This window comes from Choloepus didactylus, chromosome 3 (genome assembly GCF_015220235.1).
Source record: "Choloepus didactylus isolate mChoDid1 chromosome 3, mChoDid1.pri, whole genome shotgun sequence".
Classification (NCBI taxonomy): domain Eukaryota; kingdom Metazoa; phylum Chordata; class Mammalia; order Pilosa; family Megalonychidae; genus Choloepus; species Choloepus didactylus.
The window spans coordinates 222,150,309-222,214,070 of record NC_051309.1 but is presented as its reverse complement, the minus strand read 5'-3'; the positions used below and the strand labels follow the sequence as shown (position 1 = coordinate 222,214,070).

The following is a 63,762-nucleotide window of genomic DNA, read 5'->3' as shown; positions in this document are numbered from 1 at the left end:
AGAGCGCTGGTAAGGCAGAGGGCCCGGTAGGGCAGGAGGGTTTGGAGTTTTGCTTTCTGGGACTCGCTTGGCCCTTTTTCATCAGCGTCTCCTGGCCCCTCCCTGTCCTTGTGAGTCCACATGTGGCCTGCCACGAGGGAGTGCCCTCCCCCAGTGCTGACACCTACCCCCTCCTCCCCACCCCAATAGGTTTTTAAGTGACTTTGCTGTCAGAAGATGCTATTCTTTGTTTTTCTTCTGACACTCTCTCTCCAGAGAGTTGCTGGTCGGGAGAATTCTGTTGAGGCTGCAGATTGGAGGAGAATCGCTCCTAATGGAGAACAGACAGACAAGACACCTTTCATGTCCAGCCAAGTTTTTTTTCCCCTTCCCTCTCTTTCCCTCTCTCTCTCTCTCCCACTTCTCATCTTCCCTTTTTGGCTGCAAAGCTGGCCCAGGTTTGGGCTCGTTTCTTCGGCACATCTGGTGAATAAGGTCACACATTGATTTTATTGTGGAGATTGGCAGCTGGGGCAGGTTTAGCGCCGAGGCTGGAGAGGACGGGGTGGGGGTGTGCACTTGCACGGAGCACGGCCACAGCTTGCTGGTGAGAAGGGAAGTTTGAGAAGATGCTGCGGAACTCAAAGAGTGGCTTCTGCTCCTACGGGATCTCAAAACTCGGGAGATTGCGCTTGGAACATTCATTTTACTGCTGGACTTGTGTTGGCTCTGAAGTATCTCAGGACTGGGACCCCAAATCTTGTAAACAGTTACTCAGCCACATGCAGCCATACTGGATACCCATTGATGCAAACTGGGAGGGGGTAGGGGGGGACAAGAAAGTTCTTTTCTTTAGATATGTGCCTCTTGAGGGGAGGACTGATCAGGAAAACATTTTGTGGGATGGTTTGGAATCTTTTGACCTTAGTCATGTGGCTGATGTAATAGCTGTCAATGGATTTCATGGTAAAGACAGTCACAGTTCCCAGAGCACATTATTTCCAATTGTACTACCGAAGACATCACACTCTTACTTCAGTGCTTTGGGAACTGGTGGGTGAGTCCTCCCTCCCTTGGAACTTGGTGGGACGTGCAGGACCACCTCTTCTCTGAAGGTTAAGATGCGGAGCACTAACCCCCAGATAGCCTGGGTTTTGAGTGTCTCATTCACCCTCATTACTCCAGACTGTATGGAGCCTTGAACAGAATTCATTGCTAGCCTCTCCAGGGATGGGGCGATAGGGAAAAGGCAAGGGCAGCTTTCCACACTCAGAGTCCTGCAGCCTGTGGGAGTTTGAATCTGGGAAGAGTCCGTGTTAGGGAGATGGGCTAACGGATGTGTTTACTTCTCTTCCTTCTCACCCCTACTTCTTGGTTTCTAAATTTGTTTTGCACTAAGATGTGTCAATTCCCCATGATGACAAGACTAAAAACACAGATTTCTTTTATGGTACAGAAGTTTCTCTTTTAAACCTGGAATTTTAATAATATGCCTCTTTTCAATGATTAAAGCCCGAGGAGTATGGTGATCAACCTCTGGACTGGAAATTGAGAGTTCTGAGTTGATTCCTTGTTCTGCCAACAGTTCGTTCTGACCTCAGACAAGGAGAGCCTCAGTGCCTCTGTCTACAAATGGATAGTGCCAAATGCCCTACAACTGTCCAGAGAGAATATAGTTGAAAATGCTTTACATGACACAGAGTGCTGTAAATAAAAAAAAAAAAAAGCAGGTAACTGTGTGAATTTGAGTATTAAGAGGTTGCTATGTCAAGAGACATAACAGGCAGAATCTATGATGAACTTCCCAAAATGACAAAGCCTTGATGGATTATTGGGAGGTCTTGGGGCACCTTAAACCTCCTGAGACGCGCACCAGGGCTGACAAGGGCCCGGTGCAACAACAGTGTCATGAGAAGACACTGCTAGACTGCTTGGGTGGAGCTGGCCCGGGAGAGCAAGGCTGTGAAGCCCAGATTTACCCTGGGATGCTGTCACTTGCTGACAGAGCATTGACGAGAATTTGGGAGTAACAGAAGCTGCTGCCAATCATGTGTAACAGGAGACAAGGTTGCCAGGGGCAGGGGGTGGGGTGGGAATGGGGAGTTAATGCTCAGCTGGCACAGTTTCTGTTCGGATGGTATGACTGGTAGCACAACGTTGTGACTGCAATTAACAGCACTGAATTATATATTTAAAAGTGGTTAAAATGGGAAATTGTATGTTGTATATATGTTAACATAGACACACATCGTAGAACGGCACAAAGAGGGAACCCTAATGTACACTATGGACTCTAATAAAGTATAATGGTTCATCAATTGTTAACAAATGTGCCACACTAATGCAAAGTGTTAACAGGGAAAGCTGTGTGTGTGTGTGTGGTATAAGACGAGAACTCAGTGTACTTTCTGCATGATGTTTCTGTAAACTCAGAGCTGCTCTGAACAAATAAATAAAGACAAAGTCACAACTTTGCTCAATTTTCTCTCTGAAAAAGGTCTTGGTCTGCTGGGGGTACACTGGATGAAGGTATATTTGTTTCCTTCCCTTATCTGGATGTGATTTGGCCTCCCTCCTCCCTTCAGTAGGTCTCTAAAGTAAGCAAGAGCTCTTTATCTCTGAGACCATTCTGCCTTACCCACAGGGTTCTGGGGCCACCCTCAGGACCCTCAGCCAGGACAGCAGAGAAATGGGGCAGCTGCAAGGACCCAGCAGCCTTGCACGAACCAGCTGCATTACTTGGGAAAACCAGCTTTGCTCTAACCTCCATTTCTATCTATGAAAAGAAGGGGTGTGACTAACTTACCAGGGTCCCTTCCAGGGTGACTTGTTGCTTGTGGAGCCTCAGGTTAGCCAATGCCGCCACCTAGAGGCAATCCGAAAGAGCTCCTGGCAGCAAAAGGTAAACTCTTTAATTTTCTAATTCCTGAACAGTTAACATTACATTTTCTTGCCCTTGGAAGTTCAGAATTCCTCTCTCATCCACGGCTTGGCTGTGGCTGCTTCTGTGACCCAAGGGACGTCCCTCTCCAAAGCCAGACTGGCCTGATGCCTACCGATGGGCATAGCTGCTTCCCATAGGTTCCAATGCCCCTCCTGTCACAGTGGCTCACTGCACCAGATCACAAAAAGTAAATCTTTTAATTGCTTTGTAATTGGCACAGAAGGTATCATTCAAACTCACATGTTTATTTAGCAGACTGGAACATCACACTGTGGCTTTGATTCAAACAATACAGGAATCATAACGGGTCAAGTTTTACAAAATTACATTCAGCAGCAGCTTCATGTTCTGAAAATTAGTTCATAAAATTAAAGACTGGGACTGAATAAATAAGAAAAAATACCATGTAGAAAACCACCAACTGCACTGAAGCCATCTGCCATGAGTTGTACTTTCTGGTTTTTGAAGCTCTTGCTACTTTATTAGCAATCAAGAAGAAGAGTTGCAAAAGTCTGACTTACAAATAAAGCGAGGAAGCTATAAATGTGGCTGGGAAGTGCTCCTCAGGGAAAGGAACCTCAAAGCTGGCCCTCATTGAAACCATGTACTTGAACTGGCTTTGAAGGAATCTTTCATTTCTGGGGAGCCACGAGATTCACTGTTCTGTGAAAAATAATTGTTATAAAGAAAGTTATTATGGAGGAGAAATTATTTCATTAAATTCTCACCACTGTAGGTCCCGGAGGAAAAAGCTCCAAGTCCTGTCTCTTCAGGAGAATGACAGAAGGGCCCAAAGCTGGGATTTTCAGGTCGATCCTGCAGCGTGGCCACTGATGTGAACGCTCATCAGCAGCAATTTGCATGGGGGGCAGCAACTTCAGTCATTTTTGGAAACGACTGGTACTGTTCCTCTAGAGGACAGTGTCTTCACAATATCAACTTGGTAGCGTAGAAGATGGGGAATGAAATCCCGGGAGTTCGTAAGAAGTTGGTATCAATGAGGGAATGGAATTTTCTACTAAAGCAAACAACAATTGGGAATCCCTTCCAACTTCAGTGATTATAGGCATCCGTGACCCAAATGTTAGTCTGGAGAAGACATTCATGATTAGATGGTGCTTCTGGGCAGGAGTCAGGACTGAGCTCAATTCCTTGCTATTGGTCTGGTATCCGCTCTTCAGAAATGTCTGGATTCATTGAATCCAACCCGAGGCCACTGATGGGAGTGAGCGTCTTATGCCAGAGACTAATAACAGATGGTTTCCATCAACATAGACAATCATTAGCACTCTCCACCCAGGTCGTAAGGACAGCACGGTGGTGGCTGTAACATGGGAATATCAAAATAAGAATTTAGGTGAGTGCATAGTTCAGTCTCACGGACAGGGCCCCCGAGTCATGACCTACTGCCAGGTGGTGCCTTGGCTCAGTGTTCCTGGGCGACCTCCTGGGTGGCCTTCGGGCCTGCTGCAGACTTGTCCAGGGCAGGTTTCTTTGAGTAATCCCTTTCTCCAAAAATGGTGCTTCCTATTCGGACATTTGTAGACCCCACTTCGATCTGTGGGAAAGAAGAGAAAGTATTGTGACTGCGTTTAAGACAATGAGACGCAGCACACGCTGAAGCTGCACCTCCCCTTTCGGTTCTCGAGGGGCTCTGTGAACAACAGTGATGACACAGCTGAAGCCGACTACAGGGCAGTGGCTCTCCCTGGGCAATACCACCTCCTAGGGGGTCCCTGCGCTTGGTGACTGGGGAGTCACAGTGACATTCAGGGGGGTGGGGCAGGGAAGTCACAGAGCCTGCGATGTGTGGGGCACAGTGAAGAGCTGCCTTCCAGTCCACGGACCCTTCCAATGTTCCACAGTCAGGGAGAAGAAAAGACCTGCTCAGAGTTATCTGAGCACAGACTCTAATTACATTTCATGCATAAACACGAAGTATTTTTGCAACGTTTTAATATACAATTTTCCAGGAATGCAACTACTGTATAAACAGAGGAAAGTTTATACTTTATTTTTGGAACTTTATCAAGTTATTCACTGTTCCAGAAAAATCATCCCTTTCAATTGCCAATATGGCACACCTTTATCAGTCTGTATTTACAGTAGTTGGGCTCACGGTGAATCTACAAGAGGAAGCATCTGACTACTTCATTATGACTTCATGTTATATATAGCCATGCCCAAGCATTTACAGGTTGAAATTCCCTAAAATAATCATAATTTACTTTCTTCTTATTCTCCTTTATATTACACTTAGAGAATTATATTGAATAAGACATTATGTATCAGAGAGGCTATCATATCCACGAATTTCATTCCAAGATAGAAGGGGCCAGTAGGGGGCGGGGGGTGCCCTATTGCTACAAGGAGGCATTTCTGACCTCTGGGACCCTGGTCCTGAGGTGGCCAAGGGCGCCCAGGGGCCACTTACTGCGTGCTGGAAGTCCCCGGACATGCCCATGCTCAGCTCGACCTGCTCGGTGGGGATGTTCAGCTTTTCACACAGCTCCTTCCGGAGTGACAGTAACATCTGGAAGACAGACAAATGGGCACCTATTTTATTCCCGCCCTTTCTATGGAGGCTGGAAAGTGGCTGGATTGGAACATCCCTGACAAAGATTATTAATTCCTCATGGCTTCAACGTCTGTCGACTTGCTAGAAGTTACCGAAAGGGCTTTTAGGAAATGTTCCCACTTTCAAGAAGACTGTTAGTCACTGGAGAGGAAGAGAGACCCCCTTTCCTCTAAAGACTGAGTCAAGAAGGGTCTGTGGGGTTTGGGGACGTGCTCTTCTCCTTTCCTTCTGGGCGGACTGCAGAAGAGGGTTGTATCTGGCAGGCAACATCTGGGATGCTTCTGAAGTTTACGACAGCAAGCCCATGCCACTAAGGTGCTTCTTTGGCATGTGAGCCATCCATGCCCCATCAGCCCCAGCTCCCCCGTACCTGGAAGTCTGGATTTGGTCCTTGACTAAGATCATGCCCAAAGCTTCCTATGGTCATCAATCCAACAAACTCCAGGCTGGGGCACTTGGCATTTATGTGTTCTACCACGGCTACTGCCTCTGATGGTGGAAGGCCATGTTTACCTTCACAAAAAGAGAAGCCACAAATACCACAGGTTTTAAAAAGCCAGACGAAGGATCCATTTCCATCCCTTCCTTACAACAGAGGAACTGACTCTCAGGTCAGAGGACCTCCTGAAAGAACTTATCCTCTAGTCCCAAACAGTAACTTCATATCTGGGGTCTGTTTCTATGTTGCACCCCTTCTGTTAGGTTCTGAATTTCTCAAAGAAAGAGTTATAAATTAGATTCTCTTTCCTGATCTCACTCTCAGGACAGCTAAGGTCAAGGGAGAAGAAAAAATACGGCTTTTCTTGGGACGCCAAGAAGCTTCATGTTGCTGAAGTGCCAGATGAACCAGAGAATTATTTTTCTAGTCTGGTATTTTATTGTTTTATTAGTTTATTAATAGAAGTATAAAAATTTAAAATAAAACAAAGAACAGTTTTGGAAATATATTTGCAAATTTAACTGAACTTGCTAATTCACAACTGCAAGAGGAATCCAGAGCAAATGATTGTTTGCTCTGCAGTTTATAAGAATTATAGATACCGTCTTGTCTCCCAATCCCATTTATCAAGTGGAGATGCTAGGAACATCCACCTCAATCTTTAGTTAGGGCAAATTAGAGCTAATTATCAAGAAATGATATAAGAAAGAGTCAGTTCTAGAATTATCTATATCGATACTATAATGTAGCTATGATCCAGGTGCAGGCTATATCTAATAATGATAATTGTTAAAATTTACCAAACACGTGTGTGCCAGGCACATGTGCCAAGTCTTAAGAGCTTTTCATTTAATACAGTAACTCTGTGAGGTGAAGTATTCTTACTGTCTCCGTTATGAAGGGGAGGAAGGAAACTTGGGCACAGGGAGGTTAAGTACCTTTTCCAAGGTCACACAACGAGGAACTGTCCAGTCCCTATTTGGAAAACAGATGCCTGTGCAGTGTACCTTCATGCTAAGATCTGGTAAATACTGGTGCTGGGATGGATGTAATCAAATGACTGGGCTGTAAACATTTATCGTTAATAAACAGCTAACAAGCAAAATGTGCAGGGCTCTATGCAAACAGCTCTACCTGCATTACCACAGTCAATCCTCACATCACCCTCCGAAGGAGGGACACTTATGAGACCTCTGCCAGACAAGGAAGCGAAGACCCAAAGAGACCAACGTGCCCAAGGTTACAAAGACAGAAAGTGGTGAAGCTCAAGCTCAAGGCCTGTCTGATTTCAAAGCTTGTGCTTCTATTTGCTACGTTGTGCTGCTATCCCAAACCCTGTAGACATTCACTGACTGGCACTCAGTGATTTTTCTACTATTTGTTCCTAATGTCATCCTAATTATTTTTTTTTTAAGACATAAGAAGTATTATCCATGTAACTTTGCAATCCCTTGCAGGAGTGATGGTGACCTTTGGGAATATTCAAAGTTACAACCCCCTTCTTGACAGTTTCCGTGTCTCCCTCTCTGCACTGTTTCATGCCACTCCCCCCACCCCCTGCCCCAGAGAAAGCTCGGGTGTAATAAACCATGACATGTTAAGGAATTATATGTGGACTGGCTTGCACGTCACTGGTGTTTCTAGATCACATGCCAAAGTTTACTTTGGCCTGTGATTTCTTCCCATAACTTTCTCCATCAGCTCCTCAGGCCTGTTACTCTCCCTGGGCCTCAATCACTCTAAGGGAAGGAAAAAACCCCACAATTCAGGTCTGATCACTTACTCTCCTCTCCACTGGTGTTAATCTGCACCATGACCTTTAACCTTTCTGGAGAATTTTTTTTCTGCCAGGAACTGTTTACTTTTTCTGCCAATTTCACAGAATCCACTGTTTCCAGCATGAAGAGATTGGGGACACCTGTAAGAAGAAAGAGGCAAGGTAATGGTTTTCACTTCCCCTACTGCAGCCAGGGACTCCACCTTGACTTGGTGAAGGGAGAAATCTTTCCAGGAAAAGGAAAACGCAGTTAAACCTGGGTTCTACTGAGGAGACTCGTGACAGTTTTACTAGCTGTAAATTCGAATGTCAGGCCAACGCTGTCTAATCAGGCAGCATATGTATCCACTCTACACTAGATTGGTTTCAAGAAGCTCATAATTGGCTTGACCTAATTAAGTCCCAGTTCAAACTGAGATAACCAGGTCAAGACGGCAAGAAGAAAAGGCTAACCAGTGGGAGCTAAAATGCTTCCCTAGCAATGATATCCCATGTTCTCAAACTTTCTGGGATGGGGGTGCTCTTATCAAGCAAGGGTACCGGAGTGACCCAATTCCTGAAAGCTAAGTGAGCACTATCCAACCAAATATACATACAGCATGTGCAGAGTGTCTTGTTGTTCTTTTTTTTTTTTGATAACACATAAATCGGATGTCACTAAAATATTCTTCTATGGGTTGTTTGCTTCCAGTTAGCAACAAAAGTTGGAGATTTTTTTACTTTGGTGCCATAGAGCCATTGGTTCTTTTTTTCCAAATAATTCAGTGATGTTAATTATATTCACAATGTGCTACCATTACCACCATCCATTACCAAAACTTTTCACTGGCTCGTTTTTAAAACTTTAGAATTCCATAGAATGGATGATCCTAATTATTTTACTATTCCTCTTTTCAGAATAGTAAAATAATTTGGACTTGAGATTGGTTCTTATTTTCTAAAAGCTTAGACATAGATCTTTCTGCATATATACAAATATTTCTATAGGATAGAGCCCTAGCATTGAACTTACTAATCAAGAAAGAGGCACATTTTAAATTGTGTGAGATAACACTAATTTGCCATCCAAAAAACCTTATCATTTTAGAATCTTCCTGGAAAAATGTGGGAGGGCTTACTGACTCATGCCTTCAAACACTGCATATCAGTGGTCTTTTTAAATTTACAAATCTGGTGAAATGTGGACTTTACTATTTTATTTTGCATTTCCCTGGTTGAGCATTCTTCATTTGATTACTGGCTTTTTGTATTTCTTTCTCTGTAAACTATCTGTTATTAGTTTTTGCCTGTTTCTTGTAGCCTTTTTTTTTTTCCAGTTTGTAGCTCTTTATGTATTCTAGACATTAACCTCTTCCCCTGTTTTAAAAATATGATTTTTCTCCCAATCTGTTCCTTTAACATCCAGAAAGCTTCAAACTTTTGTGCAATCAAATCTGCTACATGTTTCTCTTATGGTGCTATGTCTTGCTTTAGAAAGGCTTTTCCCCAGCCTGAAAAAATAATATCATCCTATATTTTCTTCTAATGCTTTGATCTATGATTTTCAAGTTAAGGTTCTTTAATTTAGCTGGAATTTAATTACATTCTCAAATGAATAGCTGACTGTCCAAAATGCCACTTGTTAAATACAAATAGATTCCTCATTCCTCCCACACCTAATATGATGCATCACCTTTTAAAAATAATATACTTAAGAAAATACATATATACTTGGACTTCTGCTTCTAGACGAGATGGAGTAAAGGGATGAATTTTCCCTCTCATCTGAAACAAACAAAACCAAAACCAAACCAAAACCAAACAACCAACCCAAATGGACAACATACATGAAATAATGGCTTGAAAGAACAGGACATCCTGAGAGACAAACAAACGAGGTGAACCCACAACCACCCCCGCCTGCAGCCCTGAGCAAGTTTCCAGGATGCAGCCCTTGGGGAGGAACATGGGTGAAGCAGACGAGCGCTGAGGAGACAGAGCTGAGAGTCTGGGGAGGCTGAGGCAGCTGGAGCTCAAGGACAGAGAGAGGGAGAGGAGAGCTGCCCACTTGAGTATTCAGCTGGGTGACCATCAGCAAACAAGTGAGTTAAGTTACCTGTGGCTGGGGAAGGAACCATTTGAAGAGATGACAAGAAGCGGTGCTGAATGTGCACACAGGACAGGAGATAGTGCCTCCTTCCACCAGTAGGGCTGGAAAACCTGAGATTCATGGGGCACCGGGTGGGACAACACAGAAGGGTCTGGTCTCAGTCGAGGGGAAGAATTAACCTTAGCCTGAGCTCTGCTCCTGTCACACCAACTAACCTTAAAAGCACGATCTAACTGGATCGAACTGTTCCTGGGTAACTTAACTGTGTCCCAGAACAAAGCTCAAGAATATTGATGGGAATATAAATACAGCCAGCATCGGACAAGAGGAAATTCACCACGTCTGTGTTTTGTACCAGACAAAAATGAGCAGGCATACAAAGAAGCAAGAAAATATTACTCATAATGAGGAGTTAAAGCAATCAAAATAAATCCAGAACTGACACTGTTGATAGAAATAACACATGAGGACATTAGAAAGTCTTCATAACTGCTCTATATATTCAAAAAGAGAAACATAGAAGATATAAAAAAAGATCCATATTGAACTTTTTTAGCATGAAAGCTGCAAATTAGTAGTGGGGTAGGGAGCAGAAAATACATGTGAAGAAAAAAATTTCTAAACTTGATGAAAACCAAAAACCCACAGATCCAAGATGCTAAATGAACCCAAGCACAAGAAACATGAAGAAAATTACACCAAGGCAATCATAATCATATTGCTCAAAACCCATGACAGAACAATCTTAAAAGCAGTAAAAGGAAAAAAAAGACATGTTACTTAGAGAGGAAAAAAAGATAAGGATTACATGAGATTTCTCATTGGAAAAAATGGAAGTGAGAATATAGTGCAGAAATATCTTTAAAGTACTGAAAAAAACTGACAACGCAGAATTCTATTGTCAGCAAAATATCTTTTAAAAAAAAGGTAAAGCAAGAAAATTCAATGGGAATAGTCTTTTCAACAAATGGTATTGGGACAGTTGAAATCCACATGGAAAAGAATGAAGTTGGACCTGTTCCTTAACTATACACAAAAATGAACTTAAAGAGACCTAAAGGTGAGTAAGAACTAAAACTATAAAATTCTTAGAAGAAAACATAGGCATAAACTTCATGACCATGGAGTAAGCAATGATTTCTCTGATACCACAGCAAAAACATAAATGACAAAAGAACAAACAGATAAACTGGAGTACATCAAAATGAAAAACTTCTGTGTTGCAAAATATACCATCAAGGCAGTGAAAAGACAACCCATGGAATGGGAGAAAATATTTGTGCATCATGTATCAGATAAGGGTCTGGTATCCCGAATATATAAAGAACTTTTACAACTCAGTAATAAAAAGACAAATAACCCAATTTAAAAAATGGACAAAAGATTTGGATTGACATTTCTCCAAAGAAGATATACAAATGGCCATTAAGCACGTGAAAAGCCACTCAACATCATCGAGTCATCAGAGAAATGCAGATCAAAACCATGAGATACTATTTCACGTATTTTTTTTATAACTCCATTTTGTCTTCTTTGTAGATCTACAACCTGTTATTGTGCTTTAGGGTTTAGGTTATACAGTCTGCCTTCACGTGGTGGTACACCCCTTCCATACAGTTTAAGAACATTACAATAGTGCACTTCTATTTCTCCCCTCTCGTCTATGCTATTGTCATGCAATTTGTTTCTACATATAAGCCCCAAGATACATTGTTACTGTTTTTGTTTATATGATAGGAACATATATAATAACAAAACAACAGAGAAAAATCAATGAGACCAAAAGCTGATTCTTTGAGAAAATAAAGAAATTGATAAACGTCTAGCCAGACTGATTAGGAAAAAAAGACAGAAGACACAATTTACCAATACCAGGAGTGAGAGAGGTGACATCACTACAGATTCTACAGATATTGAAAGGATAATAAGCAAATGATACAAAATTTATGGACATAAATTCATCAACTCAGAGGAAATGGACGAACTCCTGGAAAGACACAAAGTAGCAAAGTTCACCTAAGAAGAAGCAGTTTATGCAAAGAGCTCTGGATCTATAAAATAAATTGCAACTGTAGTTAAAAACCCTACCATAAAGAATCTCTAGGGTTCATTGGTGAATTCTACCAAACAGTTAAGGAAGAAATAATACCGATTCTACAAACTCTTCCAAAGGACTGAAGAAGAGGGAACACTTGCCAGCTCACTCTATGAGGCCAGCATTACCGTGAGGGGAAACCCAGGTAAATACATTTCAAGCAAAGAAAATTACAGACCAATATCCCTTGTGAATACAGATACAAACGTTCTAAGCAAAACTTAAATTTAAACATTGTATTAAAAGGATAATACTTCACAAGCAGATGGGGTTTATCCCAGGAATACAGGGTTGATTTAACTATTTAAAATTCAACCAATGTAATTCAAGATGTTGACAAACTACAAAAGAAAAATCATATGATCATTACAATAGACACAGAAAAAGCATTTGACAAAATCCAATATCTATTCCTGATAACACCTCTCAGCAAACTAGGAATAGAAGGGAAATTCCTTCTTCTGATAAAGGGCATCTGTGAAAAATCTATAGTTAACATCATACTTAATGAACATCATACTTAATGATGACAGATTCACTGCTTTTCTTTCAAGTTCAGAACAAGACAATGATGCCCACTCTTGGCACTTCTATTCAATATTGTCTTGGAGGTTGTAGACAGTGTGGTAAGACAAGAAAAAGAAATAAGGCACTCAGATTGGACAGGAAGAAGTAAACTGTCTTTATTCATATCATCTATGATAAGATACATGCACACCAATATTTACAGCGGCATTATTCATGACTGCCAAAAGATGGAAGTGACCCAAGTGTCCATCAACTGATGAATGGATAAATTAAATGTGGTGTATACATACAATGGAATATCATTCAGTTGTAAAAAGTAATGAAGTTTGATACATGTGACAACATGGATGAACCTTGAAGACACCATGTTGAGCAAAATAAGCCAGACACAAAAGGACAAATATTGTACGATCTCACTGATACGAAATAGAGTAAACAAATTCATAGACTCAGAAAAAGAGTATAGGTTCCCAGGGGCCAGGGTGGGGGCAGGGAATGGGAAATTAATGCTTCTTTGGTACAGAGTACCTGTTTGGGGTGACTGAAGTTTTGGTAACTGATGGTGATGATGGTAGCACAACACTGTGAGTGTAATTAACACCACTGGATTATATATTTGAATGAGGTTAAAAGGAGCACTTTAGGTTGTATATGTATTACCAAAATATTAAAAAAAAAAACAACTCACCAAAGGACTGTACAATACAAACAGTGAAACCTAATGTAAACTATGGACTATAGTTAACAGCATAATTATAATAACATTGTGTCATCAGTTGTAACAGAAGTACCACACCAATGTAATGTGCTAATAATAGGGAAAACTGTGTGTGTGAGGGGGAAACTCTACTTTCTGCATGTTTTCACTGTAAATTGATAACTTCTTAATACAAATAAAAGTGTGTGGGCTACAGTTCTTTACACCTCACTTGAAATACCATCGATACCTATCATGAAGCAGTGTAGGCATCCAGTCAATTCTTAGTTCATTCATTTCTTAGCATGATGTTTTTTCCTGATGTTAGGAACTAAGACCTCCTTCCCAAAACAAACTCCAAAACACAAATGGTGAATTGGGCATATTCTAAAAGCTGCTATTTCATCAACAAAATACAGTACAAGTGATACAGTGATGGAACAATTTAGTTTTCATATTTAGGATTTTATCTTACCCATCAATTTGTTGACATTTTGTTTCTGTAGGTGGCCAATGAAGTGCCATTTGATTTCAGGACAGGCAGACAGAATCTGAAGGGAAAAAGGTAACTACATTTGACTCAGATTCTATGGAGGCCTTGCTGGCCCAAACACCTTGCACGCTCCCCTCTGCCTCTCATTGCTATGCCCTGATCCTTAAATGCAACGAACCCCTATCGTCCTCTTCAGCCAGCCTCCTGGTGAAGCTTTCTGTTCACTGCTTCCTTCCCTTGTTCCCATCAACTCCCTCCACCTCTCGGATATCACCCATTAAGGATACGCTGCCCAAAGCTTTCAAATCTAAAAAGGATCCAAAATTATTACATATTCATAGAAATCACCATTTCTAAAAAGCCACAAGAGAAAACTAGAACAAAAATCTAGCTGAAACATACTGGGGCTCAAGTGAACGTAGACATTTCTATCCCCAGCCCAACCTCCTGTTCTCAAACACCAAAATGGGTCTAACCTTCAAGTGAAGAACAAGATTTAGGTACAAACTAAAGAATTCAGAGATCCACTTACTTTAGGATGTGATGCTTTTTCTAGCAGTTCCTGAACCTAAAGGGTAAATAGGGAACAAGTTAGAAGCCAGTGAGATGCAACTTTTCCAAAAGCTCTTTGGAAAAGGCTCTTACATAGTTCTCCCCGAAAGTACGCTGACCGTGCTTGTAGGCCTCGATCACCACGTCTGCAGGTTTGGTTTTGCTGACTGCTACGAGCCGGGGCTGGATGGCTGGGAGATCCTGCCAAGAAGGAAAGAACCATTTGAGTGGACATTAAGTGGACAGTAAGTCTTTGTAGAATATATCAGCATAGATCTTAACTTGGGCATTTGGCAAGATCCACTTTTCTGATACTGTAAGATCAGTACCAAAAAAATGCTGATCAAATGTCTTTCATATGCACAGCATTTCAATCAAACATAAAAGACATTTCTCCCTTCAGAAGAGCTGGGCAGATAGGTTAAAGCAGTATTTTCCTTAACATGCAGACTTTGACCCATTGAATCAGCATCACCTGGCCCCAGTCCTCACCTACCGAGTCGAATCTCTGGGGCTGGAGTCTGAGAACCTTCTTTTTAAGAAGCTCTCCAGATGATCTGTTTGCATACTAAGGATGGAAGTTTAAGAATCACTTTTCTTTAAGGGAAGGCAGCCTTCTCTGGCCAGAAGGGAGGCTACTTCTTGCTTCTGAAACCCTGGGGTTAACAGTTTTGGAAACTCATTTAATATTGCAATAGTTCCCATTACGGCTCCTTGTGTGTTTACCTCACTAAAACTTGGATGTGGGTGGTAAGAGAGAAAAGCGAATTTTTTGGAACTTATGCAGAAGTGCTGTGACAGGGAATGCATTGGTCCTCAACCTAATTCTTGGTTCCCTCAAAGTTTTAGGCTGGTAACTGTTGCTTAGGGTTTAAGCCCCCAAAGACTCTGATATAAAATTAAAGACACATCCCTCTGCTCTAGTGGAGGTGAGAAAGATTTTGTTCTTAAAATCAACAGGGCACTTCAATGTGAGAAAGGGCCTCCTGTGCATCCTGTAACACTCCTCACTGTTACTCATCTCTCACTGTGGGCCTCACCAACACCAGGGACAGCGAACAGCTAAGTGCACTGATTTTGCCCTTTTGGGCAGCTTAGCTGCATATAGTTTAGAAGTTACTTTTGCAGTGCTCTCTTCTTCACAATGCAATGTTAAATGCAAAAAGACAGAAGAAACAGAGCCAAGGAGAGGAAAGAATCCTGCATCAGACATTTTATGGTACCACCAGCCAGTGGGCACTTCAGGGGGTTATGCCTAGTGACATGGTGGTCCAAGTAGCAAAGTGCTCACTAACAGGATCCTTTCCACACATAAACTGCCTCATATATTCTATGGTGCCAGGCTTGAAGCACCTCCTACGGTTCTTATCCACACCATTGGTCCTGAAGAGGGGCCATAACAGGTCTAGGAGTTGGCTGACCACACATCGTGGTTTTGCAGCACCAGTCCAAGTTTACTGTCCTAGTGTAACTGATAATATCACCCCCATTCACTCTCCATTCTGTCATCTTCCAGGTCACTGATTTGTTGTTCAGCTTCCTCTAGTCTTGTACTATGAGTATCCAGAATCTTTTTAATTTAGTCAACAGTTTCTTTAATTTCCATAAGATCATCTATTTTTTTATTTAGTCTTGCAATGTCTTCTTTATGCCCTTCTAGGGTCTTCTTGAGATCCTTTGTATCCCATACTATGGTCTCATTGTTCATCTTTAGTTCTTTGATTAGTTGCTCTAGGTACTGTGTCTCTTCTGATCTTTTGATTTGAGTGTTTGGGCTTGGGTTATCCATATCGTCTGGTTTTTTCATATGCTTTAGAATTTTCTGTTGTTTTTGGCCTCTTGGCATTTGCTTAACTTGTTAGGGTTCTTTCAGAATTTGTAGACCAATCGAAGTCCTTATCTCTAATTTATCAGATCTACAGCTTCGTGGAGTACACTTTCTCTAACTAACCAGCAGGTGGCGTCCACGAGCCACCTGTTCTCCACAAGCCAGATCTCCCCTGCTTAGCCTTTTTGGTGAGTGGGGGAGTGAGTCTTGTGGGGTTCAACTGGTGTACCAAGCTTGCGTGTGTAGTTGGTGTTGCCTGCCCTGTATATGGGGCTTGTTTCTGGGCAGTCAGGGAGTGGGGGTGGCTCTAACAATCAAATCTCCCTTGTGATCATAGAGTTTTAAAGCTGCTGCAATAGTCTAATCCTTCAGTTCAGTCCTGCTACAGTTTGTCTCTGCCACTGACCCACAAGTCCTTGGTATTGGCGTATGGCTCCTGAGACTTGCAAGTGGGCCCCTCTTCCAGGCTGTGCACCCCGGGTTCTCTGTTGAGGGATGACTGTGCTATGTCACAGGTGAGTGCCGTCCCCCCAGGGCAGTTCTGGGCTGCTGGGCTGTGTAGGGAGGCTCCCAGTCTGCTGAAATGATGGCTGAATGGGGCTTTGTTAATTCACACTGCTCCACCTTCCCAACTCTGGGACAATCAGCTGAGGTTGCAGGGAAGGCTAATGTCCATGCCCAGTTTTGTGGTGTGTGCCTGTTATTTGAAGTGCTTCCGTCACACTGGGTTGTCTGGGGCAGCTCTGGGCTATGGGGCTGTTGACGGGCAGGAGTGTTTCCTGTCCACCAGGATGATGGCTGTGAGTGGACACCCCCTTTTCTTGGGAAGTTGTGGTGTTTAGTGAATTTTCTCAGCCACTAGATTATTGCCTTTCGTCTCAGAGCTCTCTTGGTTCTGCTCTTGTCTTGACCTGCCCAAACTGCAAGTCTTTGAGGCTTTCTGTATTGTGCGTCTTAGAGTAATTGTTTTAGAAACAGAAAAAAAAAAGCTCTTCTTGCAGATTAATGGGTTATTGAAATGCTAAGAGACAAGGCAATTAGGGCCATTAAGGAAAGATTCACGGGGCAGAGAGATCAGTTTTTCTTCGGGATTTGCATATAAGCCTCAGGGCCTGAGCTCTGTCCTTCCCCTTTCTATGTTCACCAGAACTCCAAAAATGCTCTGCTTTTATTTTGGAGTTTTTCGTGTTGTTTTTTTTCTATGCCTGTCTCCTCTCTGCTGGGCTGGCTGCTCTCAGATTCTCTGGTGTCTGGTCTCAGTCTATCTATGGTTGGAGTTTGGATCAGTAGAATGAGTATCTGGTAAGAGCTGCCACTGCAGTTCTCCCTTCTCCTTCCCAGCGCTGACAGCCCCTCCTCCCATGGGAATGAGCCTGGCAGGGAGGGGCGCGGGTCCCCTGGCCGCAAAAACATACAGACTTTGCTGATCTCAGCAGTTCGATGTGTTCATGAGTGTTGTATGAAGTATGCCCAAAGTCAGATTGCTCTACAGTGTCCAGTCCATGCAGTTTGTGGCTTTCTACCTACTTTCCTCCCCATTCACTCTCAAAAGTAGGGTTACCTCATAATTTATTGTCTAGTCTATGAATCAAGAACCAGTGGCAGAACTGGTACTGGGACCCAAAGAACTCTGGACTCAAGATTAGGCCCACCTGACCCCTCCTATGGCCACGACATAAAGAATAGAGCTTCCATGCATATTGTCACAACCAGAGCCACACAAAGGCAACGGGAGAAGAGACTCACCTCTCCTTCATGTACCTATAACCCTCTGGAATTTCCACAGAACCACAGTGCCCTCAGAGGGCCTGAAGGAGTCAGGTCAGTTAGCGGAGTCTTTCTCTTCTAAGGGTTGCATTACAACCTTTCATGAGACTGTGTCATAATTCCCAGGATTATGCTGAGGTGATGGCTTCCAGAAAGAAAAGAGGAGCAGGCAGTCCCTGTGCTTCAGAATCACTCTGGGAGAACCTCCCAGAATGATGTTTATTAGTGGAGTCCCTGGCTGCTGATTTTTTTTCTTTTCTTTTTTTTTTTTGAGAATAACTCGGAATGAGAGAACATTAAGGCCAGAAGGGAGCTCAGAGCTCTTTCAGAGCTCATCCCACACCTGTACACGAGGAAACTAACAGTCACAGTAGTTAAGTGAGTTGGTCAAGGAAATGGCTAATTAGTAGCCAAGGAAGAATCAAATACAAGCCTTCTGTCACCAGGCCTGCCTTCTGAGTCGTGATGCCATAAATCAGTGAAACCTCTGTCCTCTTTCAGGCTGTCTCACTTTACACTATCCAGCTTACCTTGGCACCGAGGAAAGCTGATATCGACCCCTGATCTAACGAAAGTTAAAGAGATGACAAAATACATATAAGGGAAAAAATCGCCACTGAAACTGCTTAGGGTTGGACGTCCGACAGCTCTTCACCGCCCCAAACATGCCCGTGCAGCCCTGGCAGCTCCATACCCGGCCCATGCACCCTCTTCTTGGCCTATAGGTGGAACTGCCCTCCACTGAGCACCTACTACCTGCCAGGCGCTGCTGCCCCCGAGACCCGCCTCCAGGTTCTCCCGCAGCCTCTGCTCACCGGCCCGACCTGCCCAGTCCGCCGAGACTGTCGACCCCTTCCGGACGTGCTGTGGGCACACGCTCCGACGTCTGGACACTGGTCACTCTCCCCGGGCGGCGCGGCTCCTCTGCGCCCCTCGAGCCAATCTACAGGCAGCCCGACAGCCTGCACCGCGAGGCCAGGGGTCCCGCCCCTCCCGAGACCCCTCTGCGTTACCCTAACCACCCACGCCCACACGAGTCCCTCCTCACCGGCGGCCGCCGCGCCACCGCCTGCTGCACGCGCTCGTTCACGGCCCGCAGCGCGAACCCGACGCCCAGCTCGGCTGACATGCCGCCGGCCCTCCACATGCCCCGAGGCGGATGGCGACCCAGGCCCCCGCACCGCCTGGCCGAGACCCCCTTCCGGCCCCGCCCGCCCGCGTTTTCGTGTGGCCCAATCACCGCTCACCTCTGAGTTTTCTCCTCCAATCGACACCCGGGCAGCACGGGGGTGGGGACGGAGGCCGGCGAGACGGGCGGCCGGGCCCCTGGTGGCGGCCATCTTGGTGAGGTCCCTCTGTGCCGCCAAAGCAGATGGCCCGTCCCTGGCAACGGCCATCTTGGGGAGGTCGCGCAGTGTCGCACTCAGGGCCCGGGAGTCCGGGAGCGGAGCTCGCCGGAGATATCCTCATTGCTCCCGGCTTGTGTTCTCTTCCCTACTGCGTGAGCTCCTGCCACACCGTCTCCTCCGAAAGGCTCTTTCCTGGCGCAAAAAATGCCGCCTGTCTCCGGGGTCCTGGTCCATTTCAAAAGGCCTCCCAAGGCTTGCTCCTCTCTGACTTTCCAAGAGCTGTGAGATAATCCGGTGCTAAGGGGCCACGATTAAGAAGCTGCTAGAGTGGAGACATGGCTTTTAGGATCTCAGATGAGTCTCGGGAGGGCCGTTAAGAGAAAAGAAAACTTGAAGAGAGAAACAGTACAATGGCACCACAGTAAAATGCTAAACGTTGTCAGATGGTGACATAGTAGGTGTCACGAGGAAGCAGAAATCAGCTATTCTAAGGAAAGCACTTTTGGCTGCAATTACTTTTGAAGGATTCTCAAACATTAATCCAATTTAATGAAATGGGATGCAATTACTTTGGAGAAAGCACAAGTTTGTTTTCCAGGTTATCGTGTCTTGAAGTGACAGGGCTTACTTAGACCGTTCTGGGAAGAAGGGGCAAACTTCTTACTGGTTCCCCGCATGCCTTCTTCCCAGACTCTAGGAACTGAGATGGAATGTCTCATGTTCTGCTTCCACAAAATCACTTTGAGCAGAATCTAGAGTCCTTGCAATGAGAGGATTTTCTTCCTATAGAGTCTCTGGTCATTTACCATGTTAGTTACAGGGCTTGCCTGTAAGCTAGGGTTGCCAGAGACATTAGGAGTAATTGTGTTGTTCAAATTAAATGTTTCGGGACTCGATACTTTTCAACTCCCCAGAAAGATGTGATACAAAGTTGGCAGGAGCTAGCCAGGAGTAAGTGGTGGAACAACTGGGATGATGGTGAAGTGTAGAGGAAGGATTGGTGATCATGAAATACTTTGTGATATATTTGGAAAACACTTTAAAAACCATAAATACAGATCCAGGGAATATATAATCCAGATATTTCAATATGATAAGCAGTTGTATCTTCACTTAATAGGACAGGTCTCTTTAAATTACAGGGTGCCCCAGCAGTGTATGGTGTATGTCCCCAAAAAGGCACCAAAGAGTGATTTAAACTTTCAAGTCAACCAGGGTAGTTGGTGGCAAGATCACGTATATAGGACTGATATAAGTTTGAGTGTGGTTTCATCAATAAACTGTGATCTTGCACAAGTTACTGAACTTCTCATTTTTTTTTCATTTGTAAAATAGAGTCAATATCTTTCTCAGAGCTGTAGTTTAAGGGATCAATCAAAATAAAGTTGGTAAAACACTTACCAAAGTGCTCTGTCCTAAGAGCATGCAAGTGCTCAATGAATGTTGGTCCCCCATCCCTTCCCCAATGTACCCATTCAGTGAACATTTATTGAGGCTTTACTCTGTAAGGGTTCCTTGGGAGAAACCAGGAGCAAGACAGGCTCCCATCCTCAACAAGTACATGGTTTGTTGTGGAACCAAGACTTGTACTTGTTCACTAATATAGTGAAGAAAGCAGTAAGCCCCACAAGAGAAAAAAAAAATGCTCTAAGAATTCAGGGGAGGAGGGGAGGGAGAGTTCACTTTTGGCTGTGTATGTGTGTATGATAGTGCACAGCAGAAAGAGCTTCTTCTAGAAGGCATTTGAGCTGGCTCTTGAAGGATGGTTTGGTTAGGACTTGTAGAAAGAAGACAGTAGAAAGTAGACTCTTTTCTCAGTGCTGGCTACAGCCTTGGGAAATTGTCCCCAACTTGGGCCCCAGATCTTCATCTGTAAAGAGTTTAGACTCGATTCATTCCTAAGATGCTTTTCATCTCTAATATTTTATGATCTGATGAAAATGGAAGTAGAGACCAAAAGAACATGGTTATCCTGGTCCCATTATTATTTCACATTTTCCAATTTCTTTACTTCTTAGTTGTGCTTTTGGATTAATTTTATTCCATTCTCCCCCTCTTGTCTCTTTATTTTCTTTTTTAGGTTCTCCTCTTCCTCTTCCTGGGGCATCAACCATCCAATTTAACCTTTCATCCTCCCCTACTACCTAATCCTTGAAAAATGCAAGTCCAAAATCACATCATCAATATTAATTGTCTTTAAGTTGCTCTAATAATTTGCAAAGACAAAGGGGGAATAGAGAGAGATCAAAAAGCCAAATACCCAGAGGAATAGATTTTATAAACAATTTAAAACCTGGTATGCTTTTTACCATGAAGGCTTTTTAAAATAGTCACCTCTATAGTCTCAGGCCTTGAATTATGAGGAAAATGTATATGGATATTAAAACTGCTTCCTTCTGAGCCTACTGATTCTTTTAGGGGATAAAAAAGATAAAATAATAGAAAATTATTCTTGCCTAGTTATTTGGCTCCAAAGAGAATGGAGAAATAATAATGCCCATGTCCCAGGATAATGAATTTGGGTAATGTAGCCATGACAGCAATCCCTTGGCAAACACGTGGTGACATTTCAGCTTTTGAAATGTCAATATAGCCTCTAAAACCGCAGACCTAGGGAGGACCTTTAGAGATCACTTGATCTTTCATATGGAAAGAGTGACATTTAAGCCATCCCAAACAGCACAGAATGTTCCCAATTTCTGAACGCCAGTAGAGAAGAAAACGTTACCCATGCTAATCCCTGGATTTATTTATTTTCTATCTGCAGATAGTGATTTCTCCCCCATTTCAACTTGTAGCCAGCATTATCTTAAGTGAATTCTTTTAAAATGCTCTATTCTGCAAGCTAATTTCCTCTTCTTTGGTCCCTGTGGAGCTAGGGAATGGCTGACCATTACGCAACTCTTATAAAGGTAAAGTTGTTAAAATTCCTCACCTGCCTTTTCTGGGGTGAACTCCTGAGTTTATTTTTCAACTAATTTTCTTTTTCTTTTTGCCTTTTACATTTTGTTTTCTTTCTAGTCTCTTCAAATCCTTTTTAAACTGGATTATGGTCTCTTTTCTGCTTACAGATACACATTTTCTCTAGAGATAGACATTTTCTACACTGCTGCAGTGCAGTGTTGCCTTTTCTTCATCTATGCATTATCCTATATGTAATCTTATTCTGTTTTATCACATGTGATGGTTAGGTTCATGTGTCAACTTGGCCAGGTGATAGTACCCAGCTGTCGGTGAAGCAAGCAACGGCCTAACCATTGCAGTGAGGACATTTGTGGCTCGTTAATAAATCAACAGGCTGGTTTATTAAATCATCAGTCAATTGGCTGCAGCTGTGACTGATGACTCACCAAAGGGCATGTCTTCCACAATGAGAGAATGCAGTTGGCTGGATTTAATCCAATCAAACAGCTGAAGACTTTTAAGAGAGACAGATAGAGGACCTTCACTTCTTTGGCTGACCAGCGAATTGTTTCCTGAAGAGTTCACTGAAGTTGCCAGTTTGTTTCCTGAGGAGTGCATTGAACATCTTCATTGGAGTTGTCAGTTTGCTGACTGCCCTACGGAATTTGGACTTGTGCATACCCACAGTTGTGTGAGTCACTTTTATAAATCTTATATTCATAGATATCTCTCATTGATTCTGTTTTCCTAGAGAACCCTAACTTATACATCACATTTGATTGACTTTCCACTTAGTGGTACCCACTTAATAGTTCTGTGTTTTCTAGTCCATTTTTCCAGTTGACTGAAAAGGAGTTATTTTTGAACACTTACACATGCTAGGTTAGGCATGGTGCTAAACCTTTACATGCATTATTTCATTTCATCCACAGAACACATTTTATAGATGGAAAAACCAAGGCTTAGAATAGTTAAAGAACACATTCAAGATCATACACCTAGGAAGTTGTAGAGCGGGGATTTGAACCTCAGCAGTCTAACTCCAGTAACTACACTTTTGATTTACCTACTCAATTGTAAATTTATATTATTTGCATAGCAGTTTCTCAAACGAATAAAGTCTGGGTGCATCATAAAATAAGCTGAGAAAGGACTGGGCTAGAGCAGTCAGATTTAGCAAACGAAAATACAGAACGCCCAGTTGAATTTGAATTTCAGACAAAAAATGAAAAATTTTTAGTATATGTGAGACTCAAATATTACATAGGGCATACTTATACTTCAATAATTATTTGTTGTTTATCTGAAATTCAAATTTAACTGAGCAACCTCTATTTTATCTGGCAGAGGCTGGGCAGCTTTCCAGAGTACAGTTTGGAATTCCCACTGAATTGTTATCAAAATGAGTTTTGGGCTAATTGAAAACATCTCTGCCCTTTCAAGTAGAATTGCAGCAGTGTATGCATTCTTTAATATGATAAATCTCCATAACACTCACCGAGAATTATGCCATGTTCATTGTTTCTATGTTGACAATGGGGATGGATTTTCATCTGAATATCTTTTTAGGGAGATCCTGTACTTAACTCTCTAGGCAGGGATTTTTTTTTTTTTTTTTTTTAAGTATCACCTACCCTAATATTAGCTATAGCTAAATTTAGCTTTTGTAAAAAAGTAAATACAAAGACATTTTATTTAGTAAGACTGAAAACAAAACTAAGACATAAATTCACATGAGACCTTTAGAGTTGTCCAAAACAATTCTTCCAGCTTTCAACCCAAGGTAACTAATCCAGCAGTATCATTTATAGCCTCATTAATATATAAGAATCATTTCCCAGTTACAAAGGGAGTCACTAGGCCCTTGGTGTTCTTTGAAAGTAGACTTAATCTGGCTGCTCGAACACAAATAAAAAGGAATGGAAACACAAACACAAAATGATTGGCTATTTCCTCTTTTTCAAGGAGACAACAGAGAGCAGTGGCTAGAACCTCCGATTGGGTAGAACACAGCTTAACCTCTAGCCAAGATCCATTTTATCTTAGATCAATCTTAAATGGATAAATCAAGTCAATAAATACCATCTTACTTTCACTATTTGCTCTCTATAAATGGTAAAGTTACTAATATTGAAAGATACACAGACCCACAGAAATTACAACAGACCATTTATAAAACATCTACTTTTTTTTGACCAACATATTGCTAAGATTTTTTCAGTAATTTTTTTCCTCATCTTAATATCACAGGATCCCTCTGAATCTATTTTATTTAATGTAAAAATTTTTAACAAACTCTGGCTTCCTTGTAAACATTCTTTCCTTAGATTAAAAAAGTGGTTAAAAACAGTATTGGATATGAGTCACTTCTGCAAAATTTAATGAGTAAGAAACATTCAGCCAGGGTGACCTTTCCTTGGAAAATCCTACAAAAACTGAATTTTATAAACAGTTACTTATTTTGATAGAAGTTCCACTTATAAATAGCAGCCATGACTTTAATGCCTACAAAACTGCAGGCTGTCACATTTACATGTTTAGAACTCAAATGCTTAAAGATTGGAGTTTCTAGTGTTAAAAAACCAAAGTCATAACACACAGATGGGTTAGATGCCCAATGTTAAGGAGACAGCCGACTCCCATGATTTTACTATCCAGGCAGGTATAGACAACTACTGGATGTGAGATAATGGGTACTACAGCATTTCTATTTTGGGTTTAAAGAGGAAGCAACACTAACCTCAAGAAGGGCAGCTGCAGCAGGACTTGAGGCTCTTGAGATTGTTTTGTAATCAGTGTATCTAGTGCAAGGGGCAAGCTATCATGGGATGTTAGTACTAGAGAAGCTTTAGGACCTGAACACCTGAGCAACACATGCTATTCAGGGAGGCTGAGAAGTCCCTGTTCCTGATTCTAGTGTAGTGAAGTGGGGTTTTCCGAGGCCCAGGCAGCAACAGCTCAGAGCAGAGAGTGCAGACAAATATGTAAAACGGGTTTGCTAAGTCATGTCACGTTGGTCCTAACAAATGATCAAGGAAGGCCATTGAAAGGGGAGGAAGATGAGTGATCTTAACAATGGACACCCTATGCTGGTCTTGGGAGACTGTCCGCCTTCTGCAAGTACTCTCGAGCACATGGAAATCTGCCCCTCCCAGAACATTTTGCTGCTTGCGCTAAGTTTGACTAGTACCAGTGGTTTGAGGATACTAAGTCCAGGAATTAGAAGAGAAAAGGGCAACACATGAAGTAAGGGGAGTTAACATGCTATACCTTCCTAGGTAGGCTGCGTGCTCCCAAACTCCTGGTGCTACTTAGGAGCAAGCTGGCCTGAGCTCTGGCTTGAGAAGAAGCCAGTCTATGAACCAGAAGTCTGGGAATGGGACCAAAAACGAGGTGGGAATCTGTACCAGAAAGTATCATTCATAGTATTCACCCTAGGGAAGAGGGGTATGGTGGGAGTTTGCGGTGTGTGTGTGTGTGTGTGTGCAGGAAAGCAAACCAATAATAAGGCCAATTTCTAAGCCAGAGCTGGTCCTGGATAGAACCAATATGCTTGCAAATTAATCCTCCAATTCCCAAGCCTGTATACATATCCCATGGGCTATAAGCTGGATCCCTCTTTCCCCCCGATCCTGATTTCAGGATATTAGAAAAATCTTTCTTTCATGTTTGCTCTCCCCAGCCTAGAATCTCCCAGGGTGGCTCACACTTCCTCACATACTAATAAAAGATAAAACATTTAAAACTGATTTCAATGCAGCCATACCAGGCATGAACTCTGACTTGTTTCCCCATAGCTGTCTCTGGAAGTTTAACATCAGTCTGACCCGTGTGGCTGCCTGAAGCCCAGGGTTTAAAAACACATGCTACGATTACATGCTACTATGCTATCATTATGCCAGACAAATCAAACCATCAGCACAAGCCATAGGCACAGTTGAGGAAATCTCTTGGATGATACGGTGGTAGAGCTCTTCCTTGTAGACTCTCCACAACGATAAAAACATACTTGATCTCAAGGTACATATACAATCTGCCAAGCAGGTACTGCAGTGGCAAGTAGATGTAACGATCCCACTTCAGTGGCTATTAAGACACTTGGGTTGTTTGTCCCTGTCTTCCTGATGCTGAGTGGAACCAGCAAACAGATTATTTGAGAGGAAAAAACTCAAATCACAGAATAGGTGAAATGTTTCAAAAAAGACTTGTGTGGTGGTGACCAAACACTGACTCTGGAAATCTAGTCAGAAACCACCACATTCTTTAAGCCTGAGGGTCAGGAGGGTAGTGTATAGAAAACCTTGCAAAACCTAGCACCAGTTCTTTCTCATGAGGGCTCGAGAAGGCATACCTCTAAAATAACTCATCTATGTACTGACAAAAATACCAGGGAAGTCAAACATTCTCTGCAGCTCTTTCTCCACAGCTCTACTGGCAGATTTACAAGCACATATTTTGCTCAGTTGCTAAGCCTTACCCACAGCCATCTCCCACCCTGGAGGCAAGGATGAGAAAATTGGACCACATTTTCCCAAATAAGGGAAATCAAATCACCCTACATTTTTCCCTGCTCCTTAATGATTACTTCAACAAGCCAGAATTGGTGCCTGGAGGTTTAAGGTCAAACCCATGGTTTGCAATCTTATCAGAAGTCATATAACCTCCTTGCCTGAATAAAATCCCAAATCATCAATCTCCTGCCGCCCACCCCTTCCCAGGAAGGGGTGTAGATTTAAGTCTATTTCTCTTTTTCTACCACAGTACCTTGGAGAGTCAAAGAAGGTAGTGTGGGAGGGAGGGGCATTCTGGTTCATCATGGAAAAATAAAGATCTCTTTAAGTGTCACCTGAAGTTGTATAGAAAACATTTTCAGTTCCCTTCAGTGGCTGCTTCCAAGGGCTCTTCTTCTAAGCCAAAGCTCAGCTTGTCTGCTAGGCCCTCAAACTGTTTGCCCAGACTGCCTGCAGAGTCCACGAACATGTTAGGGATGTCTTTGCCAAAGTAAATCTTGCTGTTGGAAGCAATTGCCTTGAATTTCATCAGCTGCAGATACTCAGGGGTCAGTTTCAGCTGTTAAAAAAAAAAAAAAAGGCAGAGAACTGAGTGAAGCACCCCTTCAATCTTCACATGGAGAGGGTCTCTGCCAAAGAAATATGGCCCCTCTACTTTTCCTGGTCTCTTTGTTATCAGTAACAGGGTAGTCATTTCTCTAAGAAAATAATCACAGATCTTCAAGGCAAGAGTTGCAGGAGTTTTAGAATTTCCATGTTTAGCACAAAAATTAAACTTTCCATCAAGGCACTGCTAAGAAAAAGGGATGTATCTGAGCCACACAGCACAGCAGTCGTCAGTTCTGGCCTTGAGGGGTTTTGGATGGTGTGGTCATCTAACACTGAGAACTCTCAAGCAATATAATTTCAAACCCAAATACACCTTCTTTACCTTGTTTGCTTCGGCTATCTTCATAGCAGTGTAGCACTCAGCATCAGCCTTTGCCTTCTCCCGGGCCAGAAACGCGGCATCTGGAGGAGAAAGAATGAAGTGATGGATGAAGTGCAAAACAGTGTGGTTTGCAGAAAGTGCAGAGGCTATCAGAAGACCTGTGTTTTGGCCTTTGTAACTTTTCCCCTGCCTTTATGACCTCTGCGTTTTGGTTTCTTCATTATGAAACTGGGAAACAAGTATTTTTATTTTTCTATTTTATGAGCTATTGTAAGGATCATTCAAGAGAAAAAAGTGCTTTGATGATCATGATGATGGAGTGAGGAGCTCCAGAGCTCTGTCCTCCCACAGAAACTCTCAACCAGCAAGAACTGGCAGACACATCTTTCTCAAAGCTCCAGAAGACAGCTAAAGGATTTCAGTAACAAGGTGAGTACCAAAAAAAGAAAAAAGCAACTTTAAACAGCAGGATCTCATGGCACTCTTGCTGGCAGACCCCACCAGTGCCCCTCAACAGTTTTGTGCACAGCTAGCCTGTGCTCCCAGTGCAAGTCCCTGGTTCTGGTTCCTAAAGGAGCAGAGTAACCCTCATGCATATACTGGGAAAATGTGTTTCAGGGCCGGTCTGTCTAGTGGCAGCCTGAAGGACTGAACCAGGACACTCGTTGCAGGCTGACTGTCTCACAACTTGCCCTGCATGGAGAAGGCAGATCACAGAGCTCTCCTCCAGAACCCCATAGGAAAACAGTCAAATTACAGCTGCCTGGGATGAATCATGGAAGCTGGCTGTAGGACATACAGCACATGCCAGGGACTGTGAGGAAATGCTGTTTCCGAGGGAAAAGGGACATTTGGATCCATGTAAATAGGGGAACTCCCAGGGCTCTGTGTGCATGCCTAGGGCAAGCTGGACATGCAGAAAGGACCGGTGAAGCCACTATGCTTTTGTCTTGAGTTATTCTGTAAACCTATTGCATGGCTAAGCTCTGAGGGAGAGCATGTGCTCAGGCCAGTCTGCGGAAACTGAGAAAGATCTTTTCTTTTTTTCCTTCTTCTTCATCATTAGCTTCTGGCATTCAAGGAAATCTGTCAAAAAGCTAGCTAGATAGGAGCTTAAGGAACAGATGCCTCAGAGTCCAAATTCCAGTGATAATGTTAAAATATCAAAATATTCAGGTAGCAACAAAAGATAACAAAATATACAAAGAAACAGGAAGTGATGGCCCAGGCAAAGGATAAGATTAAATGAGGAAGACTGGACCTGGGACATGCCAGAGAAAGACTTTAAAAAATGTCCTAAATATGCTCAAAGAGCTAAAGGAAATCAAGGAAATGACTGATGAATACAAAAAGAATATCAATAAAGAGACAGAAACTATGAAGAGGAACCAAATAGAGCTGTAGACCACAGAAATAAAAAATCCCTTGGACGGGTCAACAGTGGATTGGAGCTGACAGAAGAATCAATGAATTTGAAAATAATACAATTGAAATCATTCAGTCTGGGGAGAAGAAAGAAAACAATAATATGCATCATGGGAGTCCTAGAAGGAGAAGAAAGAGAGAAAAGGGTAGGGAAAATATTCAAATAATGGCTGAAAACTTCCCAAATTTAATGAAAGACATGAATATACACATCCAAGATGCTCCACAAACTCCAAATAGGATAAATCCAAATAGACCTACACTTAGACATGAGATAAGCAAACTGTCTAATGCTAACTACAAGGAGGGAATTCTGAAAACTGCAAGAGAGAAAAGTAACGTGTCATGTACAAGGAAGGGAGCATCAATAAAATTAAGTGCTGATTTCTTACTGGAAACCACGGAGACAAGAAGGCAGTGGGATGACATTTAAAGTGCTGAAAGAAAAAACTGCCAATTGAGAAAACGGAGTGGTTAAGACATTCCTAAATAAGCAAAAGTTGAGGGGGGTTTGTCATTGTTAGACGTGGACCTACAGGAAATGCTCAAGGGAGTTCTGCAGGTTGAAAGGAAAACACACTAGACAACTGATCGAAGTTGCATGAAGAAATAAAGACCTTCAGTAAATGTTAATGACACAGGTAAATATTAAATGCCAGTACTATTGTATATTTGGTTTGTAACCCAACTTTTTACTTCCTACAGGATTTAAAAATCAAATGCACAAAATATAACGATAAACTAATGGTTCTGGCGTCAAAATGTATAAAAATGTAATCTGTGAAAGAACTACATAAAGGTGGGGGGACAGAGAGGTATAGGAACATAGTGTGCATATGCTATTGAAGTTAATTTGATATCAAACCAGAGATTGTTACAGATTTAGGATGTTAATTTTAAGCCCCATGGTAACTATGAAGGAAATATTGGAGAATATGCAAACCCACAGAGAGAGAAGGTAGAATACATGTTACCAGGCGTGGGGGCCTGGGGGATGGGAAGTTAATGCCTAATGGGTATAGGGTTTCTGGTGGAGAGATGGGAAAATTCTAGTAATGGATGGTGGTGACGGTACTGCAATATCGTGAATGTGATTAATCCCACTGAATAGTATACTTGGGAGTGGCTGAGCTGGGCAAGTTGATGCTGTAAATATGTTTCCACAATTAAAAAAAAAAAGAATGAACAACTCAAAAGATAATGACAATTAAATGCAATACATGATCCTACACAGGATCTAATAATATAGGAGAAAAGGCTCAAAGGGACATTGTTGGGACATATGAAAAACTGGAATATAGACTGTAAACTTTATATCAATGTAAAATTTTTTGAACTTTATAAATGTACTTAAAATGGTTGCTTAAGTGAATATCCTTATTCTTAGGAAATGTACAAGGAAGTATTAAGTGTTCAAGGAGCATGATGTACACAACCTACACTTAAGTGTAGGGTAACATTTAAATATTCAGAAAATAGACTGCTAAATAGACGGATGGATGGATGGATAATATGGCAAATGCGGAAAATGTTAAAATTGGTGGATCTGGGTATCTGGAGGGATGGAGGTTATACTGGAGTTCTCTATAGGGGTTTGATTATTTTTGCAATCATTTCAAAATAAAAGTTTAAAGAAAAAAAAGTTCTTTGAAAGCATCTCCCCATGATGGGAACTAGTTAGGAACAAGATTGTTGCTATGCCTCAAAACACACACTTTAACAGCGTTATAAACACACAAACAAAACTAAGTACTGCTACTCCTGTTTCCACATGCTGACTTCTTTTGTAGCTGTATGTCTGGGAAGCAAAGGGGTGGCACTCTGCCTTAACTTCCAGTTCTTTATAAGAAATAAAATGTGTTTTTCTGCTGAAAGTCTCCTACTGTGGAGCTGCTGATCTGTAAAACCCCAATCGGCTTCTCAATGGGCCCCTGTGAGGCCTGGCAGGCCCCATACAGGGTATAACTGGACAGAGTACTGCATGACCTGAAGCTGGATGTCGAAGTCTCACTGTGCCCTGGAGTTTTCTTGACATAAGGCACTACCTGAAAAGTAGGGAGTGGGAAGATGAGGACTTTGGGGCAGGGGACCCAAGGTGAAGGCCAGCAAAGAAAACACTTCTCTCCAGCTCCAGTGTAGTTGGTGCTGACCAGGTGTCTTCTTCAAACCAGGCTTAATATCTACACAGACTTTAAGAGCAGACTGAGATGCCAGAAATATGGTGTTTACTGACTTCTGAGGAAGGGATAGGTAAGGCACAAAAGAGTGAGCTGCTGGTTTGGCCCAGGTCCTTGTGAACTCCCAATGCTCTGGGGACCTTGCTAGGCTGTGAACTCCAAGACAGGAGAAGTTACCTGATTTTCTTTTTGCATATGCCTAATAAAATGCCTAGTACATAATGGCACTCAATTAACAGTTGCTGAATGAATGAATGAATGCTCTCTGATGTGGAAAACTGTCTTCAGAACTCAAGTCTAAGCAGAGAAAAGGTGATGTTCCAAAGAAGTCAGGACATCCTAGAACAGAGATTAAAGAGCAAGGGAAATGGGGACTGAGGACGACTTGGGCACTGACTTCACTTCTGCTCACCTTCAATTTCCGATATCTTCTTCTCAGTCTCCTTCTCCATTACCTTCTGCCCATAGGTGATTTCTGCAACCTGAGCCACTTTTTCTGCCTCTGTATTAAGGGAGTTGAGAAAAGCTTTAGAGTATTGAAGTTTTCAAAGTATGACTAAATTTCACTTTCACCCTGATCTGCAATGCCCTGATGCACAAGACAGCAGGTAAGCTCAGGGGAAGAGCCACTGCCCCCAGAGGGCAGCCAGGGCAGGAACATGGGGACAGAAATGGAATGTTCCCATGAGCACAATACCACACCATCACGGCAAGGCAGCGGCTGAGGAGACCTGGCCCAAGGGAGGAGAGACCACCAGTCTTTGAAGAAGGCAAGGAACATGCCCCAACCTCCCTCCTACATCAGAAGGCTCGGTACTTCTCCCAAAGGAATATTTTAAGGAATAAAGTACTCTCTAATAAGTTTCCATCTACTACTTTATGGCTGAAAGGCAGTATAGTGCAGTGATTAAGAACACAGGTTCTGGAACCAGATTCCCTGGATTTGACCCCCAGTTCCACTGGTTCTTTGCCATTTGACCTTGGGCAAGTTTATTTCACCTCTCTGTGCTTCACTTCCTTCCAGTATAAGATTAGGTTACTGGCAGTACCTACCGGATATGGTGGTTGTGAGGACTGAGTTACTTCTTACATTAAGTGCTTAGAAAAGTACATGGCTCACAGTAAGTGCTCAATAAGTGTTAGCCATTATTATTAGGAAGAGAGACGTGGAAACTCAAAATTCATTACACTCCTAGCCACCCTCTGAGAAATTCAACTTTGATTCTTGGAGTATGGACGCCACTCCTGCGTTGTAGAGAAAGGTTCTGGGGGACTGTGTGATCTAAGTGTGGCTGGCTCACGATCCCCAGCCCTTCTGTCTTGGGAGGCGGATTACAGAACCAGCTCGGACCAATGAGGGCCTTCTTCCGCTCGGTCTCAGCTTCCTTCTCCACCACTTTCTGTTTCTGGGCTGCGATAAGCAGTTTCGTCTTCTCACTTTCCCTGAAAGGGAAAAAAACATGCAGCTGTGAGGCCGCTATGTAAAAGCTCCAGAGGCACCTCACTGACCCTGGAGAAGTCAAACTCATTTGCTAAGGAGAGATAAACTACCATTTCTTACTCTCTCCTGGAAGGCTTTTCAGTGTCCCATATGATAGCTGATCTGTTGCAGACATTAACAAGGCTCTCTTTCTCCCCCAGAATAATCCATTGGTGGGGAATAAAACATAATTTACCTTAGTAAAATATACCTGCCTGTCCAAGTAACCCTCTTTCCCTCCCATCTCCTCCTTTGGCATGAGCCATTAAACCCAAACAAGGCTCCCTGGCCCTTTTTAAAGCGTCACTGCTTCGAAGGGCTTCTCTTGAGGTTCTCAAGTACGGTTAAGGAGCCCAGATGATTATTCTGACACACCTGCCCCACTCTGCAGTGCAATAAGCCGTAACAAATATGCTAGAAAGGGAATAAAGGCCTGGCACAGCTTTGGTTAAGGTTGGGATGGGATGATACGGGAGGCATGAGAGCTGAAGCAGAGGGTACACTTACATCAACTCGTAGTTCCTGCGTATCGCCTCAGGTATATTGGGCTTCGTCACCCGCACGGCCTGGAAAAGGATAAAATAACAACTGATGGGCAGATGAGGGTGGAGAGACCTAAAGTAGCTCCCACTGGGCCTTTATCTTCCTGGACAAAAGAACACCTATTTGAAGAGGGGTGCAAGCTCATCAGGAGCTCTCCCAGGGTGGAGTGCTTACTTGGATGACAAGCCCAGGGGCCATGGAAGTCAGGTCCTGTTGCAAGGCCAGTTTGAGATTTTCATCAATCTGATCTGGAATCAAGAAAAACAATGATTAGTGGGTGGTTACTCTTTCAAAACAGGGTGGAGGGAAGTATGGGGGTAGAGTACCAGCTAAAACACTAGCTCAAGAATGTACACTATAGGTTAAAGTTCTTCCCAAGGTAGCGTGCTTATCAAAATCCAGAAACCGAAACAGCCATTGCAAGACTTTTGGAGCAGCATGTCCAAGCAGTCTCCTCTACATAAGGCAGATCTAAGTGTATCCTACTCCTGTGGCCTCCAGATAAAATCACCTTCGTTGTTAAAAACAGCAACCTTGTCCCACAGGAGAACCTAGCTTAAAAAAGTACAAACAACAATTTTGAAATATTTCCTTTCCAGTGTAAGGGAGCAGCCTTTCCCAAGATGATAGTGGTGAAAAAGCAGGAAAGTTCACAGTTTTCATGGAAGAAAGAAGGTGAAATAGCTATGTTAAGTATTTTGAAAAGAGGTGAGCACATTAAAACTCGTAATTTTAGAAGTTTCTAAAAGAAAAACAGTCTCTGAAGTCAAGGAGAGCCCCAAGAAACACTGTTTCCACTAGGAACTCCATCAAACAACCCAAGGGGGAAATTAAAATTTACAGCTCTGGAACAGGCCTAACTCTTCTGATGTACTATATCCTCTGTCTGGAATTCACATGTGAGCTGTTTCTGAGATAAGTGCAATCACTGGTTCCCTCTTCTTTCTCTATCTGTGGTCCTGGAACACAGCACCAAAGCTTTCTCTGGTCTGGGCCTTCTCAGGGTTTATAGGCCTCATCCCTGTCCCCTGCCCATGAGATTCTCAGTGAGATTCTGGAAAGGCATTGAGAAAAAGACTCAATGAAATCAGGACTTTTAAGTTGATTTCCTTCCCTTCTGTCAGCTGCCATTTACTTTAACTGGTCATTCTTGGTCACCTCTGCCCAAATGAGAACCTCTCAGGAAAGCATATCTAACTCCTTCCTCCTACAGATGCCCAAACTGAGGCATGCAGAGACCACAGGATGGGCTAAGTCCATAAAGCTGTCTAGCAGCAGAAATAATGAAATAATAAACCTACTTAATTACTCTGTTGTTAGGATTTTTTTAGGCTTCTTTCAAAACAATTAAAATTTTTTTTATTGTGGTAACATATATATACAACATAAAATTTCCCATTTTAACCACTTTCAGTATACAATTCAGTGGCATTAATTATATTCACATCGTTGTGCTACCATCACCACTATCCATTACCAAGACTTTTCTATCACCCCCAACAGAAACTCTGTACTGATTAAGCATTAACTCTATTTTTCCTGACCCTGCCCCTGGTAACCTAATCTACTTTCTGCCTCTATGAATTTGCATAAGATTGTTAGGGAATTAAATACCTTCTTCAACTGTCCTAACAGTAAGCAAAGGATTTTAATGTTTTTACATATTGAATTTGCTCTCATAAGCCTCACAGCACTGAGAGGGAAATGCCCATAAAGTCAGCATCTTCCGTTTGATATTGTTGTAATAATTTGACAGCCAGGGATAAACATTATATTTCGTAGTTTATATCTTAAACAGGCTACCACCTAAACTTTAAGTGAAATAACACAGCCAGTTATAACCAAGTCAAGGGGGAACCCTGTGGTTCTGGACTAGTAACTTATTGGGAAAATCTGGAAGAAAAATTTTGCAAGGTAGCTGTGCTGGTTTGACTCTATTATGTCCCCCCACAAAAGCCATGCTCTTTAATGCGATCTTTTGGGGGCAGACTTAGTCTTGATTAGGGTGGAAGCTTTTGATTTGAGTGTTTCCATGGAGATGACTCACCCAATTGCGGGTTAGACCTTTGCTTGGAGATGCAGACTGAAGGATGTTTGGAGATGCTAAGCTAAGAGATGAAGTCCTGAGTTTGCCCGGGAGAAGTTAAGAGAGGACCTAGAGACGCTTAGAGAGAAATACCCAGGGAGAAGGAAGCAAGGATGCACAGGAGCTGAGAGACAGGAGCAAAAAGACAGAAGCCCAGAGACATTTTAGAGAAGGACATTCTGAAACACAACCTGGAAGCAAAGGACCAGCAGACGCCAGCCATGTGCCTTCCCAGCTGACAGAGGTGTTTGGGGTGCCGCTGGCCATTCTTCAGTGAAAGGATCCTCTTGTTGATGCCTTAGTTTGGATACTTTTATAGCCTTAGGACTGTAAATTTGTAACCAAATAAATCCCCTTTCTAAAAGCCAATTCGTTTTTGGTATTTTGCATAATGGCAGCTCTAGCAACCTGGAACGGTGGCTTCATACTACTGGTAAGAACTTGTTTATGTTACGGTCCTGTCAATAAATGCTGATTAAGTTATGTCACTAGGAAACACTAACAGGCTCTTCAGTCAGCTTTTGCACAGATATGAGATAATGTTTTTATAGGACAGGTAAAGAAAATACATCAGAATAAGAAGTGAGGCAACTTATCCAGAGTCAGGTTTAAAGTCAGGCCTATAGCTTCAGTGGCAGAGAGATTCCAAAAGGAGCCGAGAGGTCACTCTGGTGGGCACTCTTATGCACACTTTAGACAACCCTTTTTAGGTTCTAAAGAATTGGGGTAGCTGGTGGTGGATACCTGAAACTATCAAACTACAACCCAGAACCCATGAATCTCGAAGACAGTTGTATAAAAATGTAGCTTATGAGGGGTGACAATGGGATTGGGAAAGCCATAAGGACCAAACACCACTTTGTCTAGTTTATGGATGGATGTGTAGAAAAGTAGGGGAGGGAAACAGACAGACAAAGGTACCCAGTGTTCTTTTTTACTTCAATTGCTCTTTTTCACTCTAATTATTATTCTTGTTATTTTTGTGTGTATGCTAATGAAGGTGTCAGGGATTGATTTAGGTGATGAATGTACAACTATGTAATGGTACTGTAAACAATCGAAAGTACAATTTGTTTTGTATGACTGCGTGGTATGTGAATATATCTCAATAAAATGATGATTTAAAAAAAAAAAAAAAAAAAAAAAAAATAAAGTCAGGCCTATGAGAGTCTTGAGAGGAAGGAACTGTAGGAGAAACTTCAGAATTCTAAGGGTAAAAAAACATGAGCTTCTTTATGGACCCAAATAGATTCTAAGCAACATTCAGCTTGCCAACAAGACTAAAATTTAAAAAGAAACACTGTTTCAAAGCAAATAAATTTTCCCAGCTCCTATGTATAAGAAGCTATACTTCACTAAGCTACCAAGTTTATCTTTAAGACAGTAAGAATTTTTCTTGTGCAAAGCAATTTAATATTTTAATTTTCTCTTCATGGACATTTGAAATCCTTAGTCTTTTATTTGCTTTAAACATTTTGAAACATTGCCCAGATAATTGCACAAGTCCTAAAACAAAGGTTAGAGTAAAAATTAGTGATATTTTACAAAATTCTATCAGTTTGAGGAAAAAGAATCAATAGCAAATTTACTGAAGTTTTCTTAAAAGCACACTGAATTCAAAGACTGGAAAAGAATACAAACCCTATAAAATGATTTTGGATTCATTTCCTACTGCAGAAAAGTTAAAAGTGGCTTTAGTGGCTGAGAAATTTCAAATGGAGTTGAAAGGTCAATCTGGTGGACATTCTTATGCAATATATAGATAACATCTTTCGGGTTTTAACGTACTGGAATAGCTAGAAGTAAATGCCTGAGGCTGTCAAGCTCCAACCCAGTGGCCTTGACTCTTGAAGATTATTGTTTGGCATGCGGATTGCAGGGGGTGGCGGTTTGGTGGTGAAGGGCTTGTGGATTGTGCTTTCTGTATCCAGTGTATGGATGGATGAGTAGAGGGGTGGGATGGGGGAGATGATTTGGGTGTTTTTTACTTTTGTTTTTTGTTCTTATTCTGTTTCTTTCTGATGTAGGGCAAATGTTTGGGGGTGGATTGGGGTGATGAATGCACGGCTGTGTGATGGTGCTGTGGGTGGTTGGTTGTGCATCATGGATAGTTGTATGGTGTGTGAATGTGTCTCAATAAAACTGATTTAAAAAAAATGATTCTGATGATTTCTCAAACCTTAAACAGTGCAAAAAGCTGTTTGCTTAGTTAAGATCATTGGCATTGTCAATGATTCCTTCTTCTGACTACTATCTATTAAAAATGCTCTCACTCAGGTCCTTTTTATGAGGATTCAGGGGAAAATCATTGTTCAACCCAAGTATCAAGAATAGTTGTACTATCAGTTGAAAAATTAAGTTACTGTTAGTATTGGCTACTAGAAAACTTCTAGCAGCAAGTTTAAACAGAGCACCTTACCAAAGAAGAGCTGTAATAGTTACTGAGCTGTGTCCTTCCATTGCCATTAAAGTGTTTACTTTGCCAGGTAAAAAGGAGAGAAGGGGTCTACTTAAGCACAGGAGCCTTTAGGTTTTAAGTGATTTCCCACTCACCTCTACAGAACAACAGGTACAGGGTAAAAAACTCAACCACAAAGGCTCTAGGGACTCCACGTGCTGAGGGTCCTTGCCCTGGTTCTAGAATGAAATGTGAACCACACCATGCTCCCATCACCCATCCCTGGGTGCCCTTCATTCAGGGTGATGTGGTGGAAGGAATACTCAAGTGAGAGCCAGGAAAAAGAGGCTCTAGCTTCAGCTTGGCTGTCAATTAGCTCTGTGACTCAGGAAAACCACTTTCTCCCTTTGGCCTTCAGTTATCTTAAAGTGAGGATGTTGGGCTGGATAATCTCTAAGGTTCTTCTAGAACTGATCTTAATTATAGAATGATGTTTTAGGAACAGACAGTGGGGACCCCATTTCCATTCCAGAAGTGAGTGGTCTATTCCGCCATCATGGCTGTGCCCAAAGCTCAACCATTCTAATGTATCTTCCCCATGTCGTTGACATTTTCCTGGAATTCCCTTTGTGTTCCTGCGCACTGCATTCTTCTTGTCCATAAACATCCAACCTGCAATACTCCTCCAACTGTGCAGCTCAGATTTAGGTGGTGGGGCGAAGGAGGGCTGCTAAAGCACAGCAAGGTCAGAAAAGACTTACCAAATAGTTCAATGTAGACCTCTTGAAGTGTGTGTACACTGCAGAACTGGTTCAGTTCATGGTGGATCTTGTTGAAAATGAGGGCCTTATCATAGTCGGCAGTATAGTTTTTCACTATGTCATACACTGGGAGGGAAGGAGAGATTTCAAAAAGGCAAGACTTAAAACTTGCTCAGACATAGGAGTTCCTCCTTCCTGAGGTGCTGTGACAGACAAGGGGGTGGCATGCTGGGGAAAGCACAATGGTGGTCAGGGTAACTGGAAAAACGTACCTGCATTTGGGACCAGGAAGTTCACCACTTCAATTCTATCAAAGTAGATCATCACACCACCACTATTGGGGAGGGAGAATGAACAAAAGTCACTGATAAGTTATGGAATATATATACTGCAAGTCACATAAGACTTGTGACTTGGCAGAAAAGGAGAAGAGTTCACATGAGGTTAGAAGGCATCTCGAATCTCCAAGACAAGATCTTCAGAGCTCATAGGAAAACACAACCTCCCGAGAAATCGCACCTCCTGAAAAAACCTCCATGAAGAAAAAAGTGAGAATTTTGGGGTGCCAGTAAGAAAAGGAGTACACATCTTTCGAATTGGCAATGCCTTTTTTTTTTTTTTAGGTTTTATAATTTTATTCTTCATCACACTGCCAATAAATTCTGTTCATATTTTAAATATGAAAACTCCACCGTAAGCAACACTTTAAGAATGCTAGACTGGAAGTACATACAGAGCTAGAGTTCATTTGCAAGTATTTATACAAGTGTAAAAAGAGACTACAACTTATACATACTTTACTTGATTGAAACCTTTCTTATTGTACATAAAATGTTTTATGTAGTTGATGTCCGTTTTGTTCACACTGATTTCAGTAAACTGTATTTTGTTTTTTCTGCTCAAGGTCTGCTATTGCTGTTAGTTTGTTTTCTTTCAGATCAAGAAAAGTGCTTTCATATAAAATCTTATTTTTAATTCCGTCTCTGGCAATTCTTTCTTTGATTCTTAACTTTCATAATTATACCTACAATGGAACCAGCATCCTAAAGTCACCAAAATAAATCCTCCTATTCCAATATCACATGAACTTCTAATTCTACTAGTGAATAAAAAATGTCCAAGGCCAGCCACAACAGATCCTAATGAACCATAAAATATCAGATCCAGTGCACAGGGAATGTTTTCGACATCTAAAATCCCCAGGAGTTTAAAGGGCAATTGCCCTTGTTCTCCCATGCTCTGCACCTCCCAACTGTCTGCTCATGGAGGGCTGGAGAGGTGGTAGAGCCTTGGGCTTCTCCCCGCCATCCCCAGACACCTTCCGCATGTGTTACCTTCTGTTTCCCGGGCTCGCCAGGCTCCGGCTCAGCCACCATGGGGATGAGCCTGGCAATGCCTTTCGACTAAAGCAAACAATTACAAGGAAAAGACTGTAGAAGGCCAAGTACTTCTAAGAAGTTGAAAGGCTGCTGTGGAATTCTGTGCTCAATGTTGCTCACTTGTCTTTACCACCACTTTAGGTCAGCACCCCTTACTCCCAAATTTTCATTATAAAAATTTTTCAAACATCCAGAAAAGTTGAAAGAAAAATATATCGATCCAACCAAAAAGTGAAAGAATAGTACAACAATACTAATACCCAAATTCAACAAAATTCAACGACTGTTAACATTTTATCTGATTTATTCATCTAGCTTTTTCACTGAACATTTCAAAGTAGCAGTTATGACGCCTTACCCCTTAACACTTTAGCAAGCATCATCTAAGAATGACATCCTCCTACAGTACCACTTCCAAACCTAAGAACATAACTGATAATCCCTTTACATCATCTAAGATCCAGTTCTTTTTCAAGTTTCACCAATAGTTCCCATAACACCTTTCACAGCTGTTATTTTAAACTGGGTTCTAATCAAGGTTCACCATTGTATTTGTTTCTTAAGTCTCTTTTTCAATCCACTGGATTCTTTCTAATGCAAATTTACCACATTAAATCTAGTAATTTTAAAGGTTTTGTGCTGGTTTGAATCTGTTATGTACCCCACAAAAAGCCAAGTTCTTTAATGTAATCTTGTGGGGGCAGATCCATTATGGGTGGGATCTTTTGATTAGCTTGTTTCCATGGAGATGTGACCCACCCAAATGTGGGTGAGACCTTCTGATTTGACTATTTCCATGGAGGGGTGATCCTGCCCATCCAGGGTGGGTCTTGATTAGTTTACCGGAGTTCTTAAGAGAGCTCAGCAGCTGACAGAGTCAGAGGCTTGGAGATGCAGATAGAAAGATGTTTGGAGATATTAAGCCAAGAGATGAAGCACAGAGTTTGCCCTGGAGAAGCTAAGAGAGGACCCCCAGATGCTTATAGAGAAATGCCCTGGGAGAACAAGCAAGGATGCACAGGAGGTGAGAGAGAGAAGCTAAGAGAGACAGAAGCCCAGAGACATTTCAGAGAAAGCCATTTTGAAACCAGAACTGGGAGCAGAGGACCAGCACATGCCAGCCACATGCCTTCTCAGCTGACAGAGGTGTTACAGACGCTATTGGCCTTTTTTCATTGATGGTACCCTCTTGCTGATGCCCTAGTTTGGACACTTTTATGACCTTAGAACTGTACATTTGTATCCTAATAAATCCCCTTTATAAAAACCAATCCATTTCTGGTATTTTGCACAGTAGCAGCTTTAGCAAACTGGAACAGTTTTCTAAAATAGAAAACCAACTCTGACATACAATAAAATGACTTTGTGATCAGGCCAGTGATCTTGTGTGATGTCCAATTCTGGATTTGTCTTAGAGTTTCCTCACGGTGGTGTTTAACTTGTTACTCTGTCCCAGTTTACCCTCTTTACTTTTCAACTGGACCACTACAATTGCATTCTTTGGATTTCCTTTCCCTAAGGTCTTCCCTGGCCTAGTTAGTTAGGCTAGTTTTATTTCTAAAGCAATGCTCTATCATGTCATTTATCTGCTTGACACCTTTAGTTGGACCTTAATTCCCACAGAGTAAGTTCAAGCTTCTTATCCTGGCATTCAAGGCCCTCTTAAACCTGTTTACCTTCTACTATTTTCTCTACTGCAGTCCACCACCTAGTCAAATAGGAATATAAGCAGGCAGGGTATGGGGAATATGCTAAAGAAGGGGTGCCTTTCTTTTGTACTCTCTTATTGCAGCCAGCCAAGTACTCCTTCCTTTTACTTGTTTGTACTTAACAGCTTTATTCTGGGTACCTTACCTAGTTCCACAAGGTACATTCTTCACTTCATCTGTCTGGAGTGTGGTCTGAAAATAGAGACATGAAATACTGTAAGATGGGCAATGACCAAGTAATTTATTTTTTGAAATTCCCAAATGGCCTTGTCCTTGAATACTTATTTGGGTTGAGCTTTGTTTACCCTTGTTAAACATTTACTTATAGAGTGTGAGATGAAACCAAGCAAAGGCACCCCTGCTCCACTGTAAGGGATCCACTATACAAATGAGGTGTAGTGAAAAAGAGCCTTGATAAGGAGTCCTGAAATTAGTGTTTACTTCCACCGCTCCCATTTCCTAGTCTGTAAACAGTGGTTCCCTTACTTAACCTGTCTCAGCCTCTAATACCCCACTGATCTCATTCTCAGGATTACTTTGAGACTCAAATGAGATAATGTACCTGAAAGCTCTTTGAAAACAATAAAGCACAGTAATGGCAAAAGAAACTCAAAGAGAAAATGCTAATTAGGTATCCCAGGATATTTTTGTGGATGTGGTGGTTAGGTTCATGTGTCACCTTAGCCAGGTAACGGTGCCCAGTTGTCTGGTCAAGCAAACACTGGCCTAACATTACTGTGAGGGCATTTAGTGGACTTAAATCATTTGTAAGGTGATTGCATTCATGAGTGATCACATCTACAATTGATTAAGGGGAGTGTCTTCAGCAATGAGAGACACTTAATCCAATCAGTTGAAGGCTTTAAAAGGAGAAGTAATGACTTCAGCAGTCAGAAGAGAACTTTCATTTCTTCTTCAGCCAGCTGGTCCTCCTTGGGAATTCATCAACAACCCTCATCGGAGTTGCCAGCTTGTACCATGCCCTACAGAATTTGGATTCGTGCCTCCCCACAGTTGCGTGAGACACTTTTATAAAATCTTATAATATTTACAGGTATCTCCTGTTCATTCTGTTCCCCTAGAGAGCCCTGACTAATGTTAAACTGGGTCAGTTTAAAAGTCATTCTCTAAATCATCTTACTCCTCTTAGCTGGACATGCTCAGAATCATTTTAAAGATGGCTAGTCTACCTTAGCTGGGCTTTAAATCTGTCATAACTAATTCTACTCCTATTTAAGATGTCATTTCCCCTCACCAAGTTGAATTTCTCTCTCATCTAAAGTTCAAATATGAACCAGCAAAATACCATGTTATGCTTCCATCTATCATGGCATCCTGGGCTTTAAAACACACACAGACCCAAATTTTCCTTTTAAACATTCAGAACAGATTCTTCTCTGGCTTGGTCTTCACGTGAAGAAATTCTCAGCTGGGGCAGATCATGGCAATGACTCCATTTAGGAGTCACTTCAACAATCAAGTAAAGCTCCAAAGTAAGTGGCACATAGAGCCTCATTCTTTCTCAAATAAGTAAATAAATAAACTATCCTTAAATCATTTACTAAAAAGGCATTTTACACCTCCAATGGGTAAACGGTTCCAAATCATGCATTAGTAAGTACCCCAAATCTATGTCACCTAGCCACCCACACAAGTCAAGCTTACCTGCACAGACTTATACGATGTGATGAAAGGAAGCATGAGATGGAAACCAGGGCCGCTGGTGGAAGTCAGCAGGGCACCCCCTCTGCAGAGGAGAAGAGAGAGGCAGGCTGGCTCTTCTTGCTAAACTTAGCAAGAAGGCTCTATCAGATACCATTTGGACCAACTTTCTCATCAGCTCCATAAATGGTGAACATAAAGTGGCACGTGCCAGAACCATGTTCACAGATCCCTTTCTTCCTCTCAGCTTTACCCTAATACTCTAGGAAACCTGATGGTAAAACATAAAACTATCATTCATGCTTTTTCAAGGAGAAAAATAGGCCCAAGAACTAAGTGGAATAAAAACAGAGGACTCTCTGGTTATACTTAGGATGAGAGGAAGTCTGTTTTACTTTGTAATACCAATTGAGTTTGTGGCAATCCATCAGAGCAGTTAAATCCAGTAATACAATTATTATCTAACTGCACTAACATTGGAGTCCAGTGACATGAACAACCAAGGAATAATTTTAACTACATTTTACAAGTCATTTTAACACGTATTTTTTTTTGACAGCAGAGTTACTGTTCTAACCAAGTTGTATGAAAACAAATAAAAATTAAAAGCTTTCCTTTGGTACATGACAGCAGAGGGTGGTGAGAAATGATTAAGGGGGATGGAACCAATCAGAGTTTTAGTACTTGCAACTGGCAATCCAGTATAAGCAACATAAGGCACATTCAAGAAGGAGTTTATATATATAAAAAAACTTGGCTGTGGAGATTATTAAAAGGAAAGCAACTCAAGATTTATGAGTGCTTCTTTGCTTTACATTCGGAAGTCAAAGGTAAATTTTCTTAAGAAGAGGAATAAAGTAAACGGGGATATAATGGGCTCCTCTATTGTAAGAGCCACCATCCTGGCACTTGCCTTGATTGATATGAATCAACCTGCGGGTGCTTTCGTCTTTCCTGAAATGCTAGTTTTAAAGAGTAGTCCCAAAGGAACCAGTCTATAAAATTTCAGAGTAGGCTATTTTCTTATTTGGCCACCAAGAATTGGGACTCAGTTGGTTTTTGTGGAGGGAACCTGGTGGCATGGAGCCAAAACACCCAGAACAATGGAGGAAAATGCATTTTAGGGATGGTCTGCAAGGAGCACTTGTCTACTTTAGGTTTTGTCTCTAAATCTACACATTTCTCAATTACCATCCATTGCATCATCTAAGAATACTAAAGGAGGTTTTATATATATGTGTGGGTGTACACAACAAAAATAAAAAAATGTATAATACATATAAAATCCGAGTAAATATTTACTACCGCACCTCCCATGATCACGCATACAAAAACTCAACCAAAGACAAAATATAAAAAAAAATATATAAACACAGATATTCAGCAGAATATGCCAGTGACTAGCAAAGGGGAACATTTAACAGGAAGTTGCAAACTTCTACCTGCCTCTGCCTTACCTGTAATACACCCCAATATGTCCCTCTTCTATCTTGTGCACAGCTGAGAATAGAGATGCACAAAAGAAACTGGCAGCCACGGCCACAACTGCTCCCAACTGAGCCATCAGTGAACCTTTTTCCTAGGGAAAAAGATATAGGAAAATGTGTGTCTGATGTGCAGAAGAAAGCTATGATAGTAAGAGTATCTCACTGAGGTAAGCTCCCTGAAAGTGGCTCATTTACAGCCTGTTGTGGTAGGAGCACAAGGCTCTCTTCACCCTCGTTCTCAGGTCATCATTCACATCCTTAGCCATGGAATTATATTCCCATCTCCTTGAAGAGACAGCGGCTCTGGCTCCAGATACAGCTCTGGCCCGGGAAAGAACCAGTGCCAACTGGGCAGTGTTCAGTGAACACTCTTCCTGTGAACACGAATGTGCTGTCACTGGAGCCACCCATACTAGTACGAGGGAAGAGAGACAGCTGCAGTAGGTTGAACCAAATTACAGAGGATGTCAAACGACAGGCAGTTGTGACTTGTAATTCTGGTCCGAGTTTCCCAATCCTAATTGCCTGCCATTTCAAAGGAAACCTTTATTTACTCCTTTCAGATCCTGGAGTGACGGATTGCATGCGAGCAGTTTCACGGTAGGATTCTCTGGCCTTTCGTCCACTTTCCAGTTATTCCGTTGGCCCTAAAGGGGATATAGAGCCCTGAACAAGACTATAGCCACACTCCCTCCCATACACTTGACTAACACTTTACACCTCACGGTGCCCCAAACCCCTCGTGAGAGGAGGAAAAATAGAAAGCTCCCGAGGCCAGGAGACCCTGGGTTCCTGGGTCCACATGCGTTCAGGAACCAGGACGCCACCGAGCGGGTATCCAGAGGCTCATTTCCTGAACACTGAACGCGCGGAAAAACTGCGGTGACTGACGGTAAAGTTCACGGTCAGACGTGTCTGGAACACTCAGTCATGGCGCGGGGTTTGCCTCCCGGGTCTCACATGAGTCGTGCGTAGACAAGACTGCTAGGCGCGCACTTTACCGTGGCGGCCTCCAGCTGCTGATGTGCAATAACGACTTTTCTGCAGAGCCCCTTCCCTCCCCGGGGTCCTCCCAGCCCCACCTCGTGCCCCTCTCCCTCCCTCCTCCGAGAGAGGCTAGCGTGCCCCCCGCACCCTGGGTCGTAGCCCGGGCTCCAAGAGCCTCCGCTCGGCCCCGCCCAGGAGACGGCGGGTCGGGGACAGGGAGGAGAAACTGAAACTCCGCGGCAGGAGTGGGCGGGTTGCGGGCAAGGCCGCCGGGTCGGGGATCCCCGCAGACCGCCGAGCAGCTCGCGCCGAGAGCTGCACCCAGGCCCCAAGAGCGCACTGAGGAGGGGCCAGGGCGGCGTACCGGGCTGTCCCTCCAGACGCTCCGTACTCCTCGGAACCCCAGAGCAACCGCAGAAACCGTCACACCCCTCACCACGCGACTTCCTTCCGGGCTCGTCGCTCCAGTGATGACGCAATTAGTTCACGCGAGAGCCCCGCCTCTCTCCCCTCGCTCCCAGGCTGGCTGTTCCGCCACGCCCCCCGGCTGTGGGCGGTGGCGCGCGCAGATGGCCACCAGGCGGCTCCCGGGCTCGGGGAGTGAGTTGGGGAGAGTGGGAACGCCTGGGCTCCCACGGAGGGTAGGGGTCGGTGTGCGTGGGGGTGGAGTGGGGGCGTTGAGACCAAGGGGGTCGCTTTTTGAGATTCTGACTTTGAGTACTGCTCCGGGATTGCCCCCTACGTTAGGCCGAGCCCATTTCGGGGGCCGTGGTGTTTTCGGAGCAAGTCCCGGTGCACTGAAGCCCCTCCAGCCCTCCGCTCGCCCCCTTTCCGAGTGCCCTCACCCTTCTCTCGCGGATAGCTTCAAATCCGCGGCATTTCTTAGTCAATTACTGAAATCGTTTAGGTTGCAGAAGAGGTGGTTCAGAGTCCGCTTAATTACAGCTTTCAGTTAAATGAAAAGCTTTTACAGGCGGGGTGGTAAAAGCTAGTATTGTAGGACGCAGGAAAAGTGAAGCGTAGGTTTTTCGGGCATCATGGCTGCTTGGGGTTGACCCATCCCTCCCTGGTTTTGCTGAGCCTGAGTTTTGTAATTGAAGTGTTTAAGCATTATATGGTTAAGCCCACAAGTGGGGTGGATGGGGTCTGGGGGCACCTCATTTTATGAGGGTCTTCTTTTCTACGCTCTCCTCTCCCCATCCTGAGACCCTACACCTCCCCGGACGTGCACACATCCTGGTCCATCCCCTGACTCTCTCCCTGTCGGAGCTGGAGGGCTTTTTCTCTAGCTGTTCAGAGATGTAACTAAGCCGGGCATGCTTAACAAATGTTACCTTAGTAGTTGAGTAAATGAGCAAGAGATGGAAATCCTGGAATTTGTCATCTCAAGGAAAGGGGCTTAGCCAGCAGCGTCAAGGATTTAAATTAGTTTTAATTTAAGAATTTCCTGGCTATTAAACTTTGGAATGAACTGTGAGAGGAAGTTGTGGGATTTTGTTCTCAGGAGGCTTTTAGCAGACCTGAATTGTTTAGTTGAGGCCCTGCCTAGAGGCAGCTGATGGACTTTGCAAGATGATGAGCTAATATTTCTGAAAATCCCTTTCTTATGAGACCTTTGACTTTTAAGACTCAATGTTCACAGTTTCCATGCTTTGATACAGTGGTGATACAGTGATGGTTGGGTGTAGGGACTGCACAGACAGACTGCCGGGTTTGAATCCTGGCTCCCACCTCTTATTAGCTGTGTGACCTGGGGAAAATAACTCTGTGCTTCAGTTTCTTCACCTGTAAAATGAGTATTAATTGTGTCAGCTCTATAGGACTGTGGCAAGGATTAAATGACAAGAGAAGCATATACAACAATATCTGGCACATTTTAAGTGTTCAATATGTGTTAGCTGTTGCTATTTTAAAGAGATTCTTTTAATATGTTCTTGCATGTTTGTGGGTACAGATTATTAATGTGACAGAGGGTGAGAGGGTGAGAGAAGGATAAGCTTAAACTTGTGTGGTGTTGGGTAATTACCAAATGAAGTCTTATCAGAAGACTCTGGAATTATACTTCAATAGATATTTACAATACAGATTTCATAAAACACTGAGTGCTTTCTATGTACCAGACCCTATACCTTTCTCATTTTCTATTATCATCATTTCAGCCCTTTGAATTCAACTCCATGTTAAAGAAGGAAGTTGAGGCTTAGAGAAGTTAAGGAGTGGCCCAAGATCACAAAGCTCGCAAGTGGCAGAGGCAGAATTCAAATGATCCCAAGTGTCTTTCTTTTCCATAGTAAGTCAATTGAAAAATGATTCAACTCAAAACACACATACACACACGCACCACATTTATTTCACATGTAACCTTTCAGGAATGCAGACCAGTGGTCAGAAATTGCGAAACTTTAAATTGGACAAGTTCATTTTGCAGTTGTAGGTTGAAATGAGGTAGCAATCCACATCACCCTATCTCTGGATTGCTGCTTGTTTGGTTCTCTTATCTAGCTAATTGTTAGTGAAAGTGTCACTCCAAAGAGAGAAGAAATCCCTTCTTTCACGGACAGAGGCCTTTTTATTAACAACCAGGTTAACTCTGAAGGCGTCAGGCAACTTTTAACATCTTTGGCTTCAGTTCTTTATATCACAAGAGTGGAAGTTGCTGGGACAAAGTTTCTATTTACCTGATTTTGACTTTTCCTGTTTTTCTTCTTTGGGCCCTAAATCAGAGGATAGAGGTCATCTTTCAGGACATTGGATCACAGTAAGATTTTGGGGAGCTTGGAGAAGAGGGGTGAGGAACTATATCTTTAATTATTAAGAGAGTTATTTAGAACTTTCCCCTTTTACTTTTAGTTGGAAAAATCAGGATTGGTGCCTTCCAAGAACAAAAGGAAATGTACTTGAGGCTAATAATGTTTCTTCATGGGAGCTGGGTGAAGAATCAAAGAGGGATCATGAAAAAAATAGAGTTGGAAGTCAGTTGGGAGCCACCTAAAGATCATTTTGTTATTATATTTTTATAGCTTTATTGAGGTATGATTCACATACAATAAACTGCATATAAAGCATACAATTTGATGTTCTGACATAATGTACACACCTGTGAAAACATCACCACAATCGAGATAATGAACATGTTCATTAAACCCCCAAATTTCCTCATGTTCCTTTGTAATTTCTCCCTCTTCCCACTTTGCATGACCTCCCCTCCCATTCCAAAGCACCTGCTGATCTACTTTCTGTCATGATAGATTAGTTAGCATTTTGTAGAATTTTATACAAATTGAATCACACACTATGTACTCTTCTTTGGTCTGTTTTTTTTTTTTTTTTCCACCTAGAATAATTATTTTGAGATTCATGCATGTTGTCGAGTGTATCAACAGTTCATTCTTTTTTATTGCTGAATTGTATTCCACTGTATGGGTACACAACAGTTTGTGTATCCATGGACTTGTTGATGGGCATTTAGGTTGTTTCCTGTTATTTTAAACCAACTCACTTATTTTACTGATGAAGAAACAGAGGCCATGGACAGGAAGTCTCCAGAGAGGGTACTTGTCCAAGGCTCATTTGGTGGGGGTGATGAGAAGGAGGAGCCTGTTACCTGGGAAACTGGCCAAGAGGCCTGGCAACTTGAAGTTTGGGTTGGCCTTTTTTGCCTGGGATGACCTGTCCTTTGACAGTCCCATCTCCAACTCTGCAATTCTGAATCTGTAATAACATTGAGAATTAAAAAAAATAATTATATGGAATTTTATCTGCACATTTTTTCTGTACAACAGTATGTCATTGATGAACTGCTTTTTGCTGTAGATAAAGAGAGACCTTATGTAGTTCGGAATGCAAACCTCAGAGGATAAAAATATCCATGCTCCATTCTAGGCTAGCCTTTTTCCACCTGAAATCCTAATTTTGCCCTTCCTTTCTCCTCAGGAAACTAGAACCTTCAAATCACCTCCCCTCTCTATTTTTAACTTCTCTCTTTCTACCAGGTCTTTAGCCTAAGCCTACTATCTTGTGCACATCTCCCTTTTCTCTCTTTCTTTCCCCTTCTCTCTTTCTTAAAGCCCCTCTGTTGATCCTGTGTAAGCTTCTAGTTCTCACCTAATTCTATCTCCTTCCCTTTGAGCAAAATTTCTTGGAATAGAAGCCTAGGGTTGCTGCCTTTACTTCAGTCCCTTTCTCTGATGCACTTGGTACTGTTAAGCCCCAAATGCTTATAACTCCCCTCACTTGACCTCCATGAATGACCCTGTCCCTCCTAGTTTTCCTTCTACTTCTCTGAATGTTTCTTCTCAGTCTCCATCATGAGCTCCTCGCTATTCTTCAGAGCTCTGTCCTTTATACATTTTTCTTGTTTCTCTACCTTCTCTTTCTGGAAGGTCTCCTGTGTTCTCCATGTTGTAATTATATGCTTGATGACTCTCCCAAACCCGTATCTATAGCTGTGAGCTACAGACAAGAATATTATCTCTTTGGATGTTGGATGGTGTGCCGGTTTGAATGTATTATGTCCCCCAGAAAAAGCCATATTCTTTGATGCAATCTTGTGGGGCAAGCATAATAGTGGGGATTAAGTTGGACTGTTTGGATTAGGTTGTTTGAATGGAGATGTGTCCCACCCAGCTGTGGGTGGTGACTCTAGTGGGATACTCCCATGGAGGTGTGACCCCACCCATTCAGGGTGGGCCTTGATCAGTGGAGCCATATAAAACATGCTGACTCAAAGAGACTGAACAGAGTGCAGCTGTGAGTGATGTTATTTGAAGAGGAGCAAGCTTGCTAGAGAGGAATGTCCTGGGAGAAAGCCATTTTGAAACCAGAACTTTGGAGCAGACGTCAGCCATGTGCCTTCCCAGCTAACAGAGGTTTTCCGGACGCCATTGGCCATCCTCCAGTGAAGGTACCCGATTACTGATGTGTTACTCTGGATACTTTATGGCCTTAAGACTGTAACTGTATAGCCAAATAAACCCCCTTTTTATAAAAGCCAATCCATCTCTGGTGTTTTGCATTCTGCAGCATTAGCAAACTAGAACAGATGGGAACAAATCAATCATGTCTAAAATGGAATTTGTATTTCATCTCAAATGTAAGCCGTTTATTCAACCATCCCAGCTGGACAATCAGCCTGTATCTTAATTTGCCGCATCCATTTAGTCATGAAGTTCTAATTATTCCTTCACTCTGTGCCCTCTTCTCTATACATTGTCCTACTTTAGGACTTCATCACTTCTCACTTGGGTTACTGTAATAGCCTAATGTTACCCTTCAATCAATCAATCATCTGTACTTAAACCGTGTAATCTTGGACTTTATACTTTATCTGCTTAAAAACCCAATAATGAGTTCTTGACAGGAAAAAAGTCCCCAAATTTTAGCTTGTCATGTAAGATGTCTAAAGAAATGATCCCCTACCTACACCTCAGGCTTTTATGGTGCTATTCTGGTTTTTGTTTGTTTGTTTGTTTTTGTTTTTGTACTTTGCTGGAGTAACTCTTACTCATCTCTCAAGATCCTTCTAAATGCTCCTTTTCTGTGTTTCCACAGCATTCCAAGCATTCTCATATAGCCCTCACTATAATTCACTGCCATATTCTGGATATGTGTCAGCATTTCTCACAAGACTGTAAGCTCTTTGAGAGCAGGCACACCATCTTACTCATCTCTATGTCCAACCCCCTCCTCTAGATCTAACATAATTTCCAGCACATAATAGGCTCCTTATTGAATAAAACAACACATGACAGTGACCCTTTAGAAAGTAAAAGAGTCTTCAGTTATGTTAGCTCATTTGATTCTCATGATAACCCACGAGGCTGGTGTCCTCATAACTCTACTTTACAGACAAGGACTTGGAGATTAGAGGCTTAAGTGACTTACCCAAGGTCAAGGGCAGATTCTTGAGTTGTAAATCCCCTATATTTTCTTCTATTTTTGTGAATTTGGAAAATGCCAATGTGCCAGGTAAGAAATTTAGTTCAATTCAATATAAATGTAAGTGAGCTATGAGCTGCATCCTAAGTAGTTGTGCTGGTTTGGGTATATTGTGTCCCCCAAAATGTCATTATCTTTGATGCAATCTTATGTGGGCAGATGTATTGGTGTTGATTGGATTGTGATTCTTTAACTGAGTGTTTCCATGGAGATGCGACCCACCCAACTCTAGGTGATAACTTTCATTGGATAATTTCCATGGAGGTGTGGCCCTGCCCATTCAGCATGGGCCTTGATTAGTTTACTGGAGCACTATATAAGCTCAGACAGAAGGATCAAGCTTGCTACAGCCAAGAGGGACACTTTGTAAAGAGGGACACTTTGAAGAAAGCACAGGAGCTGCAGATGAGAGACAGTTTGAAGACGGCCGTTGAAAGCAGACTCTTGCTCAAGAGAAGCTAAGAGAGGACAAATGCCCCAAGAGCAACTGAGAGTGACATATCGAAGAAGAGCTGTGGCCTAGAGAAGAACATCCTGGGAGAAAGCCATTTTGAAACTAGAACTTGGAGCAGATGCCAGCCATGTGCCTTCCCAGCTAATAGAGGTTTTCCAGATGCCATTGGCCATCCTTCAGTGAAGATACCTGATTATTGATGTGTTAGCTTGGACACTTTATGGCCTTAAGACTGTAACTATGTAACCAAATAACCCCCCTTTATAAAAGCCAATCCATTTCTAGTGTTTCGCATGCTGGCAGCATTAGCAAACTAGAACAGTAGTGAAGGCATGGAAGAGTGGGAGAGACCCCTTGAACCTTTTAAGGTCCTAAGCAGGGTCTCAACCTTTTAGATGTTTTGCACTGCACAATTCTTGTCTTGGTGCAGGCTGTTGTGTGCATTGTAGGATGTGTAGCCAACCAAAAATATCTCCAGACACTGACGAATGTCTGGGGCAGGGGGAAGGGGACAAAATTGCCCGTAGCTAAGAACCACTGGAAAAGGGTATTTGAGATCAAGAGGCAAGCTTTTCCAGAGTTCCCAAAGTGTGACAAATGTTGTATCCTTGTTGTTCTGTCTGGGCTAAGAAAGTCAGGGGACTGGAGAACGAAGGGAGCTCCTAAGGGTGTGGAACCAGCCCAAGGGGAGTTCTGAAGGAAGATGGAAGATGCAGGGGCTGGGGGGTGGGGAAATGGAGAGGAAGGGGGTGTTGCTGGGTGAAGCAAAAACAGGTATTGGGACCTAGAGAAACCGTGAGGATAAAAACCATTGTGGAAATGGGTGGGAGGGGTGGAAACATTTGTGTATGTTTGCAATGTAGACATCAGCTTGCCTTACTGAACTGGATTCCAAAGAGGGGATTCACTTGTTCAGAAGACCAGACTTGGGGAGAGGCCGGGCTGTAAATCTTAGAGGGGAGGACTTTAATGCCACTTAGATCTCAAGGCCTGAAATACCCATAATGTTTGTTGGTCCACATTTTAGCATTCTTAAACAAGTGTGCAGGGTGTGGGGGATGAAATATGGCAGGTATTTGATTTAAAAAGCCTGCACAGATTTAATGTCCTGATAAAATGTATTAAATCTTTTAAGGTTTTAATGAATCTAGTATGTGTTTCATAAATCAAGAACTCTGCTAAGCCGTCTCCTGGTTTAATAAGAGTAAACTAGAAAATTGCTCTGAGCAGAAGCAAAATACATTTGTATCACATTGAAAAGTAATAGATTTTTTAAGCTGAGGGGGTCTTTCTGGGCCTTTTGAACTGTTTGCTTATTACATTGCTCCAACTCCTTCAAATATTAAACCACAGGCAAACATGTGCTTAACCGTATCAAGATGTGAACTAGCTCAAAGGTAAATATTATTTATAAGAGAGCAGAAAACAAAGTCAGTATTTCCTTACCCTTAAACCTAGGACCAGGTTGATTTCTGCACTGCAATCTGGCTTTGGATATCTAGGCTTAAGACGGTCGGTTAAAAATGATTATTAACTGTTATTAAACCTCCTTTCCTAAATACCCTCCCTCCCTCTTTCATCCTCACCCCCTTATCCCAATTTGCTGGATTGAAGTGGTGAGTGTGTGTGGGAAACACTTCTTCAGTTTTACAGCTGATTTTGGAAAGGCTCCTTGAGGTTGCTGGTCACACCTTCCAGAGTGAGCATTCAGAAACTTCTTACCCTCATCTCAAACCCAAGGACTGTCATGTTTACTTCTGTTCCTTTCTTTTCTTGGGGGTTTGGAGTAACAGCTGGGTCTCTGAGCAGGCTGGAGATCTGAACCCCCCCCACCCCCCCCCCACGCCCCGCTACCCAGCTTCCTTTGCGGATGGGGCAGGATTTTGGGTGAGATGGTGGCTTGAGGAGTTGGAGGGAGGTGGCGTTGGAGGAATGGAGGGGGTGGGGTGGGGCTTGAATTCCTGTGCACAAAAGCTGGCAGGGCTTGTGAGCTCTGCAGGGGAGGGAGCAGGCCCCATAAAGCTCAGTGTGGAGAAGCCTGTCCAACCTCATTAGCTGTCACGGGCAACAATACTGATCTGGCAATAAAGGCGATTCCAAACCTGTTGGTCATTAATCACCCGCCTGACAGTTGCGAATGGAAGTGGAAAAACCTCACCCCCCTCTCCCCTTCCCCTCCTCCCCTGGCCCGGCTCTGGAGTTTAGAGTTACCTCTCGGTTATATATGTGGTTCACTGCTGTGAGCTGCCCCCTTCGATTTTCAAGGGCCAGTTTTCAGCGTGGAAAAGCCACGCAGTTGGTCAGAGCCGGGCAGTGAATGCACAGAGAATGGGGAGTGAGAAGGTGAAAGGAGCTAGAGGTGGGCCTGATCTGGGATCTAAAAGCTAGGCCTGGGCAGGCTTGTGGAATTGGGGAAGTTTGTCATCAGAGCTCCAGCCTCCACTTTCCACACCCTCCCCCTCATTCCCTGGCACTCCCTTCTCTCCCACTTTCAGGCACTAAGTGCCAACATATTTCCCTTTATGTTCCTTTTTTCTACCCTTCCTACCCCTCATTCACCATTGCCAAATAAGCTGATCTCTCTCTCAGGACAAGTTTTCAGCTCAATCCTTTACACTGTACTCTAAGTTTAAACCCTGTTTCCTTTCCCCAAGGTACTTGTATTTTCAGTTGCATCCCTACATGGGGTACTTGGTGACTGGGTAGGGGGTAGTGATAATCTGTGTGCAGTCGGTGGGTGGAGGGGAAGGAGGCCTGGTCTGCATGGGAGCCCCCCAACATCACCTCACAGGGAGGACAGCTTGGTGGCTGTACGTAGAGAAAGGAGGGACTGGAGCAGAAAAGGTGTTGGGCTGGGGAACATTGAAAGAGCAGACCAGCACGACGACTCACACAGCCCTTCAAGTTCCTTGCATGCTCTTCTATGCACTTAAGCCAGAGGAGATCTTCTGCTTCATTTCAGAGGAACTGTAGAAGGAAGGAGGGGTGGGCAGAATTTGCCAGAAATTTCCGAAACAGTAGCTTGAGTTGGAGTTACCGAGTTCTTGATCTTCTGATGGCAAAAGAGAGAGTAAACTGAATGATAATAGCATGGGAAGGGGAAGGATTGTGAACTTAAATTTTCAAGTGGTCTAACGTAGTCCTCTGGTTTCCCCAAACTTTTCTGTGTCCTATGGGTATAGAATGTCGCGGACTCACCCACATTTGCTAGTGCTGCCTGCTCTGTCCAAGGCTTTGCTGATCTCTTGCTATTCGTTATACAGCATGAGGCAGAGGACGGAAGCATCTGTCCACAGCTGATCCTTCCAGACGACTCTGTCGAAGACAAGTTCCCACAACAAACTAATAGGAACAAAATGTAAAAGAAGAACAGGCTCGATTACAGTTTCTAAAAGTCTCACAATTTCGTTTCTGCACCCCCCTTCCTTTATCTTCAGTATTTTTCTAATCCACTGGTTCTCCTTAACTCTGGCTATGCATTAGAATCACTTGGGGAGCTTTTAAAAAATAGCGATGCTCAGGCCACATTCCCAGATAGTCTGATAAAATTGGTCTGGGGTGGGGCCCCCCACATGGAGATATTTTTAAAAGCTTTCTAGGTGGTTCAAATGTGCAGCTAGAGCTGAGAACCCCTGGTGACATATCTTTAAACTCATCAAGTCAATTCGCACCATGGTTTCTTTGAGTTTGAGGTTTCCCTTGCCTGGAATGGCCTCCTCTGTTCTCTTTGTCTATTAACCAATCAACTGGTGCCAGTTGTATCAGATGCCACTACCTGTACAATGCTTGGCATCATTCAAGAGAGATGCAAAAGATGTGGTCTCTAAGGGAATATGTAAATCTAGCTAGGGAAATAATACCCATACACACAGAGAATTCTATTTAAAGGCTGAATGGTCTCTGCAGACTACAGGTGAAATAGGAGCTCAGAGGAGATAGACATCAACAAGGGCTAAAGTCATGAAGGAAAGCTGTGGGGAGGAAGTGGGCTCGGGATGAGCATTGATGGATGGCAGGGTTTGGGTAAGGTGGGGAGAGGAAGGGTAGATGATTTCAGACAGAGGGACAGGTGAGCAAATGAGTAGAGACTGGAATGAATGGAGCATGTGCCGGGGGTAAGGAGAGAATTTGCTTGACCAAAGAAAAGGCTCTGCCCTTCGTTCAGCCTGTACTAATTCCTCCCTGGGTTCCTAGAGCCTTTACTGTGAATTCCACTTAGTTATGTATTGTTGTGTACTATCAAGTCACTTTCACGTGTGTGCCTCTAGTTCACTCAATCAGATTTGTAAGCAACTGGAGGGTAGAGACTATATATATATATATATATATATATATATTTTTTTTTTTTTTTTTTTTTTTTTTCTTTGAGGATTAAACCATTGTATTGCAGCTGGGGGGATGGACAGGCATGAGAAGCTTTGGTAGGGAGGACAGATACCAGCTAGATTTAGAGGAGAGGGGGCAGGAGGCCGAGAAACAGGGTCTTAGAGAGAAGGATGGGCAAAGAAGGCTTCATCAGACTACTCCTGTCAGTCCTTACAGGTCACTCAGGAGCACCTTGGGGCCTGGAAAGAAGAGGTCCTCCTGTTCAAGGCTCTGGGCCTGGAGGTGATGGCTGCTGGGCTCCTGGTTGGAAAGAGTGCACCTCTGGAGATCTCTAGCTGTGGGCTTGAGCCTGCCTGCCCTCTGCCATCTGTTTTAGCAGCAGCTCTTGGTGCTGGTCCAGTTGCTCCCTCAGCATCTTCAGTTCCTCCTGCAGAACGTCTGACTCCTCCCACAGCAGTTGCCGCTCATTCTGCAGCTCCTGGTGAAAGCCGCTGGTAATACTGCACTTCCCTTGTCCTGATTGCATTTGGGCTTGGGCTTGGGCCTGGGCCTGCTCCTGTACCTGGATCTGAAGGCCCTGTAGTTCCCTTCTCAGCCCCTCCAGGCGCTGCTCCAGGAGAAGGGCCTTCCTCTCTGGGCTCCCTTGCAGCAACCTTAGTGATGCTTCCATGGCACAGATCTGACACTTTGCTGCTCTCCATCCTCCAGTAGGCCCTGCACAGCCTGCCTTAATGTCTCAGTCCCTGAGCCTGGAATTGAAGCTGGGATTGAAGAATATTCACTTCATCCCAGAGGGAGGATGGACTGTGGGCCTCAGTCCAGCCCAGCCTCTCTGGGACAGTGGGACATCCTAGAGCCCAGGAATGTTGAGCTTTAACTCCTGACTGGAGAGGCAAGTGACGTGGGACAGTCCAGGTCCCAGCCAGGTCCCTGTTGCTGTGGAGACTCCAAAGGGAAATCGCCGCTGCTTAATCCAGGCCACGTTTCTGTCGGGGACATTGTGAAGCACGTCAAGCTGCTCAGACCAGCTCAGGCTTCTACTCATATCCTGTGCAGGGGTCTGGCTCCCTGGCGTCTTTTGCCCTTGCTCTCCCAGTCGGGATACCGAGATACAGCCCAGGAAAGATCCGAATTTAAGATTGAAATACGGGGAGTGGGTATGCAATGTTAGACCAGAACTGCGACTCTGGGGCGCTCTTGGGTAACTGGGGGGAAAGCTGGATACCCTGATATGCTGACATCAGGTAGGAGTTGATGGTGTCGAATCTTGGTCCAGACCTCCACAGACCCAGGACACCAGAGCCACGGTGCTGAACCTGGGCCGGAGACTATACCTTATGCAAACTGGGACCTGCCACTGCATCCCACACCTCCCACTCCAACCCACACCACTCCACTCCACCCCATCCCATCCAATCCCACCCCATCCCATCCCATGTCTTTCCATCCCATCCCATCCCATCCCATTCCATCCCACCCCATCCCATCCATCCCACCCTATCCCATTCCACCCCATCCAGTTCCATTTAATTCAGTTTGATCCAATCCAGTCCAGTCCAATCCTCATCATATATTTACTGAGTGCCAGCTATATGCAAGTTCTAGGCTTTTAGGATTCAACTAAACAAAATATTGGCCCTCCTGAGCTTAGATTCTAGAAGGGGGATAGAGACAACAATAAACACTATAAATAATATATAAATAAATTGTATAGTATGATAGAAGGTGATAAGTACCATGGAAAAATGAAAAAACAAAGATCAGGAGTGAGTGTGTTTGTGTGTGGGTGCATATGCATGTCTGTATGTGTGTGTAGTTATTAAATGGAAAGTGTTAAATAGAAGGCATTATCAAATAGAACATATTATTAACAGAGGTATTAAATAGAAAGTTCAAATAGGTCTCATTGAGAAAGTAAAAATCAAAGACTTGAAGGAAATAAGGAGTTGGCCAACTGGATATCTGGGAGAAGAGTTTTTCAGACAGAGGGATTGGCTAAGGCTCGGGCCCTAAGTCAAGCATGCTGGCCTGTTTAAGGAATGGCCAAGGGGCTGTGTGGCTGCAGTGGAATGACTGAGGGAGATCTAACAGGGAACTGGGTCCCCTAGCATCTTAGGAGTCACTCTACGGACTTGGGGAATTACCCAGAGTGAGATGGGAGCCTTTGCAGGGTTTCAAGTAGATGAATGACATGACCTGATTTCTGTCTTAAAAAAGGTGTTTTGGGTTGGGATAATAGATGATGGGGTGGAGGATAGCAAGGATGGAAACAAGGAGATCTATCAAGGGACTGATTTTTACAGCCACAATCAAACTTATGCCATGCAGTCAAAGAAGTCTTTCAGAGTATTCACATTGGAAGGCTGCTCATCATTCCTATAGGCTCATTCAGAACTTCTTTAAAGATCCGCATGATTTAGGTTTTTGACCTAACTAAGACTGATCATCTATCTTATTCACCAGGCTTGGCTTCAGGAGACCTTTTCCCCCTCTCCACCCAATGAACACATAAAGATCTGTCATTGTCAATAAAGAATGTGGTGGGGTTTGGAGATGGTTTTCAAAGAGTTCCAGAGAGTTTTGAATAAGGCAACACTCTCAGAATAAGTGTGTATCTTTTCAGAGTGACCATTTTGAGTGGGACCAATTTGATATCTAGGTCCTGCTTCATTTGTTTAAAAAATTAATTCTATTACTTTACAGTAATTCTTCTGTATTCCCCCTGCTACTGAGCAGAGGTTTGGCACTCAGCACGCAGCCCACTCAGTAAGTACTTGGGGAATGGAATGAACCCTTGGGCATGTTGGTATGTGCTAATTTGCAAGGCAATACTAAAAATTCCATTTGAGTCTCCAAATCCAACTAATTTTTGAGGGGGCAATCTATTTTTTTTTCCCTCCAGAGAAGTGAGACATGCATATTTAAAATGGGTTCTTTTTTTAAAAGAAAAGGTGACCGGTTTTGTACTAAGCTTCATTTTAGAAGTCCATTTAAATGAATGGGCAGCCAGGAGGGTTCCTCAGCCTTTCACCTAGTCACAAACATTATGGAGTGGCTGCTGTGGAAGTTAGTTACTGGAGGTGGATACAGAAGAAATAGGAACTTCCATCTGTGCCTCCATGTTGCTCCCAAACTGGCTAGGGAAACAGAACCCTAAACCAAGAGGACCCTAACAAAGAGACATGCTGGTGGACGAGGCGAGGATACACACACATGGACTTGAGTATTTGTGGATCAGCTGTTCCGGTTTGCTAATAGTGCCGTTATGCAAAACACCAGAAATGGATTGGCTTTTATAAAGGAGGTTTATTTGGTTACAAAGTTACAGTCTTAAGGCCATAAAAGTGCCCCCAAAAAAGGCATCAACAATAGGGTACCTTCAATGAAGAACACCGATAGCGTCGGGAAAACCTCTGTTAGCTGGGAAGGCATGTGGCTGGCATCTGCTTGCTCCCAGGTTGCGTTTCAAAATGGCGTTCTCCAAAGCGTCAGCTTTCAACAGCCATCTTCAAAATGTCTGTCTTGGCTGCAGCTAGCTATGAGCTCCTTCTGTCTGAGCTTTTATAGGACTCCAGTGAACTAATTAAGGCCCACTCTGATTAGGCGGGGCCACACCTCCATGGAAATTATCTAATCAGAGTTATCACCCACAGTTTGGTGGGTCACATCTCCATGGAAACAGCCCAATCCAAAGGTTCCAACTTAATCAACACTAATATGTCTGCCCCTACAAGACTGCATCGAAGAATATGGCTTTTTCTGGGGGACATAATATATACGAACCAGCACATCAACTTTTCACCGTATTCTAATGCCCATCATCTCATTTCATTTAGTCTACACAACAGTTCTCTGAGATAATTCCCACAGCTGGGAAGGACCTCGGAGATCATCCATTTTATCCCATCCCCTCCTTCGAAAAGGAGGAAACCAGGTCTGTGAAGTGACTTGGGAGCAGAGGAGCTAGAATGGGAAGCCAGGTCTCTCGTCTCCCAGTCTTCATCCTTTCCTACACTTTCAGAGGTGGGTAGGGCTAGGGGATCAAGGTCACGGGAGCATTTAATGAAGGTAGGGGAAAAGCTTCATTTGGCAGGGCGAGAAAGAACAGGCAGCCCGTAGGAAGAGTCCCTAAGGGTCTGTGGTTTCAAAGAGGAGAGGCCTTGGCAGGGAAGACATGATGGTTCATCAGAAGGGTTGGAGGGCTGGGTCACAGCAGGGGCACCCCAAGGCCAGAGTCACAGGAGGGGACATTAGCTTTTTTTTTTAATATTCATTTTATTGAGATATATTCACATACCACGCAGTCCTACAAAACAAATCATACATTTGATTGTTCACAGTACCATTACACAGTTGTAATTCATCACCAAAATCAATCCCTGACACCTTCATTACCACACACACAAAAATAACAAGAAAAATAATTAAAGTGAAAAAGAGCAACTAAAGTAAAAAAGAACACTGGGTGCCCTCGTCTGTTTGTTTGTTTGTTTCCTTCGCCCATTTTTCTACTCATCCATCCATAAACTAGACAAAGGGGAGTTTGGTCCTTATGGCATTCCCAATCCCACTGTCACCCCTCATAAGCTACATTTTTATACAACTGTCTTCGAGATTCATGGGTTCTGGGTTGTAGTTTGATAGTTTCAGGTATCCACCACCAGCTACCCCAATTCATTAGAACCTAAAAAGGGTTGAGACATTAGCTTTTAATTATTATTTTCCAAGTGGTCAGAGCAGGGCATGGAGGGAGGTTAGGAATGCCTGTTGGAATGGAGGCAGGCAGGCCGGGAATAATTACATGAGACCTCGGTAATGAGTTGAATTCCTCAGCATGGGGCATGCGGTTCTAACCACTAGACTTTGCCCAGAGACCCCTTGCTGGGCCAGCCTCCTTGACCCTATTGCTCAGGACTTCACTTCCAGAACAATAAGGTGGACTCTGTTCATCTCTTAAGAGAGTGTTGAGTTTCTACAGGAGACAGTCCCCTGCCGTGGCCAGGGACACGAGCCCCTTGGTGCACTGGGTACGGGTAGGGGGTGTGCCCCACACAGCTGTCTGGGCTTTCCACTCTAGCAAGGCCTGATACTGAGGGTGGTTCCGTGTGGCCCTCCTCCAAATGAACAAGGCAATGGTGCCCATCCTTGATACCTCCTTGAGGTGTTCCAGCCACAGTTCAGAGGCTGTGGAGGGTGGGACAGGTAAGGCAGGGAAGAAATCAGGAGACTTGATCTCCTTCAGGGGAGAGAAGATGGAGGGGGCATTTCATGATGGAGGAAGTGCAGTGTGTGAATGTCAAGGGACTTCTGGACATCCGGTCCTTGGATCAGGCTGGCTTGGATGTGTGGCTTTTCAACCAGAGCATCTGGGGCTCAAACTTCAGTGTGCAAACAATTACCTGGGGGGGGGGGGTCTTGGTAAAAAGCACACTTTAGAGTCATGGATCTGGGGTGCGGCTTGAGATTCTGAATTTCTGACAAGCTCCCAGGTGAAGTCCATGCTGCTGGTTCTGGGACCACACTTTGAAAAACATCTCCAAAGGGATAACTGGCATGAACTAAACCTTCCAAAACCCTCACCTGGATAATGGCCTGGTGTCTTAGTTTCCTGGGGCTGCTGTAACAACATACCACAGATGGGTGGCTTAAAACCTTAGGAATTTATTGTCTCACAGTTTTGGAGGCCAGAAGTCCGAAACCAAGATGTCGGCAGGGCCACAAACCCTCTGAAGTTGGGAGGGAAGACTCTCTCCATGGTATTCCTTGTCTTGTGGCGTAACTCCTTCTCTGCTTCTGCCATGTGGCCATCTTCCCTGTGTCTGTCTGTGTCTGTGGTAGTTTGGAGCTGTTATGTATCTCAGAAAAGGCCATCTTCTTTTTTTTTTTTGTCTGAGTCTTAAGGTTGGTGTCTGTTTTTTTGTAATTCAATTTTATTGATATATATTCACATACCATGCAGTCATACAAAGCATACATTCAGTTTTTCACAGTACCATTATATAGTTGTGTGTTCATCACCACACATTCCTCCCCGGGAGTCATATTCCACGTTGCCAGGGAGATTCACTCCCCTGGGTGTCTGATCCCACATAGTGGGGAGGGCAGTGAGTTCACCTTTCAAGTTGGCTTAGCCAGAGAGAGAGGGCAGGGCCACTTTAATATTCAGACCTCCCAGGTGTTCCCAGAGATTCAAGGCTGTTGCAAGAGTCGAAGCCTTCATTTCAGTTTTGCCCCAGATTTTCTCTGTCGCTGACCCACAAACCACCGGCATTGACGTAGCGTCCCTGGGTTTTCCAAGCGGGCCTCACTTTTCAGCTGTGATCTTCCAGGACCTCTGCTGAGGGAAGGCTATACTACGTCACAAGTGCACGTTGTCCCTCAAGGGAAGCCCCGGGTGCTGGGCCGTGCAGGGGCGCTCTCTGCCTGATGCAAAGATTAGCCTATAATTCTTGACTGGTATAAATTCTGAATGAAAGGCAGGTAGTAGAGCTGGGCCCCACCCCTTTCCTCTTAGAGAAGATAGACGCCCTAGGGGGAGGTCGTTAGCATTTCATTGGTCTGTCTCTGCCTGTGCCACACCCTTGTCTGGGTCACAGAACTAGGAAAATGGCCGAGGCTTTCTCCACTGAGTCGTAAAAGGAACAGAGCTAGTCCAAGGCGACCCTCCGGCTCTCCAAGGTCAATTGTCACCCAAAGCCTCTGTCTACTTGTTGGGGATTCATACCTCGTAACGAGCAGTTCACACTCGCTAATTAAAGCCCCAGTTGGAACTCAGCTGAGCTATATTCGCTTGCTGGGAGAAAGCTTCTCTCTGGCACCACGAGGCTTTGTAGCTCGGGCTGTGGGGGACGGGTCTCCCGATTTGGATCTTTTATAAGAGGATAAGAGAGATGAAACCAAGAGAGGCTCACAGAGAGGAAAAGCTCTGGAGGAGCTAAGAGAGGACCCACAGAAGCTCAGAGAGGATGCCATTGGAACCAGGAGCTGAAAGTAACAAAACCAGGAGTGAAAGATCAGCAGAAGCTGACCATATATCTTCCAACGTGACAGAGGAACCCCGGATGCCAGCGGCCTGTCTTCAGAGAAGGTTATCATCCTGTTGATGCCTTAATTGGGACATTTTCATGGCCTTAGAACTGTAAAATTGTAAACTAATAAATCCCCATTGTAAAAGCCAGTCCATTTCTGGTATGTTGCATTCTGGCAGCCTTAGCAAACCAAAACAAGCTCCTCTCCCCTTCTTATAAGGAGACCAGTTACAACCCCAGCATGATCCCGTGTTTACTTGCCTAATTCCGACTGTAATGACTTCCCAATAAGGTCAGGGTCACAGGACTGGTGATTAGGACTTAAGCACGTGTCTTTGGGGGACACAATTCAAGCCGTAACACTGTCTCACAGGGTCTCCAGGCCCCACTGACCTCTCCCCTTGACACTTATAGTGCTTCCTGTCTGCACTCTCCTTTGGCCCTTAGCATCTATGTCCAGTC

General features: G+C 43.3%; 2 protein-coding genes and 1 pseudogene across 7 annotated transcripts; all 3 read right to left on the bottom strand.

The window, feature by feature from the left end:
* Positions 1-3,101: 3,101 nt before the first annotated feature.
* Positions 3,102-19,479, bottom strand: LOC119530162 (pyridoxal phosphate binding protein). Of its 2 annotated transcripts, none has more exons than XM_037831364.1 (8): positions 19,014-19,479; positions 14,265-14,372; positions 14,152-14,187; positions 13,602-13,677; positions 7,724-7,858; positions 5,872-6,014; positions 5,358-5,456; positions 3,102-4,481 (listed from the first exon to the last, which is right to left on the bottom strand). In XM_037831364.1, the coding sequence occupies exons 1-8, from the start codon at positions 19,161-19,163 to the stop codon at positions 4,350-4,352; spliced, it is 879 nt and encodes a 292-aa protein (XP_037687292.1). In that variant the 5' UTR covers positions 19,164-19,479; the 3' UTR covers positions 3,102-4,349. The 2 variants fall into 2 exon arrangements, with proteins under 2 accessions (XP_037687292.1, XP_037687293.1); XM_037831365.1 differs by lacking the exon at positions 19,014-19,479 and adding an exon at positions 18,815-18,951.
* Positions 19,480-23,565: 4,086 nt separating this feature from the next.
* ERLIN2 (ER lipid raft associated 2) lies at positions 23,566-46,005 on the bottom strand. 5 transcript variants are annotated; one of them, XM_037831363.1, is made up of 13 exons: positions 45,920-46,002; positions 45,123-45,215; positions 44,539-44,660; positions 43,085-43,166; positions 41,565-41,611; positions 38,604-38,665; positions 38,332-38,457; positions 33,261-33,334; positions 33,051-33,109; positions 32,415-32,506; positions 31,476-31,565; positions 27,462-27,541; positions 23,566-27,089 (listed from the first exon to the last, which is right to left on the bottom strand). In XM_037831363.1, the coding sequence occupies exons 3-13, from the start codon at positions 44,643-44,645 to the stop codon at positions 26,889-26,891; spliced, it is 1,020 nt and encodes a 339-aa protein (XP_037687291.1). In that variant the 5' UTR covers positions 44,646-44,660; positions 45,123-45,215; positions 45,920-46,002; the 3' UTR covers positions 23,566-26,888. The 5 variants fall into 5 exon arrangements, with proteins under 5 accessions (XP_037687291.1, XP_037687290.1, XP_037687287.1 ...); XM_037831362.1 differs by lacking the exon at positions 45,920-46,002 and adding an exon at positions 45,703-45,909; XM_037831359.1 differs by lacking the exon at positions 45,123-45,215 and having other exon boundaries at positions 45,920-46,005.
* A 10,598-nt stretch (positions 46,006-56,603) lies between these two features.
* Positions 56,604-57,317, bottom strand: LOC119530657 (annotated as a pseudogene).
* Between the last annotated feature and the right edge of the window lie 6,445 nt (positions 57,318-63,762).

What these genes read in the sequence shown, in the direction of transcription:
- LOC119530162 (XM_037831364.1), bottom strand. Translation starts at nt 19,163, where the DNA reads ATGGCCGTTGCCAGGGACGGGCCATCTGCTTTGGCGGCACAGAGGGAC. An exon ending in AAATGTCAACAAATTGATGG is followed by an intron (nt 7,859 to 13,601) that starts GTAAGATAAAAT and finishes TTCTTCTTACAG; the next exon opens with GTGTCCCCAATCTCTTCATG. An exon ending in CCGGGGACTTCCAGCACGCA is followed by an intron (nt 4,482 to 5,357) that starts GTAAGTGGCCCC and finishes TCTTTCCCACAG; the next exon opens with ATCGAAGTGGGGTCTACAAA.
- ERLIN2 (XM_037831359.1), bottom strand. Translation starts at nt 44,645, where the DNA reads ATGGCTCAGTTGGGAGCAGTTGTGGCCGTGGCTGCCAGTTTCTTTTGT. An exon ending in GGTCTACATTGAACTATTTG is followed by an intron (nt 33,335 to 38,331) that starts GTAAGTCTTTTC and finishes TCTTGATTCCAG; the next exon opens with ATCAGATTGATGAAAATCTC. An exon ending in AGATAGCCGAAGCAAACAAG is followed by an intron (nt 27,090 to 27,461) that starts GTAAAGAAGGTG and finishes TTTTTTTAACAG; the next exon opens with CTGAAACTGACCCCTGAGTA.